Source organism: Bos indicus x Bos taurus, chromosome 2, assembly GCF_003369695.1.
Source record: "Bos indicus x Bos taurus breed Angus x Brahman F1 hybrid chromosome 2, Bos_hybrid_MaternalHap_v2.0, whole genome shotgun sequence".
Lineage (NCBI taxonomy): Eukaryota > Metazoa > Chordata > Mammalia > Artiodactyla > Bovidae > Bos > Bos indicus x Bos taurus.
The window spans coordinates 122,434,836-122,504,217 of NC_040077.1; the positions used below are offsets into that span (position 1 = coordinate 122,434,836).

General features: G+C 52.1%; 2 protein-coding genes and 1 non-coding gene across 3 annotated transcripts; all 3 read left to right on the forward strand.

Annotated features, from left to right (window-relative positions):
• The first annotated feature begins 8,213 nt into the window (after nucleotides 1-8,213).
• TRNAC-GCA lies at nucleotides 8,214-8,285 on the forward strand. The gene has a single exon. It is a non-coding gene; the product is annotated as a tRNA-Cys (tRNA).
• A 587-nt stretch (nucleotides 8,286-8,872) lies between these two features.
• LAPTM5 (lysosomal protein transmembrane 5) lies at nucleotides 8,873-35,039 on the forward strand. The gene is made up of 8 exons (XM_027518120.1): nucleotides 8,873-9,081; nucleotides 25,157-25,250; nucleotides 26,112-26,188; nucleotides 27,834-27,968; nucleotides 28,669-28,791; nucleotides 29,934-30,029; nucleotides 32,306-32,398; nucleotides 33,652-35,039. The coding sequence occupies exons 1-8, from the start codon at nucleotides 8,995-8,997 to the stop codon at nucleotides 33,739-33,741; spliced, it is 795 nt and encodes a 264-aa protein (XP_027373921.1). The 5' UTR covers nucleotides 8,873-8,994; the 3' UTR covers nucleotides 33,742-35,039.
• A 14,805-nt stretch (nucleotides 35,040-49,844) lies between these two features.
• Nucleotides 49,845-60,483, forward strand: MATN1 (matrilin 1). The gene is made up of 7 exons (XM_027518133.1): nucleotides 49,845-50,656; nucleotides 52,369-52,715; nucleotides 53,839-54,061; nucleotides 54,978-55,103; nucleotides 56,058-56,474; nucleotides 57,372-57,524; nucleotides 59,100-60,483. The coding sequence occupies exons 1-7, from the start codon at nucleotides 50,560-50,562 to the stop codon at nucleotides 59,369-59,371; spliced, it is 1,635 nt and encodes a 544-aa protein (XP_027373934.1). The 5' UTR covers nucleotides 49,845-50,559; the 3' UTR covers nucleotides 59,372-60,483.
• Nucleotides 60,484-69,382: the final 8,899 nt, after the last annotated feature.

A 69,382-nucleotide genomic window follows, 5' to 3' on the forward strand; every position in this document is an offset into this window, starting at 1 on the left:
GCTGTGTCACTTAGCAAAGCAGCTTGGGGGTGGGGTGGAAAATGTCAACATCAGATTAGCCCTGATGGGAAATAGCACGCTTCTCCAACCACAAACACCCCCACATTTCCCTCCAGTGTAAGGGGGTTTTGGGGGAATGGGGTGGGGCTGAGGCTGGTGATACAAGTGAGAGCTTCAGGCCTTGTACCCCCAAGGCCTCGTACCAAGAGATCCCCGGGGTGGGGGTGGAGAGTGTGGTCCTCAGGCTGCCTTGCTCTGTGGGATCCGGAAGAGCTCGGCCTCAGAGAAAGTCTGAGCTTCCCTGGGGCGCTGCAGACAGAGCCCCCGATTAGCGGCTGCCAAAGAATGGACTTTGCAGGCCGCAGGAAGCCACTGAAAGTTCTTGAGCCAGACAGGAATTGTTTAGAATCAGCCTTTAGGAAGTGTGGTTGGCAAGGGTAAACGTGATGAGTTGGGGCAGGTATAGATGCTTCAGAGGCCACCTGTACAGTTCAACGTCCTAATCATTATCTTATTGTTCGTGGCAATTTTGCCGGAGAAGTTGGCTTATTGTTACACCCATTTTACAGATGAGAAAACTGAGAAAGGCCGTTAGACTAGACCTAGGTTACACAGCTTACCAGGGACAAAGAGGAGTATGAACCCAGACTTGTCCTCCTCCAAGGTCTGCGGATTTCCCCTACGCCTGATGCCTCTCGAACTGAGGGTCCAGCTATTTTTAGACCACCGGCGTCATCTCGATTATGCCTTTTACTAAGAGGTGGTATTGTCACCTGTCCCTTTGATGCTATTAATAATGCTGCGACTATTACTGGCCTCTGCTTTCCCCGTTTGGGTTTTGGCTGGAATCACTGGGGCCGCCACCTGTGACCGCAGGCTCAAGGCAGCCCCAATTGGCAGGAGGCCCCCACTCCAGTTTTTACAAGTGGGGGGTTGGGATCTAGCTGACACCCTCCATCAGCAGCCCCTGGCAGGCTGGGCCTTTGTCTTGCTCACTGCTTGATCCCTGAGGCCTAGCACAGGGCCTGGCACACAGTAGGCATGCAGTAAGTATGTGTCAAATGAACTCACAGATGAGACCTGTCAGATTAGCATTTCCACACTGTCCCCTTGGAGGAGGCACAGAACAGACTGAGGTTCCCTGGACCATGAGGCCAGTGTGGATGGGGCTGCAGAGTCTGAACAGGGCGTCCTCATAAGCGCGGTGCTGGACTTCAGGCTCTTAGGCAGACTCTGTGGGAGGAGGTGTGGCCTTCAAGTCAGTCACATTTGTCCAGTGTTTCTAATGGTTTTTAATGTAATTCAGAATCAATGCATAGATAGATAGCATAGCAGGGACAGGTAATGAAACCACCTCGAGCAAAAGGGATAATTGAAATATATATTTTTTGAATATATTTTTGAATATATTTCAATTATCCCTTTTGCTCAGAGGTGATATTATTACTTGTCCCTGCTATGCTATCTATCTATCCATTGATTCTGAATTTGTAGCCTGGACCACCTCCTCTTCAGACACTTGGAGGAGGACAGAGGGCCCCAAAGAGCAGGTCTGACAGCAGACCCAGCCCTCTGAAGGCCCTCAGGCCAAAGAAACACCTTCCCTCCTGGGAGAGTGTGGGAGCTGGGCCTGGGCACTGGCCCTCAGAGCCTGCTCAGCCCCAGAGGCGGGGAGGGGGGCCCTTTTCCTTCTGCCCCAGCCTCTCTCCACAGGTAAGTCCAGTGGGAGGTGGTGGTCCTTGGGCCCTGTGTGTGGGGATGGAGAAAGGCAGAGGAAAGGGAGGCTGAATCCACAGGGTGTGGTGACTGGGAAGAAGTGAAGGTGAGGGGGAGCTGAAGGGGTGTTGGGTGGAGGGGAGGCTGCGGGGGGGTGGTCACACCCAGAGGGCCCTGTTTGTGGGATGCTGAGTACAAAGGGGTGTGTGGGGTCTGAGGCACAAAGGGGGACCTGGGCAGGAAGTTAGCAGCAGCTGGGATCCCCAGAACAGGGACAGTGGCCTGGGACAGCAGCCGCGGTGGCTGCAGAGTGCAGTCTGGCCTCTGCTGGCCCGGCTTCCCAACCTGCCCAGGGTCGTGTCCACTGCTGGCAGGGAGAGGCCGCGACCACAATCGGGCCCTTCAGCCACAGGCTGTCTGGGCACAGATCTTTCAGCAGTTGCTTGAGATTTACTGGCGGCTCTGAAAGGGCTGCAGTCAGGAGGTCTGGGCCAGGGCCTCCCAGCTGTTTACTCAATGCTGAGAAATTCGAGGGCAGCAACAGCCCAGTCAACCTGGAGGGTGTCCAGGCTCTGGGAGCAGTTTCTTAGAGTAAGTAACCTGCCTGGCATTGGGGCCTGGCTGAGGAGGGCCAGGCCTTAGGGAAGATGACTTTGGACCCCTCCCTGATGTTACAGACAGTGATACAGAGGTTAGAGTGGGTAAGAGATTGTCCCAAAGTCTCACAGAAAATCTATTCTCTAGTGGAGACCAGAAGCCAGGCTAGCAGAGGCAGCAGAGCACAGTGATTGAGAATTATTTCTTACTGAAATGTCCTTGTTTTGTGGGTCCTTGTTTACTTCCTGTCTCCCCTATTAGAATGTTCATCCCATGAGAGCAGGGACCTTGTGTGTCCTGTCTACTGTTGTGTTCCAAGCACCTAAGGCTTGTGCTCCAAGCCTCTAGCTGAACACATGAATTAAGTCAGAATTCCTGGGTAGGTTTCTTTTTCTTACAGTTCAAGATGGCCAGAGAAAGGGAGTTCAGGGCTGATACAGAGGTTTCATGATGCCATCAGGGCCCCAGGCTCTTTCCATCATTCTCCTCAAGTATTCTTAGGGTATGACTTTTGTCCTCATGCTTCCAAAATAGCTGCTGCTCCTCCAACCACTAAGCTTGCATTCCTGGCAGGAACAGGGGGGTTAGGACAAGAGTAGAGAGCGCATACTTATCAAGTCTGTCCCTTTTTGATCATCACGATCATAGTTTTCCTCGAAGTCCATTCATTAATAGTGCATTGGCCAGAACCATAAATACTAGTTTTGAGTCGTCCTTTTTTTTTTTTTAATCTCTTGTAGTGACTTGGCTCTTAGCAGGCCCTATCACTTTCATTGTTTGGTTGTTGTTGTTTTTATTTGATTAAGGAAAAATCCCCTAACTTGGGGAAATGCCCTAATGAGGTCATTCTTATTGTGGGGTTAATGGCAGGTGTGCAACTTTTCAGGGACCTGGATCTTTGAGGTTCTTTCCAAGGGTTCTTTCCAGCTAGGAGAAGGGAGACGCTGCCGGAGACTGATGGTTCACAGAGATTACCCTCCAGTCCTTACAGCAGCCCTGGGCACAGTATGACAATTCCCACTCTATAGACTCAGAGTGAGAAAGAGGCAGATTGGAGACCTGAGCGAGGAGAGGAGTTGGGTTCCTAGCTCTGGGATCAGTGATCTTGTCCCCATAGACAGCATCAGTGGTACCCCTGGTCTGGGATGCTAGACTTCGGGGAATGCCCAGAGCTGACTTTCTGCCAGAGGGCAATGGCATGGCTCTTCCTCCTATTTCTAGCCAGCAGCCTTTCTGAATGCAGTGCCATCACCCTAGAGCCTCCTGCTCAGGAGTCTTCTGCCCACGAAGACCATGGCAGCACTGACAGATCTGTATATGGTGTGATTGTGCCCCTGGGTACAGCCAGTGACCATGGGATAGCTGGCCAAGAGATATCCTCTTTGATGGAGTGTTAGACAGCTTCAGGGCCCCTGCCTACCTTGGGGACTGACTTGCTGGTCATTGGAGGGCCTGCTCTCCCCAAGTCCAGGCCTTTGGGCTGTGGTAGCCAGGCTGATCCTCTGAGGTCAAGGGAGCAGGGGAGGGACACCAGGTTGCATATTCAGGCTATGGGTGCTGGTGAGTCTGCTCATTTGGGAGGAGGAGAAGAGGAAGATGGGATATGTGGTTTCTCATATTTTTCAGACCACTGGCCTTGGCCCTGAAGGTCCCAGCTCCAAATCTCAAAGGCAGGAGTGAGGTGATGTGGGCTGCCAGGAGGGAATTACAGATCAGTGGTCTGGCAGGAAGCTTGACCCTTGGCCGGGGCGAGCCGCAGAGGGTACCCAGGAGCCCCCTGGGGAGGAGAGTTCTGGTGAGTTACCCATGGTTGCACCATTCACATGCTTCCCAAGCCGCTATCCCAAAGTGGGACCCCACTTATGGTTCTGCTGCTGCCTGGCTGCGTGTCTTGTGGCAGGCCACTCTCCCCTCAGGCCTGCCAGGTCCATACCAGCAACTTCACTCTGCCTTCCTCTCCAGGCGGGGTCTGGGGGATGCTCAGCTGAGCAATGAGCTGGGAAAGAGCTTAGCTAATAATAGAAATGAACATCAAAACAATCACAATCAAAATAGCTCCCAGCATTAGGGCTTTACTATGAGCCAGACCCTCCAAAGTGCTTTACCTGGTTCATTGAAAGGACACAAGACTCCCCAGTTCTTTGTTTAAATATGAAACCTGATAGAGTCATGGCTTTTATTTTTACCTCCAGGCATGTGTGTGAAGAGGGAAGTTCCAAAGATGTTCTTCTGGCTTCACAAAGAAAACCCGCAAGTAACTCTGCCTTTGAGGAAACAGATGTGTCCATTGCAATATTAATATACCACGGCAGTAAATAATTAAGCAAGGCAGCCAACCAGAATTATAGACTTTTTCTGGATGAAAGGTGACTTTCTAGGATATGCGAATTATCCTTGAAGTCAGGGAGTCTTCAGAAGACTCTTTTGAAAGAAGTAGAACTTGGGAAGACGGTTTCATAAGCGGATTCATCTCTGCAGAGATGTGGAACATTTCTTCCTCCTTATTTTGAGGAGTTTGGAAGGCATGAAATTTTCAAGGGTTCTACCTGTTAACAAAGGGAGTTTAAAGAGTAGCCTGGAGGAGCTCAAAACTTGGTAATGGAAAAGGACAGAATTGGAGTTGGAGCATCTGCAGCATCGTCAGCTGCGTGTGCGTTATCTTCTTCTCTCTCTCTCTCTTTTTTTTTTTTTTGCCACATGGCATGTGGGATCCTAGTTGCCCCCACTGGGGATCAAAAACATACCCCCTGCACTGGAAGCACAGAGTCCCAACCACTGGACCACCAGGGAAGTCCCTGCATGTATTTTCTTATTTAATCGTCACAGATGATGAGATGGGTGTTATCCTTACCTCCACCCTGTGCAGGGGAAATTGAGACTCAGAGAAGTCCATGACTTGGCCAAGATCACACAGTGAGGAGGTCAAGGGCTGCACTTGTGAAGATGGGGACTGGGGCCTCCAATGGCGATGGGATGTACTGTGATTCCAAAGGCAGAGACTTCCAGGCTCCATTGTGGACTCTGCTGAGTAGCTGTGTGAGTTACCTGTTGCTGCTGTAACAAATTACCATAAAGGCAGTGGCTTAAAACAATACACATTTATTATCTTATAGTTCTGGAGGTCAGAAGTCTGGAACAGTGGTCACTGGCCTAAAAGCAAAGTGTCAGCAGGGTTGCATTTCTTTTAGACAGAGAAAATCTGTTCCATTGCCTTTTGCAGCCCCTTGAAGCTGCCTGCATTCCTTGGCTTGTGGCCCCTTCCTTATGAGCCAGAAGTGTAGCATCTTCTAGTCTCTGTCTGACTCTGATATTTCCACCTCCCTTTTTCACTTTCGGGGACTCTTTTGATTACATTGGGTTCACTTGGATAATTCAAGACAACCTCAAGATTCCTAACTTAATCACATGTGCAAATTCCCTTTGCCATGTAAAGTAACATGTATCTGCCAGTTCTGGGTATTAGGATGTGGGTACCCTTGGAGGGCCTTTATTCTGCCTACCACAGTGGTCTTGGCCAAGGGACCTAGTTTTGGGAAAATAGCTATCCCTTCCCTAGGAAGTTGGAGGGAGTGAAAAAAGAGAGGATCAGATTTCTGGCCCCCAGGAAGTTACTGAAGCTCCATCCAGGGACCAGCGTGTGCTGGAGGCTGTGCCATCCAGTGAAGGATAGAAGGTCCATCAGAATTCTGACATTTCTGGAAGGGAGACAGTGCTTGGGAAATGCCACCTGCCCACAAAGCACGTGTCGCTTACAGTCACTGGACTCTCCTGGAGGCGTGTCCCAGGACTCAGCATCAGACAGATCAGAGTTCAAATTCCAGCTCTGCCTTCTCCCAGAAGCTTGGGTGTGGTTGAGATGGGGGAGTAGGGTGGGCCGGAAAGGGAGAAACAAACAAGACGTGTGCAAGCACGTGACCTCATTTCATCTCCACTGAGGTGGAGCTTCTGCCTCCGTTTTGCAGATGTGGAAACAACAGCTCAGACAGAGAGATTAGGCGCCTTGTCTGAGATCACATAACCACTGAGGGATTTCTCATGCGCCAGGATTCCCAAACCGGTGACGCCTTTACCCTCTCCGAGGCTGTTGGCCGCGTATGCCTGCCTCATTGGCTATGGCTCCTTGATAATTTTCTTTAAATCAAACTATTGCTTTTTTAAAAAATTTAAATGCTTCTGTTTTACATTGAGACTTTATATTACTCCCATAAATGGAAAATAACAGAATCCATGAGGTCGTTATGTATATTTTTATAATGCACATGAAAATGAATTTATCACCATAAAAATGAAAAGTATTCATCCCTATGCCATGTACAATGAGTTCTTGGCTCCATTAGTACATTTGGACCTCTCTTTGGGAATTGACTCCATACTGGCTCTGGTTTCACCAAATCATAATATTATTCATGGCTATCATTTATTACAGTATTAAATTTTCAAATGTCTTCCCAGCACCATTAAATCCAGACTCGTCAGCCTGGCCTCAGGCCTCTGCTGTCCTCATCTCCGGCAGTCTGGACTTGCTATTCTTGGGGAAAGAAGGGTATTTCTTGCTGTACTGGCTACCCAATTTTGCTGGTTTGCAAGGAGATCCTGATCCTATAGGAAATCAGTCCTGAATATTCATTGGAAGGACTGAGGCTGAAGCTGAAACTCCAATACTTTGGCCACCTGATGCAAAGAGCTGACTCATTGGAAAAGACCCTGATGCTGGGAAAGATTGAAAGCAGGCGGAGAAAGGGACGACAGAGGATGAGATGGTTGGATGGCATCACTGACTCGATGGACATGAGTTTGAGCAAGCTCTGGGTGTTGGGAATGGATAAGGAGGCCTGGAATGCTGCAGTCCATGGGGTCGCAAAGAGTCGGACACGACTGAGTGACTGAACTGACTGAACTGATTGGCTACCCAGCTGGGAGGGGCTGGGATTTGAACCCAAGGCATGAGCCTCTGAGCCAAGCTGTTAACCTCCACTCTGTACCACCTTTCTATGATACCTGGTCTCAGCAAGGCCTGTAACAACAAGAGCAAAGACAGGCTTGAAAATTAAGTAGGGAAGGGCTTGGCTGGGCTGCCCAAGAGCCTCAAACTTGTAGAACCCTTTTTGGTCTCATTGGCAAAGAGAAAGGTTTGATCAAGACCCCCAGCCAAGTTTTGTAGGTCTAATAGAGCAGCTCCTGCTGAGAGGGAGGAGCTAGAGACCTTTAATAACCTCTCTTGGTGTATAAATGATGGGCAGCTGTAGTAACCAATTCTAACTCTGTGATCTCATAAGAGGCTGGGACTGCATGGCAGGTCCTGCTGAGTTTCTCCACTGGAGGAAGCTTCACATAGCAAGTGAACTCTCAGTGTCTGGACCGAGCAGACTTCTTGCAGGAATTCTGCAAGTGCCTCCTATTCCCTTCCTTTATTGCAACACAGATAATTTCTCATCTGAGAAGGGAGTATAGATCCCAGTGTAACTTGTTTAATAGTCTCAGTAGATTCATTCCAGCTTTTCCTAAGAGCGAGGCAGAAAAACCCCTGATTACATGGGAGCATCGGGGGCCTTGAGGCTCACAAAGAGGGACCTGATGGTGAGTTCCCCAGATTGCTATGACGGACGCCTTGATGACCCAGCTGTGGGAAGAGCCGAGCCCAGGACTGACACCCAGTTGGTGGGTTTGTTTAGTAATTATTCTTGTCCTGGTTTGGGCTTCTCTCTGAGGCTCAGGGTAGAGTGAAGACACTGATTTCTAGAACCAGTCAAGCCTTAGTTCAAATCTCCATTCCTCCACGGGTCAATTGTGTACCCTCGGGCAAATCACTTCCCCTCTCTGTGCCTCAGTTTCTTCATCTGTAAAATAGGGATAATAGTAGCTCCCTGAAAGGGCTGAGAAGATGAGAGGAGTGGTCAGCCTCCCTGGTGGCTCAGAGGGTAAAGCGTCTGCCTGCAATGCAGGAGACCCAGGTTCGATCCCTGGGTTGGGAAGATCCCCTGGAGAAGGAAATGGCAACCCACCCCGGTATTCTTGCCTGGGAAATCCCACGGACACAGAAGCCTGGTCGGCTAAGGTCCACTGGGTGGCAAAGAGTTGGACACGACTGAACAACTTCACTTTAGAGGATTAAAGGCGTGGATCCAGGACCATGCTTGAAAGTGAAAGTGAAGTCGCTTAGTTGCGTCTGACTTTGTAACCATGCTTAGGAAACACTTAACAAGGTGGGAGACACGAAGCAGTAGCCGTTTTTGTAGCTGGGCAGACCTGGGTTTGAATCCTGCCACCAGCACTAACTGCTGTGTGACTTTGGGTGGATGCCTTGACCTCTCTGAGGGTCTAACTTCTGTCCGGAAATGGGACTGGTAACAGTCCCTGCATCCAGGGTGGTGGTGAGCATCCTGTCAGCGGGGTTTTGTGAGTGAAACTGCTGAAACCCCAGCCCTGAGCCCTGGCAAACAGCAGGCAGTGGAGACGTAAGGGAAGCCCCTCCGGGAGTGGCGGCGGCCCCCCGCTGTCCTACTCGAGGCAGGCCGGGGCCCTTCCCCTGCCGCCCCGCCCCAGCTGTGACGCCCACACCCCTGCCTGTCTGAGGGGCAGGAAGGAAGTGAGGAGGGCAGCCGGCAGCTTCCCCTTTTCTGCCCCTGCTCCAGGCTCCTCGTTCCTTCCCCATCAGTGCCTCGGAGGAGGGGAGGCAGCATCATGGCCCCCCGCGCGGCCGCCATCCGCCAGACCTGCTGCTGCTTCAATGTGCGCATCGCTACCACCGCCCTGGCCATCTACCATGTGGTGAGTGTGCAGGTGCCCCGGGCAGTGTGTGTGTGTGTGTGTAAGACAGAGAGCGAGCGAGCCCCACCCCCATCTACTGAACCCCCTTGAATGGGAGGACCGTTGTTCACCACCTCTTCGTAGAACCCCGGCGGTCCCTTCCCTGCTCTGGGCCTTAGGGTCCCTCTCTGTCCAAAGTGTGTGCCGGGGGTGGGGTTTGGGGGCGGGGGGAGCTCTGCGGCAGTGGCAGCAGTGGAAGGAGGGGGTCCTTGTTCTAAACCAATATAGCTGCCATTCTCTCTGAGGCTCAGTTTCTGCTTCTGTGAAATGGGACCTTCAGCTCCACAAGCTTATTCAGGTGCAAACAGCCCCAGATGTGAAAGTGCTTTGGAAACCCGGAATCTCAGGAAGAATGTGAGCCAGGAGTGTTGTCAGGAAATGGGGTCAGGTCACAGGCACGGCTGTGCCGACTCTCCCTGGAGCCTGGGCCACTGGAAGGGATGGGAAACGGGAATCTCCCTTTTGTGCTTCCAGAGGGAACAGAGGGGCCTGAGTCCTCTCGGTTTGGCTTGCATATGAGCAGGGTGACTGGCCTGGCCCTGGAGACTTGGGTCAGTTGAGGAGGAACGGGCCCACTGGTACCCCTTTGGAGGCTGGTGCGCACAGCTGGGTGTTGAGTCTTGTCTCTTATAAACTCAGAGTGATTCTGGGCAAGTCGTAGCCCCCCGGGGGCCAGAGGCTCTCCCTCTGTCTAGGTGGCTGAAGGTTGGGGTTCTGTTTTCGGGCCCTGTCCAGACCCATCCCCCCAGCCTACAGTTCTGAGACACACACAGCTCACCAGACCCAGCGCCTCCCTCCCAGGGTGACTCAGGGCCTGTGGTTAACAGTTCTTTTATGAGCCTGGAACGGCTTCCTTAAAATTAGCCTAAATCCGGCAATGCTGTGGCAGGCTGCTATAAACTGTTCAGACCTGGTTGCATCTGCTTCCTGTCGCAGGCAGAGCTGGCAGGGCTGTGGCCAGAGCCCAACCTTCAGAGCGCTGGTGCCACTCAGGGTTCAGCGCACAGTCTCTGGATCCGGACTCTTGTGTATCAGTCCTGACCTCGTCACTTCCTAGCTGTGCAGCCTTGGGCCACTTACTTAACCTTTATGAGTGTCTGTTTTGTCTAAAAAAAAAAAAAAAAATGAGCCTGAGAATAGTAATACCTCTCTGATGGGGTTGTTGCAAGGATCAAGGGTATAAATATCTACGAGGCATGTAGTGGGAACTACTACCTGACAGGTAGTTGAAGTTATTATTAGCAGGGCCTCAGACACAGAGCCTGAGGCTGGCACACCCATAAGTCAAGTAGTCAGATCCCCAGAACACTGGTTTTGGGTGGAGCTCAGAGGTTGCTCCGCCGGGCTCCTGCCAATATGAGAGTGATTCTGAGAGAAGTGAAAGGCACTTGACTGTCCCCAGACCAAGTCCTTAGGGCCTCTTCAAGCTCTGAGATTGTATCATGTTCTTGGAAACACAGTGTCCTAAGCAGGGGTGTCCCCGTGGGAAGCAGGCCCCTGGGCCCCTACCCTTGCTCTGCTGCTAACTAGCCATGCAACCTTGGACAGGCTGCTTCCTTGGGCCTCAGTTTTTCCTTTACATGATGATGGATAAGGGGCGTGGACTGGCTCAGAGGTCTCAAACGCTGATGCGTCCGGGGCCAGGCAGCTCCTGTAAGTGAGCACCCTGGGGCCTGTGGACCTTGCTGTGACCTGGGAAGCCTGTTCTGCGTCTGTTCTGGCAGCTGCTCTCTGTTTCCGCCGATTGTTGCTATGTGGGCCCCAGCAGCCGCTCTTATGACATTTGGAGAAACAGGAAACATGGGCTTTTATGCCACAACTTCTGCTGTCTCCATGTTAGTGACTGATTTGAGGAAAAAAAGAAATCCCTGGGCAGACCGAGTCAAATCTACTTGCAGGCTGCAGGGCCCAGAGTCTGCCTTGCAAACCCCTGACTTTGTGACTCTTGAGGTTTCCTTTTGCTCATGCCATCCGAGATCCTCACCTGTACACAGCGATATGACATCAGCCTCTGCCCACAGAGCTGAAGAATGTGTGCGCGGGTGATCAGGAAGCCTTCTTGGGGGAGTGCCACTGGCAGAGGTGTAGTTTGGTTATGAGGAGGGTGGATCTGGGATGGAGAGGTGTGCAAAGCTGTGGAGGCTGAGGACCGTGGCTTGTGCTTGGGACCCTAGACAGACCAACTGGAGGCTGTTGGGGAGTAGGAGGTGGGAGGGGATTGGATTGATAAGCTAGAGGTTGGACCTTCACGACAGGGCACTTTTGACATTTGGGGCTGGTGCATTCTTTGTTGTGGAGCATGAATAGCACACTGTCAGATGTTTAGCAGCATCCCCTGGCCTTTATTTACAAGATACTAATAACTCCCCACCAGCTGTGATGACCCAAAATATCTCCAGACACTGTGAATGTATCCTGGGGGTGAAATCACACCCAGCTGAGAACCACCATCTTTCATGTGGGTCATGGGGAGCCATGGGATGTCCTAGAGCCGAAGGCAGGAGAACGGAAGAAAAGTCTGGAAGCTGGCCCAGGCAGTCTTCTCTGGGCTGGAATGCTTGATAGATTCCAGTGGAGGATGGTCCTCCTGCCCTCTCCGTGAGAGGTCTTGCTCCTTCCCAGAAAGGGCAGGGCTTTCTCTGTGGCCTGGCAGTCACATAGCAGGTGTATTGTCAGGGCCTTGAACATCTGGATAGAAAAGTAGACTCTGCCCTCCAGATGTATTGATCACCTAGACTGGTGTCATCTGGAGCCACTCGTGGGTGACAGCCCTGCACACGGAGAGCTATTCGTGGACTGGGCCCCTCTAGGGAGGGTTAAATTGGGCTCTTGGCATCCTGAGACAGTACCTCCGTTTATTGAGTCATTGGGGTGTTATTACTGCAGGACCTCCACGCCCAACGGCTGGAGGACCTTCTTCCCCACTTCCCTGGGTTTGTGCAGAGGATTCCCTGGGTCACAAATGATTTCTGACCCAAAGTGGCACACCTAGAGGAGTCAGAGAACTTTTGTAAATTGGTCTCTTTGGTTCTGGTTTATCTGGCAGCCCAAAGCATGTCTGTCCCAAGTTAATGGCAGGAGATAAGGACCCCAGAAGACCCTTTTGCCCAGAAATATCTCCCTCCCAAGGTGCCTGGAGTTCCATTAGAAATTCATTGTCTGATAAAAAGCTTACACCCACGGTGATTTCAATCCTGTAGCAAGAGAATACGCCGAAACAAGGCCAGGAGGAAATGAGACTGATGCTGACCTTGGCTTGTCTCTGGGTTACAGGTTGTGAAAGCTCTATTTTTTTTTTTTCTACTTTTCTGTATTCTCAGTATTGGCTACAATGAGCATGTATTACATTTTAAAAATAAATATTTTATTTTAGAACAGTTTTGGATCCATAGGATAACTGTGAACAGAGTTCCTGTATACCCCCTTTCTGGACTCCCCGATTGATAGCATCTTACATTAACATGACGCATTTGTCACAATTGATGAGTCAGTATTGACTTACTATTATTAACCACCAGCCCATACTTTATTCAGATTTCTTCAGATTTTCCCTAGGATCCTTTTTCGGGATCCCATGTTGTATACAGTCATCACGCCGCCTTAGGTTTCCCTTGGCTGTGATAGTTTTTCAGATTTTCCTCACTTTTGATGACCTAGACAGTTTTGAGGAATATTAGTCACGCATTTTGTCAGATATTCATCAAATGGGACTTGTCTGGTGGTTTTCTCCTGGTTAGACTTGGACAACATGTTTCGGGAAGGAGATCGCAGAGGTAAAGTGCCCTTCTCCGCACTGCATATTGAGGGTATATGCTTGCACATGCCTTATCACTGTTGATTCTGACCTTAATCACCTGGCTGAGGTCCTGTCTGTTGTGTTTCTCCACTGTAAAGAGACTGCTTCTTTACCAGTGTTCTGCTTGACTTACAGGTCTGCTGGCAGCAGGCTCCATGTCTGAGGCACTGCTAATAAGAAAGCACTCAATCTCTATTACTTAAAGGACCCTCTTGTCAATGTGGATTCACTCTCAACATGTCTTTCTTTTCCGTGCCCAGCCCCAGGCCAGCACACTGGCCTGACTCTTTCATGGCCTCTGTCCTCTAGGGGTTCCAACCTACCAAGGAAAAATTGTGATAATGGTGCTGAAGGATAACAGTGCTGGCTCAGATGGGGGCACAGACAAGCCCCCTTAGGTCAGCCCTGGCGTAGAAGCTATGGGTTTCTCGGGCTGCTCAGCGGTAAAAAATCTGCCTGCAAGGCAGGAGACACAGGAGACATGAGTTCGATCCCTGAGTCGCACAGGAGACATGGGTTCGATCCCTGAGTCAGGAAAATCCCCCAGAGGAGGAAATGGCAACCCACTTCAGTATTCTTGCCTGGAAAATCCCATGGATAGAGGAGCCTGGCAGGCCACAGTCCATGGAGTTGGAGTAAGAGTTGGACTCTACTGAGCATGCACCAGGTGGAGGCTGGGATTCAGGAAAGGCTTTTGGGAGGAGGCCTGAGTGCTAAGCATGAGCAGGACTTTGCTTCAGAACGTAGAGGAAAAAAAGGGCATGCTGGCTGAGGGAGCAGCAGGTGAAGATTTGGAAGTACTGAGAAGCTCATGGAGCTGGGATGGAGGGAGTGATGCTTATGAGGTAGGGGAGGTTGCAGAGGTCAGCAGGGGCAAGACTGAAACGAAGCTCTGGCTTCTTTCATGGATCTCTGCTTGCCCTAGTTCTCTCATTTCATAGAGGAGTGAACAGGCTCCAGAGGGTCCCTGACTAGTTCCAGGTCACACAGGGAGGTGGGGAGGGGCTTGCTCCGGACCTCGGCTACCAGCACACAGGTGTGTGGGGTGAGCCCACGGGTGCACAGATGAACTCCTTACCTGGTCCATGGCCCAGGGGTGGTCCGTCTGTCTGAGAGGCCCTTCTCTCACCCAGCGTTCATTTCTTCTTCATGGTCCAGCTCATGGGAAGCTTCCTCCTCCGGGAAGCCCTCTTGTTTGTCCTCCTGAGAACTGCAGTGGCTTTTGGCTTCTCTCTTTCTGCTCCACTTTGGGGCCTGAAAAGATTGTGGACTTATCTCCATCACTCACTGACAATGTGACTGAGCAGGCAATTGCCTTTGCTGTCTGGGCCTCAGCTTCCTATCTGTTAAATGGGGCCAGTGGTCCCTGTCTCAAGGGTGATGGTTTTGAAATATTGAGCTGATGTGGCCCTACGAGAGACGGGGCTGGCAGGCAAGTGCCCAGTGTGGGCTGTGGGATGTGACCAGAGGCCACTCCCCTTTCTAGAGCTCATCTGTTTAGAGTCTAAAAATAGGTCCTAACTGTTAGGTCCATCTGTTAAAACCTCTGCCTTCACGCCCAGTGGCCCCATGTGGGGCAGAAAGAACTTGCTCTGTATGCTGCCTGAATGCGGGGGGAGGCCAGCGGGGGTAGGGTGGGAGCCATGGCCCCTCTCCAGAGCCATGGCCAAGGCGCCCTGGTGGGAACTCAGTTGTGCTCCCCATCTCCAGGGTATGCACCCTGCCTTCTAGCTTATAAAATGTCAGAGGCCTTCAAGGGGACCCCTGGACCAACTGGGCCCAATGTAGGGTGGCAGGCAGGGCCTTCTGGGGAGCAGAGTTAGTTGGGCTCTTCTTGCTACCCTAGGCCTGGTGGGCTGAGTGATGGTGGCCAGTCATCTGTGAGAGGTGGGCCCGGACAGGCCAGACCCCAGAGTGAGCCTTGTCCCATCCCCACTTCCTGGTTCTCAAGCCCAAGGAAAGAGAAAGAAAGGGCTTCTGGGAATGAGAGGTGGTGAACGGTGGTTCCATCCATTGGGGGTCACCTTGGCTGGAGGGACCCACTGCTGTCAGAGAGCCATACCAGCCCCGGGGTGGGTCCTCCCTGGTGTAGGGGCTGGGGCCTCACTCAGACCTCGCCCAATGGCTGGAGGGCAGGGCCTGGGTGGGCCAAGGTTCTCGGTCAGCACCCTAGTCCGGGGCCCTGCCGCCCCTCACCAACCGGAAGGGAGGCTTTTATTTTGAGCCCAGGGCAGTGGCTCAGAACCAGGACTTCTATCTGAGCTTACTGAGGCCTGCATTGGTCTCCCAGGGGACCCCACACCACCAGGGGCACAGAGCCTTTAACGAGGCAGGAAGCTGAGCAGGGAGCTTGCAGAGCGAAGGTGCTGGCTCCCTGCCTTCCAGCCCTCAGCCCTGCTGCAGGCCCAGTGGGTCCCTCTCCTTCTCCGAGCTTCAGTTTTCTCTCCTGTCATCTGGGGGCCAATAACCATGACTGGCATGGTCAGAGACTCAAAGGGAACCAGGTGAGAGACCCAGCGAGTACCCAACAAATGGGATCTACCCCGGAGCCCCTATTTGACAGAAGAGGAAATTGAGGCTTGCACAGGCCAAGCGACTTTGCAGCCCGGGGTAGATCCAGAACAAGAGCCCAAGAGTCCTGCTCGAGGCCCAGGCTTTGCCGCTGTTACTCCAGACTGTGTCGGGGGAAGGGCCGGCTTCCTGGTAGCCATGGAGTGGGATTCAACAGTAGTATCCGGGTAGCATTGTTCTTAGAAACACGGAGCCCATGTGCAAAGATGCAATCTCTATTTCACCTGTAAAATTAGAGGGAATTGACCTCTCCTAAATGCTCCAGTCATACTAACACTTATTATCACAGCAGGGGCGTTTGCCCTGAAGGTAAATAAGGAATTGACGCTTTGTGGGGATGTTTGGGGGTGTTCCGAAAGTGGAGGAGGATGGGAGCGTGGACTCAGCTTGGAGGCTCATTCTGAGCCCCCAAATGGGTGACCATAAAGGATGACCACCCCCCATCCTCCAAGAAGAGCAGTGTCCCCCTGGGATTCAGCGGGTCAGAAAGTTCACCTTCAGTGCCTCTTCCTTCAGGGGGAGTCTTGCCCTTCTGTCTTCTTTCACAGGGGCAGGTCTGAAAGGTCAAAGGGCAGAGGGCAGAGGACAGGCCTTGCTGGGCTGTCACACTCGAAGCACAGGCAAGGGACGGGGCTCGGAGGTTGAGACACTGGTTTTCCCGGACGTGGGCCCAGAGCGAGCTGCTCCCATGCCGGCACTTTCCACTGCAGGGTAATGAACCATGGGGCGTGCAATCCCAAACGTGTTCTCTGCCAGCTCCCTACCTATGCGTGAGCTGTTCCTTTTTTCCCTGGAGTGTTCTTTCTTCCTTTTCTGCCAACCTCATAGTCACATCCCTGGAAAACCACATGTCCCCTTAGCATCTCCTGCATCCCTCCACCAGTCCAGCCACCCAGCGGCAGCTGCCATTTTCTGGGGGCCTCCTGTGTGTCGGGCATGTGCTGAGCCCAAGTTGCAGTTCCCCGAGAAGCTTCTTGCAGTTTCCTAAACGCACCTCATCCTTTTTTGCTTTTGCTGTTCCCTCTGCCTGGAACACCCTTCCCACTGCCCTTTGGTTGAAATCTTTAATTCTCACCACCTCTCAGAAGCCTTCGTGGAGCCCCGACTCCTAGACCCTGAGTTCTCAGCATCTCCCCCTATCCCGGGGTGGCTCCCACCTTCACCTGTGGGGGCCTTGGGGGTCCTGTGGTCTGGCCTGGAGGCCTGAAGGCCAGGGTCGGCCCTGCCTGATTCATCTTCGTCATCCCCAGGGCCTGACACGGAGTAGGTGGCTGCCAATCTCAATTGTATTTTACTTTTGCAAACCTTTTATTGGTGCATAGTTTCTATAAGTGGATGTCTTGATGACCTTTTTCAGAAAGCAACATCCAGGTAACCTCCAGACTGAGAAATATGACTGGACCAGCCCCCAAGGGCCCCTGGTGGCCCCCGCTCGTCACTATGCGGCCCTCACTGACTTCCTTCAACCCTCGTAGTTCTAGAAGCACCCAGGGATGAGTTTACACATCACGGGCTCTTCTTTTCTCTCAACACTGTGTTTGTGAGCTTTTTCTGCATGACTGTGTGTATCCACTTTGTTTCCCCCTTGCTGTATACTATTTCACTGCATGAATATATCACTGTATGTTTGCCTCTTGTAGGGAGGGGGAAGACACTGGGGTTGTTTCCAGCGTGGGGCCCTTACAGTGGCCACGGGGACCCGTGGCTTGGTGTCTGCCCTAGGCACGGTCCCTAGATCTTTCTGAAGATCAAGTCTTTGGTAGCAGACATCTGTCAACCTCATCTGCTCCGAACAACAGCCCTGCTAGTGGGTGGAGCCTTCTTTCTCTTTTACAGATGAGGAAACCCGGTGCAGAGGAGTCGAGGGGCCAGGTGGGGCGAAGGAGGGGCTGTTAATGGGGCGGGGGGGCGGGGATGGGAGGGAGGCTGGTGCAGCTGGGGTCCCAGGGAAGTGAGGGCAGCCTGGCTGGGGCACCCGCTGAGCCGTGGTTCTGGGAAGGCGCCCCGTGATGGTATCTAGGCCGGCTGGGGAGGTGTCTGGGGAGATAGCGCTGGCAGAGGCGGGAGGGGGGAATGGCCCCCACCCAGTTGCCCCTGATAAGCTGCGACAGGAAGTGTGGGGTGGGGTTGGGGAGGAGAGCTTCCTCCCGACGCTGATGCATCTGGTTCTTTTCTCCCATCCTCTGGCCAGACAGCCCCAGGGGGCCCCCCTCCACACACACAGGGAAAGCAGGGTGGGTGGGTGATGTGGAGGGGAGTGAGCTTTCGGGAGGGGGCGATGATGATGATGATGATGGGAAGGAGAAAGATAACAATTGTGACAGCCTGAACATGCAGGAGTCCATGAGTTCCTTGGCCCCCAGAGCCGGAGGACCCGGGGTCAGGTTGGAGCAGCCCTGGAAGGCTGGAAGAACTGTGCGCTTGGGACCAGCTTCCCATTGTGCGAATCGCTTCATCTCCGTTGTCGAGGGCGGAGGACGAGCCGGGTCCTGACTCCTTGTGCAACCTTGGCTGAGGCACTCACAGGCCCCGTTCTCCTCGGATTGGAAGTGGGTCAGCAGTTCTGACCTCACAGACTTGTGAGGAGGAGTCATTTCAGTTAACAGACAGGAAATGGCCCACGCACCGGCTCTCATGTAGTAGATGCTCACTGAGTGTCAGATCGCTTTGTCAATTTTACCCCCTGGAAGCTCAGAGGATAGGTTTCTGCCTGCATGCTTATGCAGATCCTAAGCCCCAGCGGGGCCCCCATTCTTCGACTGGGAAATGGTGCTTGATCCCCAGAGTCAGGGGATCTGGTGTCATCACCACCATCATCATGTCATGCTGTCAGGAGTGCCGTGGACATCGGCAGCCCCAGCAGGCCTGTGGCTACCTCCATCACCACCAGCCTGCCACTCCACCGTCACCTCTATCATCACTGCCCATAGGATCATAGCCCAGCCACAGGGCAGCCAGTCCCTGTCTCCCAGCTCCTGCACCATTGTCAAGCCCACCTGACCCTTGTGTCTACTCCACTCAGCTGCGGCATCACCGCCGTTATGGCCACGGCCATGTTCAATAGTGCTCCCATACCCCTGCCCTCCTGGCCTCCTCCTCTCCTCCTACAACTGCTGCTGTAGGTTAAGGAAGGCAAGTTTCGGAAAAAAGAAGGAGACGGGCACTGTACAGGAACAGATCACCTTTAATGAGGCGAGAAGGGGCAGCAGTCAGATTAGTGAGCTGCTGCACTTACCCAAGAAAAGAGTAAGTATATATAGGCATGTATGTGGAAAGCTACTGTCTTAAGGGGGCCTGTTCTTCTCCAAGGTTGTTCGGAGTAGTTATCTCTTAAACGGTGATTGGCCAGAGGCTGGGACCAGCTGGGAGCTGGGTCTGCTGCTGCTAAGTCACTTCAGTCGTGTCTGACTCTGTGCGACCCCATAGACGGCAGCCCACCAGGCTCCCCCGTCCCTGGGATTCTCCAGGCAAGAACACTGGAGTGGGGTGCCATTTCCTTCTCCAATGCATGAAAGTGAAAAGTGAAAGTGAAGTCACTCAGTTGTGTCCGACTCTTAGCGACCCCATGGACTGTAGCCTACCAGGCTCCTCGGTCCATGGGATTTCCATGGCAAGAGTACTGGAGTGGGGTGCCATTGCCTTCTCCGGGAAGCTGGGGGTAATCAACCTTAATGTCCATTTTTTTTTTCTTCCTGCGAGAGAGTTCTTTGTTTTGCTTAGAATGGTGGGGAGGACCTGGAGGGGAGTTTTAACTCCAGGCTATTTTGAGCTGCGTACCTTTCCTTCAGCTGCCCTTTTACTTGAGCTCAGGCTGTTGGTTTGCTCCTCAGAACCGCCAGGAAAACAAGTAGAAATTCTCCTGGCCTCCTGGCCACTTCCCCCATCACACGGCTTAGGGAAGTTGTGTGTTTGTTTTTGAGAAAGAAGAGCTGGGGTGGGGATGAAAGTGGGAACTGAAACCAGGGAGAAGGCGAGGGAAGAGGTGAGAAAGGGGAATGGAGAGTGAAGGCAGCAGTGGGTGGGCTGAGTGTGGTCGGAACTCACCGGCCACAGAGCCGCGCCTGAGTGCGGTGTCCGGAGGACTCAAGCTGACTCTGACTCTGCAGTCTGTTTGCTGTGTGGCCTTGGGCTGGCCACTGCCTCTCCTTGGGCTCCACGTGCCCATGGGTGACATCCCCTCTCTCAGGGAAGAGTCATTCCTGCCCCCGAGTTTCCCTGGATCTGTCGTGGCATGCTCCAGGTCTCTTCTGGAAATGCTTAAAGCCATGGTCAAGCTTTTCCTGTTTGTGAAACCTTCCCGGGGCCTTCCAGACAGCTATGATCAGTCCCTCGTCAGGGACTCTCAGCCTCCCGCATGTCCCATGACATGGCTCTGAACACTCTGGTCGCCTGTTGGGTTCCCCTGGGGACTGTGACACCTGCAGGCCAGGGTCAGTGACTTTTCCAGACAGGGCTGGGAGCTGGTGGGTGCTCAGAGAGTGTTTACTGGATGAACAAACAAGGGAGCAGGTGTATACCTGCCCAACAGTGTGTACCGATGGGCACTTGCTGTGTGCCAGGCTCAGGGCTGGAGTGCCATTTGACCGATAGCAGCCCTGCCAGGCAGGTCCAATTATTATCCCATATCCCAGAGGAGGAGACTGAGGATCAGAGAGGTTGGGAGCTTGCTCAAGGGCACAGAGCCGGGGTTGGGGCGGGGTCACTTGAGTCCCGCACCCTGGCTCTTAGCTGTAACTGACCAAAGATGCCGTGATGGAGGAACAGGTGGGCAAGTGAATGCCGTGTGCCCAGGCATTGTGGGAGGAGGGAAGCCCCATTCCTATCCCAGGAGGGCATGAATCATGGCCCAGGCGGGCGCTCAGACTCAGGGAGAGGACAACTCTGCTCTAGTGGGAGGAGGGAGATGAGGGGAAGGGGAGGGCCAGGTGGCCTGGGTAGTCTGGACTCTTGGGGTTTCCTGGCCTCTCCTAGCTTATGCTATAGGTAAGTCAGGTACTTTCTGAACTACAAAGAGCTCTTGTCTGGGGGCTTGGGTGGAGCAGTGAGGACTTTCTGATGAGTGGGGTGCATTCCGGGGTGGGAGACCCTGGGCAGCCTGGGTGTGACATGCCATGGGTAGCAGGAGTTCAGTCATTCCAGTGAGAATAGGGGTGACTCTCTTCATTGACTGGAGGGGATAAACTGAGGTCAGGGAGGAGCCAGGACTTGGCCAGGGTTATCTAGCCGTGAGACAGTGGGAGAGGCCTCTTCTACCCTAGCTGTGGTCCCTTGAGCTGTGGGTGTAGGGTCGGTCGGTGGCCTGAGGAGGGTGGGCGGATGGTTGGTGAGACCAGGGCTTGGCCCCAGATCAACTACTCAGCCTGGAGTGGAGCCTGGACTCTGGGAGCCCAGGCAACAGGGTTCATATCCCAGCCAGGCCACGTGACACAGGGCATGTGAATTTTCCTCTCTGAGTTTCCATTCCTAATCTCTAACATGGGGAAGATGTTGGCTTTCTTGCAGGGTTTTGGGAGATGGTGGTACAAGCCTGTGGATACAGTTCTGAGCACAGAGTAGCTGCTCAGGGAATGTCAGTTCCTCTCCGCTTCATCTCCTACAGAACTGACATGCCTGTCTTCCTCCTGGATCAGGGACTGGTGTCTTCCATTGATTGTCAGAGGCCAGCAGAGGGTCTGAGTCAGACTGAGGTTGCTCTGGGGTTGGTTCCTGCCTCTGTGAGCCTCCAGGTTCTTATCTGGCAAGTGGGGACAGGGTTATCACTCTCCTCCTACAGGATGGTCGGATGAGAAGGTGAAACGGGGTAAAGGAGGAGCTTGGTTTTAAGCACAGGTGGTTTTTTACAAAAGTAAAAATGCTTCTAGTGTCTGCTGCTGCTTCTAGCACAAGCTGTGGGAGGTGGAGGAGGCGGCAGAGGGAAGGGGAGGTGGGGCCCTGCTGGCTCTGCTGGACTCTCACATGGGAGTGGGGGAGGGCAGACCTCAGGCAGAGCCAGGAGGTGGGGAGATGCTGGGAGGACACTGGAGGGGGGAAGAGAATCAGATCCAGCGCCTATTGGCCTGGGGTCCTACAAATGATCAGCTGAAAGGCCTTGGACAAGTTACCGGACCTCTTTGAGCCTCACTTTTCCCATCTGTGAAATGGAGGTGGGAGCATTAAGAACAGTCCCTTTGCTGGATTTGGGAGGATCACAGGGATGGTGTGGGTGGTGAACAAGGCATGGAATCAGGCTGTATAAAGGTCCCCCCTCTTCGCTCTCGTTCCTGGGATCCCAGGATATTCAGGAGGGGATGGTTGAAGAGGGGTAGTTAGGACGCTAGTGGCAGGATTGCTGAGGTGGCAGCAGGGCTGTGGGAGAGTGTCAGGGCCAGAATTGAGAATCTCGGGAATGGTTTGTGGGTTGGCACTGGTTTCCAAAGTGGGGTGATACCCAAGGTGACCACTGGGGCCTCAGAATGACAATATTACAATTTCTAAATTTTTCAGTCATGTTCTTTATTCATTTCTGGGTATGTTGCGTGTAGGTTTTATGATGTTCACTCTAAACCAGGATGGTGGCACATGCGTATAATTTGGAAATCAAGAAACAGAGTAGTGTGTGCAAACGGTTTTATTGACATAGGTACATGATCAAAGTATCTGAGCCCTCTGGAGTCAGGAAAAGCAGGGCTCCGAGGAGACCTGGGGATTGGGGTGTGTGGGAAGGCATCAGGACAGCCCTGGGAACTGGGGCTTCAGGCTCCTCTTTGTCCCCAACTTGCTGTGTGTCCTTGGTCCAGCCACCTAACCTGAGCTCAGAAAATGAGCAGAAGGAGTTTATAAAAGAAGCAGACAGACTCTTTCTAGCAGCAGGATGTCAAGACTGTCTGATTCTGAGTTTCGTCCTAGACTCAGACAATCCTGGACTCTTGGGACTTCAAAAGGCTTCCTGTATCACGGCTGATAGATAATCATGCATTTCTAAGCTCAGCTGTGGCGAGTCGTCTGTGCTCTGCTCACACATCTCAGGGACCCCAGAGCTTACCATCTTTCAGGGAGCCCTGTTCTATCCTGAACTGAGCCGTCACGTGCCTCCCTTTCTCTTTCCCTCATTACAGGGGAAACTGGGGGAAAATGGCCTGGAACTCTAGTCTTTAGGAGGTGAGGAAGCAGCCTTTCTCTCTCTGAGCTGTTTCCTGTGCGTATCAGCCACAGCCCCCACCACATCTGCCTTCTGCTGTGAGCTGCTTTCCACAGTTCTGGTGAAACAAAGCCTTTTTCATCAGGTAGAGGGGGCCCATGTCAACTCACAGCAGCCAAAAGCAGTTTATACTTGCCGAGTACCCACTGCAGGGCTTGAAGCTCAGTGCTTTGCAAATACAAGACAATTTATTTCCCATTAAATCCAGTGCTTGCCAGTTTCCAAATGAGGGAATTCAGAGAGGTAAAGTGACTTGCTCAAGGTCACATAATGACCTGGATTTGTATCCATCTCTGCCTGACTCTCGGAGAAAGCAATGGCACCCCACTCCAGTACTCTTGCCTGGAAAATCCCATGGATGGAGGAGCCTGGAAGGCTGCAGTCCATGCGGTCTCTGAGGGTCGGACACGACTGAGCTACTTCACTTTCACTTTTCACTTTTATGCATTGGAGAAGGAAATGGCAATCCACTCCAGTGTTCTTGCCTGAGAATCCCAGGGACGGGGGAGCCTGGTGGGCTGCCATCAATGGGGATCACACAGAGTCGGATACGACTGAAGTGACTTAGTGACTTAGCAGCTGCCTGACTCTGGAGCCCAGCTCCTCATCAGTCTTCTTTGCTGTTCCTTTCTGCCCCCTGAACAGGATGTAATATGGCAGGAAGACAAATTGAAACCTCTGTCTGAGCTAAAAAAAACCCATCAAAAGTCAGCCAGGGGGAAACAGATGGTGTTTGTCAGCTGAGCATCAGTTACTAGTGCAGGGCCGCCTAGAAAGCCCATGCAAACTTAGGCCATATTAATAGAGGTAGGCCATCCACTGCAAGGGAGGAGACAGTCTTTTTCACAGTGTGGTCAGATGGCACTGGAGAAGTGTGTATGTATGATGGGGAGAAGGCTTGCTGTAAGGATATGAACTCAATGAAGATTAAGTTCGCTGTGGTTGGAAGCATTCAAGTAGAGGATGCATGGTATAGGATTCCTGCCTTAGAAGATAGAGGGCAGGGATAAGGTGACCTCTAAGGTCCTTTGAAACTGTAGCTTTGTGGCTGAACCACAGCTCTTGCCAGGACCACAGCAATGCTCATGTCCGTCAGGTTTGCCCCTTTTCTGTCATTCTTAGCAAGGGTCCCCTGAGGGAATAGGGTTTATCTGTTTATCCATCCGTCTGTTCATCTATAGCAGCTAGAGCAGTGAACAAGAGAGACACAGTCCTTTTCTCAGTTCAGTTCAGTCACTCAGTTGTGTCCAACTCTGCGACCCCATGGACTGCAGCACGCCAGGCCTCCCTGTCCATCACCAACTCCCGGAGCTGACTCAACCTCATGTCCATTGAGGCAGTGATGCCATCCAACCATCTCATCCTCTGTTATCCCCTTCTCCTCCTGCCTTCAATCTTTCCCAGCATCAGGATCTTTTCCAATGAGTCAGCTCTTCCCATCAGGTGGCCAGAGTATTGGAGTTTCAGCTTCAGCATCAGTCCTTCCAATGAATACTCAGTGCTGATTTCCTTGAGGATGGACTGGTTGGATCTCCTTTCTATCCAGGGGACTCTCAAGAGTCTTCTCCAACATCACAGTTCAAAAGCATCAATTCTTCGGTGCTCAGCTTTCTTCACAGTCCAACTCTCACATCCATACACGACCACTGGAAAAACCATAGCTTTGACTAAAATGGACATTTGTTGGCAAAGTAATGTCTCTGCTTTTAAATATGCTGTCTAGATTGGTCATAACTTTTTTTTCCAAGGAGCAAGCATCTTTTATAATCCAGAGAGAATAATAACAATAATAATAATAGCACAGACTGTGCTTATTATTTGTCAGGTACTTTAAGTGAATCATGCCACCTGGCCCCACTACAACCTTATGAGACAAATATGAGTATTATCTCCATTTGCACACGAGGGTTGAAAAGCCAGGAGGACTGGCATTCATAGATCAGAGACTCCCAGGTCTGAGTTGATGATCCCAAGAACTTGAATTTCTGTCATGCTCAGATGCTGTGACTAAGACCCCATGATGTCCAGAGCCTGTCGTTATAAAAGAGGGTACACAGCAGGGGCCCAGTCCCTGGCGAGAGCCCTCTGTTTCCCCCACTTCCTCAAGCCTAACCTTCAGTAGTCACAGTTACAGCTTTGCTAAGAACTGGGTGTGGTTCTAAGTGCTGTCCTGCGATGTTCTCCTTTACTCCCCCCATTAGCCTCCTTAGGTAGCTGTCAGGATTATCCTCATTTTACAGATGGGGAAACGGAGGCACAGAGATGTCAAATAATTTGCCCAAGCTCACACAGCTAGGAAGAAGAAGAAGGAGGGTTAAGAGCTTGAGCTGTCTCTCTCTAGGCCACACTGTATCCGGGATGCCCCACTGCCTGGCATTCCACCTCCTCCAGGACCTCTCCTTACGGGCCCCGACTGCATACTGTTGGGGTGGAAGTGGTTGGTGGTGGGACTGTGCAGACTCCGGCTCACTGATGCTCTGTTCTGCCCCCAGATCATGAGTGTGTTGCTGTTCATTGAGCACTCGGTGGAGGTGGCCCACGGCAAGGCCTCCTGCAAGTTCTCAAAGACGGGCTACCTCAGGATCGGTAGGTCCAGGGGAAGCCAAAGGGCGGGGAGGGGTGAGGGGAGGGGCACCGGCCAGGGGTGGAGCAGCTGGAATTGAGGCCCTGCCACTTGTCCTTTCTGACGTCTGCAAGTGGAGAAATTCCCAAGTGTCCGCACGAGGTCTCCAGGTGTGAGAGCAAATAGGAGGCTGCTAGATGGTCAGGCAGTAAAGAATCTGCCCACGGTGTGGGAGACCAGGGTTCGATCCCTGGATCAGGAAGATCCCCTGGAGAAAGGGAATGGCAACCCACTCCAGTATTCTTGCCTGGAGAATCCCATGGACAGAGGAGCCTGGTGGGCTACAGTCCAGGGGTTGCAAAGAATCGGCCATGACCGAGCCACTGACCCACTTTGCAAACCTAACCAGCCCTTCTAGTCTGGACTAGTGGCTGCGGCAGCAGGAAGCCCTCTGCTTAGCCCAGACAGGTGCCCGTCACGCAGCTCCTCACCGTGGGCTCCAGCCCCTGCTCACCTCTCTGGTCTCACCTCTCATCTCTTTCTGCTCCCTCCACGCTACCCTCCCCCGGCTGCACCCACCACACCGAGCTGGGCCCTGTCTCGGGGTCCCTGCCTGGCCTCCTGGCTCATGGGCCAACTCCTTAGAGGCCTTCCCAGGCCCCTGCCACCCCTCTCCCTCTCTTACGCCATCTTTGTTACCTGAAATGTTCTGTTTGCAACTTGGTAGCCCCTCAAGACTGAGAACCGCAGGAGGGCAGGGCCTGGGCTTTCCTGCTCACTGGCATAGTACCCACACCAGAGGTTCCCAGAGTGTGGCCCTTGGAACCTGGAATGCCTCCCTAGGGGGCGCTTCTGGGCCCCTCACCGCTCTCTTTGCCTTTCAGCTGAACTGGTCTCCAGCTTTCTGCTCATCACCATGCTCTTCATCATCAGCTTGAGCCTGCTGGTTGGCGTGGTCAAGGTGAGGGCCTGGCTGGGGAGGGCAGGGGAGTTGGGACCTGGGAGGTGGGTATGGAACCCTCGCTGCCCTCCTTCCCTCTCCTAGTCACACCCGCTACATGGGCAGCCCTGGATGCTGAGAGGTGGGAGGCAGGTATTTGGTGGAGATCCAACTTGCACCCTGAGATCTTCAAACTTAGCTTTTGGAAACCTTCCACCTTTTTTCCACACCAGACCCCTCAGGCTGGAGGCCCCAGTTTCCTATGAAAATCATCTGTCCTCCGTGGGCAAGGGTGTGCTCAGCCAGCTGTGGCCGCCGCTCATCACTGACGCTTTGGCTGAACTAGCTGCCAAACCACATCCTTTTGAATTGCAGGTGGTGGCAGGGAATTTGGTAGAGAGAAAAGGAAGGGGCATTTTGAGGCCTAGGTAGAAGGGAGGAAAGCAGTGGATTCTGTAATCAGTGCGAGGAGCCCAAGCAGAGGGACGGGTGCAGCTGCGTCTAGCTCAGTGCCAACCAGCTAGCAGATGAGAGAGACGGACTGCGGCTCAGCCTCCTGCAAAGAGGAACCTGTCTGTCCCTTGGCAGTCCCGGGAGTGGGCAGGAAGCCAGGGCCCAGGTCACACAGTCATGGGAGCGGGCCCCGGAAAGAGAATCCTTTCTGGGCAGACAGTGGGCCGGGTATCCCAGGGCCAGCAGGGTGGGGTGGTGATTTGGTGCTGGTTTGGATTGTCTCCACCTTGCTCCAAACACCATTGTTCACTCCCTAGCTAAGATCACTCTCTCAGGGGCCCTGCAACCCAGGGAGGGCTTTCGCCTTGGTTCCTGGTGGTTCCTGGGGGGTCGTGCAGAGACACAAATGGTCCAGCTAAGAAAATGGATCCGATCGTCACTGAAGTCCCTGAGCTTTAGCCTGGGCTGATCCGGCTGCCTCCTGAGCAATTTTGGATAACCACATGAGAAACCACGAAACCACCTTTTCTCTGATTTTGTCCCCAGCTGTGGGTTCCTACGAATTAATACTGGTCACAGTGGTCACTTGCTTGCAGTTGAAGGAGAGGGATGTCAGCCTTGACCTCCCAGGCCCTCTCACTGTGACTGAACATCCTGGGAAGCATGCTACCCAGAGGTCAGATCCATTGTTAAAACAGCACAAGCTTTCTTTTTCCCACCTTCAGGCCTTAGCTCCTGCCAGCCCTGCTGCCTCCAATGCCCACCCCTTCCCTCCCTGCTTCTTTCCAGCTCTAGTCCCAGTGACTCCACTTCCAGGAAGTCTTCTCAGATTCCTTTTCATCTGTCAAATGGACACAAAGTCTTTCCTTCTTGGGTTCTTAAGAGCGAGTTGAGGCAGACCCGGGTCCTACAGCCCCGAGCACTTATCTGTGTAGATGAGGACTGTTCCTGGTGTTCCTGCTGTCTCCCAGGACACTGAGACTGCTTACCCTCAGGGCCTGGGTCTTGCCTTCTCCCCATGTCCAGACGCTCGCTCAGAGGAAGGCACGTGGATCCCCATGGGGTGACCTCAGCTGAGCTGCACAGATGATTTAAGAGAGCACCAGGTTCTCAGGGAGGGAAGGGAGCTTCAGGCCATGGGGTGCCGGAGACCCTCAGGCTGCACAAGACCCCTTGTGCAAGGGACCCCAACCATGCTGGGCTTGCCTTTCAGAACCGGGAGAAGTACCTGCTGCCCTTCCTGTCCCTGCAAATCATGGACTTCCTCCTGTGCCTGCTCACCCTGATGGGCTCTTACATCGAACTGCCCGCCTACCTCAAGTTTGCCTCCCGGAGCAGCAGGCGGGTGGTGAGTATGTCCCGTGTCCCTGTCCCGTGCCTCCCAACCTCCAGTGGGGGAGACAGAGGAGCTCAGGCTGGTGAGGGCAGGAGCCCACAAGGCCCCTTTCTAGTTGGTGAGGTTGAGCAAGTCTCTGAGCCCCTTCAAATCAGCCCGCATTTCTTCCTGTAAAATGTGTCTGAGATCATGTCTCATCCATACATCTAAGTATTAACTGGGGAATACGTGCACAGGGCACCCAGCATGTGGTAAGCATGGAACAAAGGTGAGTTTACACCATAGGAAAGGGGACGCCCCATTTCTGCCCCGAGCTCCTACTTTGTCCCTCAACCACATTGAAGAAAGGAAGGGAAGATGGTGAGCATCCTTGGTGGGAATGCCCATGACACCTGGTGCCAATCACTGACTCAGCTTTACAGAGTTGCTTTCACACTTCTCCTGACTGTGGCCTTTGAGGAGACTGACAAGCTATGCGGCAGATGACCCTGGGCTGGGAGTCAGGACATCCTGGTTCTTGTCCTGGGTCTGCACCAGTCCATGGTGGCAATGTCTGAGGAATGAGCTTCTGTTTCTTTCTGGGCACCATGGACCAGAGAGTTGTTGATGTTTCTGGCTGGCAGTCTCTCAAACTGAGGGTCCACTGTGTGCCCCATGGAACCCAGACTTTTGGGTTGGGGCTAACTTTCTGGTCTGTCTTCTTCCCCCAAAGAGCCCCTCCAAGGTCCCACTGATGACCCTACAGCTGTTGGACTTCTGCCTGAGCATCCTGACCCTCTGCAGCTCCTACATGGAGGTGCCCACCTATCTCAACTTCAAGTCCATGAACCACATGGTGAGTCTGAGCTGAGGGTTCGCTGCCATCACTGACAGTGTAGCCTTGAGCAAGTTGCTTCCTCTCTCTGTGCCTCAGTGCTTAGGCTGGGTTCTCTGAAATTAGAGCTGGGTGGGGAGATTCTTGCGTGAGTGATTTCCTGAAGGAGAGTTCTCAGGAAGAAATCTGAAAGGAGCCAGGGAAGCAGGTTAGACAAAAGGAAGAAGTCAGGCAGATATGTGGCTTTAGGAGTAGCCCTGAAGGATCCCAGAGGGCGCCCTGCAGTGTGAACTGCAGTGCAGAGATGGTGATAGTTTTTCACTGGTCTCTAACAAATGATCCGCAAACATAGTGACTTAAAACAATAAGCAATTGATTTCTGAATAGTTTCTGAGGATTGGGAATTTGAGAGTGGCTTAGCTGGGTCGTTCAGATTCAGGGTCTTTCTTGAGGTTGCCTTGAGGGCATGTGACTGTGGACACCGAGGGCTTTTCTAAATCGGGAGGATGCCCTCCCAGGCTGGCTTGTTGGCATGGCTGTGGGGCTCTTTGCCTTGGTTCCCAACGATGTGAGCCTTTGAGAAGGCTGCTTGAGCATCCTCATGTCATGGCTGCCAGCTTTCCCCCAGTGAGTAGCCAAGTGAGAGCAAGGAGGAGACAGCCACATGGTCTCCGAGGTCATACTTGCCTCTGGCACATCCTATTGTCTGTGAGAAGTGAGTCTCTAAGTCTAACTCACACTCGAAGGCGGAGTGTCAAAGGATATGTGCACATATTTGCGTATGCCGCAGAGATTGTGCCCTCAGAGCAGGACCTTCCATCAACCAGTCCTGCTGTAATCTGCCCCTGGGGAGGGGACATGCCCCCCAGGTGTTTCAGGATTAGGTGGATCTGTCAGCCAAGACTACCCTCTGGAGAAGGACATGATGGGGACAATGGGGGCACCAGCCAGATAGGGGTCATCTGGATGGGCATCAGCTGCATTTGCCTCTCTGGGCTTGCTCCCCTGCCAGACAGGGCTGATGATAGCTAGCACTGGCCTCCCAGGGCCCTTGCAAGGATCATCTGAGATAATGTGTTCCTATGTGTATGGAGAGCTGGCTTTTATTCCTGTTAGAGTTCCTTAGGGCAGAGGCACTGAAACGGCCCCCACATCTGTTTCAGAATTACCTTCCCAGCCAGGACGGTATGACTCACAACCAGTTCATCAAGATAATGATCATCTTTTCCATCGCTTTCATCACCGTCCTCATCCTGAAGGTGAGTAGTCCCTGCCCCACGGCTCAGGGAGGGGTGATGAGGTTGTGCTGCTCCAGGGCCTCCCATGCCAGGCTGTTAGGAGACAGGGAAGCGTGTCTTCCATGTCTGCCTTCCTTGCTGTGGGCTCCAAACTCCAGTGCTCCCCACACCAGCTCCTTTGACCCCACATGGGATCCTCAGGGACCCCCAAGTTAGAGCAAGTGGATATGTGAAGACCCAGCTGTGTTAGTTAGGGACTTAGTGTGTGACTCAGAGAAACCCTGATCTAGGGGAAAGAGGAGCTATTCTGTCTGGAATTAGATTCGGAAAGACCTGGATTTGAATCCTAGCTTTCTCTTCTGTAGCTATACGGTTGGTTTTCAAGTCACTTCTCTCTGGGTCTTGGATCTCACCTGTGAAAGGTACATCCTGTGTCTTGCTTTGCCCATGTCAACAGTTTTTTGTGATTCAGGCACCAAAATGTAGACAGGTCCTGAGGTCATATTATTAGAGGTTTGGTGATGAGAAAGAGGAAGGAGATCGGTTTTATTTTTCTCAGGAGCAGTCAGGCCCGGAAGACAGAGTTCCATTTCAGGTCCCAGTTCTTAGAGATATGGTGACAGACAGGAGTGTGTTAATTGTATCAGTCTCTAAAAACATATTGATACATCTCTGGTCAATGAAGGGGTTCCTTGGTGGCTCAATGGTAAAGAACCTGCCTGCAATGGTCAGTAACATTTGAGTAACGAAAGATATGTTAATATGTCTCTGGTCAATAATGTGTTAATAGCAGCAGAACAGGAAGGTGAAACGGCAAGAAAACTCTGCCGTCTTAGGGAGTCAGTGAAACCGGGGCAGTTCAGCTTGAGAAAGAAATGACTCAAGGGGGATGTGATCACTGTCTCCAAGTACCCGAAGGACTCTCATGGGGATTCTGGAGGCCACAGTGGGGACCTGTGGCCGGAAGCCACAGGGAAGCTGGTGTCGACTCAAGAGAAGGAAGGGCTTTTAAAAGCGTTCTTTTCTGATTGTGAAAGTAACATATGATCGCTGTAGAAATTTAGAAACTACCGATGAGCAGAAAGAAGATGATCAGCCCATCATCCACCGCCTCTCAGAGAGTAGCACTTCGAATGTCTGGGTGCATTTCTGCCCCACCCCTCCTTTTTTTTACGGGTGGTGTTACCAGACATCACTGCCTCCTTTCATCTGAGGTCCTGAGCAGTCTCTGCTCTCACTTTATGCCAAACTGGAAACAGCTTCACTCCTTTTAACCCTTCCTCAAAGGACTGAGCTATCACAAGTGCATCAGTCATGCTCAGTGAGAACACTTCTGAAGGCTGACAGGGACCCAAGTAGGGGTTCACATCATACACGCTGCTAGAGAAAAACTGCCCAAACACAACTCCATTCCCCCCAGCCCTCTCCTGTTATTTTCATCCAGTGGGAGTGGGGGGCTGTTCTCTGTTAACATGGAGACCTATTCACACATCTTAGGTCTGCCCAACTCTGCCTCAGTGACCACTCTCCACCTGCTTGCTTTGCCCTGGCCCTTCATACTTCATTCTCTCATGGCTCATTTTATTTATTTCTTCTCCCTCTAAGTCTCCATCATGGGAATCCATGAGGCAGGGGACATTCCAGATACCAGGACCCGCTCTTCTTCCTTAGAAGGCAGTTTAGGGGCAGAGAGAGATTTACTGGCTCTTGCTCCTTGAATGTACCCTGGGGACTTCACTCCCCACCCTGGAAAACTTCTCCCCAATTCTTACATCAATTGCTAAGAGAAAACTATTGCTCATGTCATCTGACAGATATATACATCTGTACATATAATTTTTACGCATCGATAAACATAAAACACTACTGTGTACAGTTTGGTAATTTGCTTTAAAAAATCAACATATCATAAGCGATTTTGTAGAAAACTTTTCTGGCTGTTAGCTCTGTCTCAGGACGGGTGGAGCCACCTTAAGAGGTGGTGAGTTTCCTGTCCCCGGGGTGAAGAATCAGGATCTGCAGGAGTGTTGCCAGAGTGGCTGGAGGGTAGCTCAGAAGCCTCCAGAAACCTCCCTGTGCTGAGTCTGTGGGGCAGTGAAAAGGAGAGCACCTTGGATAGCTGAGACTGGCAGGTGAGGCCCCCTCCAGCCAGAAGAGGCGTCTGAGCAGCAGCAGTTGAATGTGGCTTTGCGGGGTCAACTGGCGTTCCACAGGAAGCAGGTAGCATCTGTCCCAGGCCTGCTGGGGTGGTGAGAAGGGGATCATGAAGCATAGCCTGACCTGGGCCTTTTTTCCAGGTCTACATGTTCAAGTGTGTGTGGAGATGCTACAGACTGATGAAGTGCACGAACTCGGCTGAGGAGAGGAGTGGTTCCAAGATGCTACAGAAGGTGAGCCTGCTGGGCAGTCAGGGACCAGGTCTGCCCCCACTGTGTCACTGGGGGCAGGTCTCTCTGCCCTGCTCGGTTTCAGTCTCTCCACTTGTAAGATAAGAGCTGGACCAGAAGAAGTGTAAAGATCCCTTTCTGCTCTGATTGTCTAGGATTCAATTCATTCATTCACGCATTAAACATTTTCTGCCTCTTACTCTTTCTTGGCCTCACATCCAACCCTTTGCATGTAGAGAAAATTAAGATGCCACCCTGTCCTGGAGGAGAGCATAGTCCAGAGTGAACCTAGACATGGAGATTCAATTACAACTTGCTGTGAAGCACAGGGGCAATGGGAGAACAGAGGAGGCACCTAGCCTCATCTGGGGTTTCAGGGAAGGCTTCCTGGAGGAAGTGGCACCTGACCAAATCTTAGACTGTCAGTTGGTACAAGTTAGCTGAGAAAGGGGAAGGGATCTTCCAGGAAGAAGGGTGAAGTGCACTAAGAAGCAGATGATTGGAGAAATGATGCAAAATTGCAGCTGGTTTAAATTATTGGAGGCTCACTTTCCTCATCTGTAAAATGGGGATTGTATTGGTTAAGACTTTTTTTTGGGTTGCTAGTGTTAGACACCCAGCTCAATCTTACTTATGTTAAAAAAAAATATGGAATTTATTAGCTTATAGAACTTGGAAGTCCAGTGTTTGGGTCTGGTTCAGGTATAGCTGAGGCCTGATGTCCAGAAATTTTATTTTTAGACATCCCTATCTGCATGGTGACAAAACAGCTGCCAATAGCCCTAGACTGACATCCCACCCTCTAAGTAACCCCCCAAAAAAGAAAGACATTCCAGGAGCATGTCTGATTGGGCCAGCCTGGGTCACAAGCCTATCCCCAAACCAGTGATGGATTGCCGGGGAGGATGAAATCCTACTTTGAGTGACCACTGCAGGTCTCATATCCACTCCCTTAGGTCAGAAGGATGATCGGTTCTTCTGAAAGCACACGGGCTGAGAATGTTTTCCCAGGGAACACGGTGTACTGCTCTCAGAACAAGGGGGCTAGGTGCTGCACAGGCAGAAACAAGTCCGTCTGCACCTGTCTTGTTCGTGTACTGCCCAGCACATAGTTAGTACCCAAAGCATGATAGTCGTCACCCTCATCATCATTTTCATCATCTTGTCAGAGCTGGGGGTTGGAGCCCCTTGACCCCAGGTTGGGATGGTGGTCCCAACTGGTCAATTCTCAGTCCTCGTCTCTCTGTCTCTCCCAGGTGGTCCTGCCGTCTTATGAGGAAGCCGTGTCTCTGCCATACAAGGTTCCGGAAGGGGGCCCAGCACCACCCCCGTACTCAGAGGTGTGATGCTCGCCAGGCCCCAGCCCTGGTGCTGGGAGGGGCGGAGCTGCCTCGCAATCCGCTTCTTTGCTTTGGCCCCCGTGGCCTGGGTGAACCACCTGGCTGACTTCAGGACCATCCGCTTGTGTCCCCCTCGCTGGCCTGCTTTTCCTGTGGGGCCTGGGAGATGCTCACAATGGGTCAACCCTTTTAGGCTGAATGATTCCTTGGGTCTCGAAAATTCAGTCCAACAGCCCTTGGCTTCTTTCGATCGGCTCTGACACTGGTCTACATGACTGGTCTTTCTAAAGTCAGTGAGTTTGGTTATGTAACTCTCAACTTGACCAGTTTTACTAAGGGGCTGACAAATCAAAAACACACTTGTCAGTTCGGTGAAAATAATGTGGTCAAACAACGAAGTCCATTGCATTGATTTGTAAATAGTTGTCAATTCACAGAGCAATTTAGTCAAGTAATCATGAGTTGGTCCTCCCCACCAAATACATATGTCCAATTCCTTCCAATAGTTGCTTAAACAATGATTAAGTTAGCCAACCCTCAGTTAATTTAGTGAAGACATCCAATAATAAAAAAAACTCAAATTAGCCCCCAAACCATTCAATTCAATCTCGTCCAATAACCCAACTGCCTGCTGTGGTCAATTCAGTCCTTGTGAGTCCTGAATAATTGTTCATTCAAATGAAAATGCAGTCAAGTATTTGCCAAAACAGGAAGTAGCCATTGTTTTAATCATCAAACAGCCTCTACAGACACACAATAGGTTTGCTAAAGAGTAGTCATCCTCAACAACCAGTCACTCACGGCCAGTGTGGTCACATAGCCATGGGTCCTGGGAAATAGGTGTCCTCAACCGCGGTCATCTCTAGTAATGCACTTTCGGCCCATCCTGCAGCCTGTCCACCGCCAGTCAGCTGAGGCCACCCAGCTCTGCCTGACACTTGGGTCAAGCAGAAATTCAGCCCTGAAATCAGGCAAATGCATTTGTTGGACTAAATCCACAGGTTAGTTCAGTCAAAACAGGCCAACCCTTTGTGGGCACAGACCCAGCCCTGGGGGCTTATGTTGGTGGGGCCATAGGGAAGGTTTTGGTACCTGTACCACCTCTTCTGTCTGCCTCCCTGGGGGCCAGGATTTCTGAGGGCACAGACCCAAAGGTGGAGAGAAGGCCACAGAAGCAGGTTCTCTGGGGTCTGTGAGGGGGTGCAGAGGGAGAGGGCTGTGCAAGGGGCTCCCCACCAACACCCCTTGTGCTACTGCTTTGTGTGATGGGGAAGAAGTTTTAATAAAGCAGCAACACGCTTCTCTTTGGCTCATGTGGTTCCTAAAATATAGTGTGTGGCCAGGGTTGGAAAGTCAACCTTCATCACTCCAACACACACACACACACACACACACACACACACACACACACTGTTCTTTCAGTCCAGAAACTCACAGGGCCAATGTCCAGGTAGGGAGTGTCATGACCTGGCACTGTTTCTGATCACAAACCATGGACCCTGTAAACACCCTCAGGTTTCCCAGACATGGTAGGAACTGCACTCACCTGGACAGCACCCACCTGGAGCCAGGTCCCATGCTGGGCACTGGGGTGACCACAGCGGATCTGAGTAGCCTCCAGTTACCCTTCAGTCGGGTAAGAGGAGGCAGAAGCATAAATGATTGTAAATAGCCTGTAATTATTATAACACCATCATGGGGAAAGTCTGAGGGACCCTGTCAGCCAGAGGAGACTTCTTGGAAGAGGTTTCACTGAGCTGAAGGAAGAAAGGACAGCAGTGAGCACAGTGGGGAAGGATGTTCTGGACTGAAGTGGCAGAGTGTAGAAGGCCTTGTGGAGGGGGGAGAGGACCTGGGGGAGGCAGCCCAGTGTGGCTGCTAGTAAGGAGGAGGTTGGCAGTGTCTTGGGGCCTGGGTCATGCAGAGCCTTTGTGTACATCAGGGTTCTGTGGCTGCAAGCCCACCCTGGCTAACTTCAGCCAAGAAGGGCACTTACAGGAAGGAGATGGTTGCAAGTAACAGAAAATTTAGTGAACCAAATTTACTGAAAATAGCAATCAGAAATAAATGGTGGTCGTGATGTTTCTTGGCTCACATAAATGAAAATCCAAGGGAATTTCAGCTTCAGGCGTGGTTGGATCCAGGAATCAAAATCTTCAATACTCTCTCTTTTCCCACCTCTAGCCTTCTTCCTTTCAGGCTGAGTTGCCTGAGAGTGAAGCTGGCAGACAGCATAAGGCAGTCTGAGTTGGGCTCTGTCACCAGCACCAAAGGAGACCTAACAGAACCTTGAATGCCATGGCCAGGAGTGTGGGCTTATCCTGGGATACGGGACTCTTTGAGGGGTTTTGGGCAGGGGAGTTACAGGATCAGACTTGGGTTTTAGGAAGGAAGAGACCAAATTCTGGGACCCATAAAAAGGCTGGCAATGTCCCCCTATAGGGAAAGAGAGAAGGGAATTGACCTGTGCTGTCAATCTGTTGGAGTTGTCAGCTTTTCTTGAGATTGGCAGGTTTCTTCATGGATTTTACCTGCTCTTTATCTAATGCCCGAACAACTGATAAGGCGAGACTCTAATGGAGATGGACAGCAACCTCCCGTTTGTTCACACATGAGGCCCAGAGACATCAAGTGACTTTCCTGAGGCCACACGGCAGTCAGGAGTTAGACTGGGTGCCTTTTTACTCTACTTGCAAGTGCAGGTTTAGGGGTTGGGGACGCAGTCTGTGTGAGCTCCTGCTTCTTATGAAGATTCATATGAAGAGAACCACCCCCCTGCCCCAAGAAACCCCCAGCAAGTGGTAAATGGGGGCAGAGGTCACAGGAGGAGGGGACTGGCTTTGCCTCCAGCCTTGTGTCTTCATCAAAAAGTTGTCAAGGGGCAGTGGCCGTGTGTCCTGAGGACAAACGCTGAGATGACACTCTCATCCTCCTTCCCACTCCCACCCCTGGCCTGAAGCCAAGGAACTGGCAGAGATGTGTAGTGGAATTGTGTCCTGTGGCCAGGCGGCTATGGTGGGGGGTGGGGGGCGCTGGCCCGAGGAACAGGAAATAGCTGGGTTTGGGGAAGTCATGTGGCCCGGGCCAAGCCAAGCCAGCCTGCCATCACTGGGCAGTCCTCACCGCAGCCCCATCAATGCCCCGTTTGAGGCTTGTACAGGGATCCTTTGATGGGTAACCCACTGAGAGGGCCTATTTGAGCTAGATGCCCGGAAAAGAGCTGGCCCCAGGAAAGAGGGGCTGCGTGTGGGCTGGGCAGGTGAGGGCCGCCCAGATGGGCTGTCTCTTGGAGGGAAGGAGGGCCGACAAAATCAAGCCCTGTGGCTGAAGGGAGGGAACACCCGTTTCTCAGGGCTGTGACGGTGGCAGGAACAGTCACGGAGTGGGCTGCTTAGCGTGTCGTCTCTGCGACTCTCCCACTGGCCTCACGAGCAGGCGCCGCACGATGCTGCTTCCTGAGGCTCAAGGCGGGCAAGTCCAATGTCACCGTCAAAGTCACCAGTAGTTGAGGGCTGGAGCTGGGCTTTGACTCTGACATGCCTGATGGAGACTGAGCTTCTCCATCTGGTCCTTCCTGGCCCACCTCGGCCACCTTGCCGGTGATCAGAATGATGGCCTGTGGATGACCTTGGAAAGTCCTTTGAAGATGGGGACAGAGGCATAATTACCCTTGTATGCCTGGCACTGAGTTCAGGCCTGGCTCCAGAGCCCTGCGCTGCTTATGGTAGAGGCTGGGGGTCTGTTGTGGGTGCAGAACCCAGACAGAAGGTGACAGGGAGGTGGCCCAGGTGAGGTATGTTGGGGGCACAGACTCAAGCATGGATTCGCTATGGGGCTGGATAGATTCATGAGACATTTGGGAAGCAGGACCCAAGTGAGGCAGAAGTGAGGAAGAGGAGGGTAATGAGATTGGTGCCCAGGTCTGGAGAGCCTTTGGGATGGTGCTGCCCAGCTCTGAGCTGAGGACACCTGAGAGTGGACAAAAGGAGGTGCAATCAGCTTTGTCTGCATGTGAGTTACCTGGGGGGACCACGTGAGGGGAGGTGCTCGGGGGCAACTGTATCCACAGGTCTGGAGGCAGAAGCGTGGAGGAGGAGGGGTTTAGGATAAGAGTGCCACCCGTGGACATGTGAGTGGGATGTCATGGGGGTGCAGTGTCATCAGGGCTGTTTTTTAAATTAATTTTTATTGCACTGTAGCTGCTTTACCGTGTTGTGTTCCTTTCTACTGTACAGACAAATGAATCAGCCACACATACCCATGTATTCCCTCCCATCTGGATTTCCCTCTCATTTAGGGCCACAAAGTAGAGTTCCCTGTGCTTTACAGTATATCCCCATCATCTGTCTATTTCATCAGTTCAGATCAGTTCAGTCGCTCAGTCGTGTCCGACTCTTTGTGACCCCGCAGACTGCAGCACTCCAGGCCTCCCTGTCCATCACCAACTCCCGGAGCTTGCTCAAACTCATGTCCACTGAGTCGGTGATGCCATCCAACCATCTCATCCTCTGTCATCCCCTTCTTCTACTGCCTTCAATCTTTCCCAGCATCAGGGTCTTTTCAAATGAGTCAGTTCTTCGCATCAGGTGGCCACATTGCTGGAGTTTCAGTTTCAGCATCAGTCCTGCTGATGAATATTCAGGACTGATTCCTTTAGGAGGGATGTCTGTTTTTTACAGAGCATCAATAGTGTATATGTGTCAATCCCAACCTCCCAATTCCTCCCGCCCAATCCCTCTCCCCCTTGGTATCCATACACTTATTCTCTACATCTGTTTCTCTTTCTCTGCTTTGCAAATAAGCTCATATATACCATTTCAACAGGGTTCACAGAGGTGTTAACCCATCAGCAGGACGTAATGTTGGCCCATGGCCTCCCAGGGCATGCTCTCATGTGATAAGCACTTGCCCCCTTGCCCTATCCAGCCTCTGGCTTCCAGCCTTCCTGACTGCTTGTAGGGCCTGAGACCAAGACAGCACTTGGTCGGATGACATGTGGGAGACAGTGGTTCCCATACACAGGGGCTGTGACCTGAAGGGGCTGGAAGCTGGAAGCGCAACACAGCGACACTGCAACAGCCTGGGGTGGTGGGAACGGGTGACGCCCCCACGGCCGATGAAGGAGCTCTGCCCTGCTTATGGGCAACTTCTCCATATTGTGGGGAGATCTGGGGGAGACCAGCACTTCATGCCCAATCTGGCCATGAAATCCTCAATTTGGGGACTTCTCTGGCAGTCCAGTGGTTAAGACTCTGCACTTCTACTGCAGGGAGCATGTGCTCAACCCCTGGTCAGGGAACTAAGATCCTGCATGCTATGTGGCATGGCCAAAAATAAAACAACAACAAAAAGAGAGAGAGGGGAAAAAAAAGAAATCTCCAGCTTATAATGAAATAGTCTTAACTCACAAGGTGAGTAGCTCCCAGGCTTAAGGATGCTGAGTCTGGGTGGTGTGCGAGTACGTATTCTGCGTGTGCAAGGCAGCTTCTGTGGGTCTCTGTGGCCCCTGCCCTCCTGGACGGGCTCTCTGGAGCCAGCACTCACATTCCAACCTCTCCCCTGGGACTCCAGGAGGAAGTGGCCTCCTTAGCCAGCAAGGGCGTTTCAACAGGCAGTGGGCTTGGCAGGGAGCGGCCAACACAGGGGAGCTGCAGGCTTAAATAAACAGAGTCCATCTGGTAAACAGTTTCCCTGCTCCTCCCTGGTCCAGGTGGTCAAGCAGGACATTGACCTTGAAGCTTCCTCTGCCCACATGCTGGGGGGACAGGCCAGGTTGGGGGACAGCCTAGGCAAAGACCTGGAGATGCTGATCACAGGTCAGAGGGTGGTTCCAGTCTGGAAGTCTCCCCTCTGAGAACTCACAACTTACGACAGACACCGCAAGTTGTTCAGCCTTGTCCCTCTTGCCAGGGCCAAGCTGCTGACACTTTATATGGAGGTGGAGCTGAATTCTAGTCCGAGGGCATGGGGAAAAGCCAAGGTATTCTAAGGGGCTACAGGTGGAACTGTGGAGGGAAAGGAATGTCACTGTGCACCTTCCCAGCTCCTCTGTCCCAAGAAGTGATGTCAAGTGTCATAAGGGGAGAGTGGGACAGAAAGGTTCAGATGTTCCTGGCATTGGGCATCCTTACAGAGGCTGTGGGCTTCCCACATGGCTTATGGGTAAAGAATCCAACTGTAATTCAGAAGATGCAGGAGATGGGTCAGGAAGATCGTCTGGAGGAGGAAGGCATGGCAACCCACTCCAGTATTCTTGCCTGAAGAATCTCATGGACAGAGGAGCCTGATGTGCTACAGTCCATAGGGTTGCAAAGAAGCTACTAGCATGCATGCGTGCACAGAGGCTGAGGTGGAACAACCTTGACACTGTAACATTCCTCTGTGGCCCTCTGTGGTCACTCTGTAAGAACAGGGCCAGACCTTGCTCTCAGGTGATCAGATTCCACGGGTTGCTTCCCCAACACCCCTCATCACTGAAGGCACTGCAGAGGGAAGGGCGTGAAGACTCAGTAAGCACCGAGTGCAGATTTGCTGTAATTAACACCTAGTCCTTTCCTTGTGACTCAGCTGGTAAAGAATCCACCTGCAATGAGGGAGACTGGGTTCGATCTCTGGGTTGGGAAGATTCCCTGGAGAAGGGAAATGCTGCCCACTCCAGTATTCCAGCCTGGAGAATTCCATGGACTGTATGGTCTATGGGGTCGCAGAGAGTCGGACACGACTGAGCTACTTTTCAATTTCACCTCCCCATACTGACCCTGAAGCAACTTTGCCTGAACTGAAAAGTGCTGTATTTCTTTCAAGATCTGCTTTTTATATTTTTTGGGCTTCTCTTGTGGCTCAGATGGTAAAGAATCAGCCTGCAATGCGGGAGACCTGGGTTTGATCCCTGGGTTGGGAAGATCCTCTGGAGAAGGGAAAGGCTACCCACTCCAGTATTCTGGCCTCAAGAATTCCATGGACTGTATAGTCCATGGGTTTGCAAAGAGTCGGACATGACTAAGCGGCTTTCACTTTTATATTTTTATTAGATATAGGTCTAAATGTGGCATTCCTGGAATATAAGGTTCCAAATCAATTTTTAATTTTCTGAGGAAACGTCATCCTGCTTTACATAGTGGCTGAAATGATGTACTCTTCCACCAACAGGGAACAAAGATCCCTCTTCTTCCACATTCTCACAGATGTTTGGTTTACCTTGTCTTTTTAATGATGACCATTTTAACAGGTGTGAAGAGATAACTTATGGTTTGATTTGCATTTCTCTGATAGTGGTGTTGAGCATCTTTTATGTATCTCCTGGCCACTTGGATGTCTTCTTTGAAAAAAATGTGTATTCACTTGCTCTGTTCATTTTTGAATCAGATTTTTTTTGAAGTATAGTTGATTTACAATATTGTGTTAGCTTCAGGTGTACAGCAAAGTGATCTATACATTTAATTTTTTCAGATTATTTTCCCTTATGAGTTATTACAAAGTATTGAGTATTATTATACAGTAAATCTTTGTTGTTTATCTACATTATATACAAGTGTGTATCTTTTAATCCTATACTCCTAATCCCTTCCCCACCCTTTGGTAACCATAAGTTTATTTTCTATGTCTGAGTCTCTTTCTGTTTTATAGATTCACTTGTATTATAAAAATTTCATATTTACTTGTCAATCCCCTGCCCCTTCTTTGTTTTTTTTTTTTTTGAAAATTAATTAATCAAATTATTTTTTTTAGCTAAGCTGGGTCTTCATACTGTCCATGGGGTTCTCAAGGCAGGAATACTGAAGTGGTTTGCCATTCCCTTCTCTCAAACTACCGCACAATTGCACTCATCTCACATCTCACATGCTAGCAAAGTAATGCACAAAATTCTTCAAGCCAGGCTTCAACAATATGTGAACCATGAGCTTCCAGATGTTCAAGCTGGTTTTAGAAAAGGCAGAGGAACCAGAGATCAAATTGCCAACATTTTGCCAACATCATTGAAAAAGCAAGAGAGTTCCAGAAAAACATCTATTTCTGCTTTATTGACTATGCCAAACTCTTTGACTGTGTGGATCACAACAAACTGTGGAAAATTCTGAAAGAGATGGGAATACCAGACCACCTGACCTGCCTCTTGAGAAATCTGTATGCAGGTCAGGAAGCAACAGTTAGAACTGGACATGGAACAACAGACTGGTTCCAAATACGAAAAGGAGTTCGTCAAGGCTGTATATTGTCACCCTGCTTATTTAACTTCTATGCAGAGTATATCATAAGAAATGCTGGGCTGGATGAAGCACAAGCTGGAATCAAGATTGCCGGGAGAAATATCAATAACCTCAGATATGCAGATGACACCACCCTTATGGCAGAAAGTGAAGAAGAGCTAAAGAGCCTCTTGATGAAAGTGAAAGGAGAGTGAAAAAGTTGGCTTAAAGCTCAACATTCAGAAAACTAAGATCATGGCATCTGATCCCATCACTTCATGGGAAATAGATGGAGAAACAGTGGAAACAGTGTCAGACTTTATTTTTCTGGGCTCCAAAATCACTGCAGATGGTGACTGCAGCCATGAAATTAAAAGACACTTACTCCTTGGAAGGAAAGTTATGACCAACCTAGATAGCATATTCAAAAGCAGAGACATTACTTTGCCAACAAAGGTCTGTCTAGTCAAGGCTATGGTTTTTCCAGTGGTCATGTATGGATGTGAGAGTTGGACTGTGAAGAAAGCTGAGCGCCGAAGAATTGATGCTTTTGAACTGTGGTGTTGGAGAAGACTCTTGAGAGTCCCTTGGACTGCAAGGAGATCCAACCAGTCCATCCTAAAGAAAATCAGTCCTGAATGTTCATTGGAAGGATTGATGCTGAAGCTGAAACTCCAATACTTTGGCCACCTGATGGGAAGAGCTGACTCATTGGAAAAGATCCTGATGCTGGGAAAGATCTTTTCCAAGGCAGGCGGAGAAGGGGACAACAGAGGATGAGATGGTTGGATGGCATCACCGACTCAATGGACATAAATTTGAGTAACTCCAGGAGTTGGTGATGGACAGGGAGGCCTGGTGTGCTGAGGTTCATGGGATGGCAAAGAGTCTGACACGACTGAGCCACTGAACTGAACCGAACTGGGTCTTCATTGCTGTGCACGCACTTTTCTCTAGCTGTGGCAAGCAGGGACTGCTCTTTAGTTAGGGTGCACAGGCCTCTCGTTGCAGCGGCTCCTCTTGTTGTGGAGCATGGGAGCTAGGCACACAGGTTTCAGTAGTTGCCGTGTGTGGGTTCAGTAGTTGTGGCTTGCGGGCTTAACTGCCCTGCCACATGTGGGATCATCCCAGACTAGGTAGGGATTGGACCTGTGTCCCTTGCCTTGGCAGGTGGATTCTTAAACACTGGGCCACCAGGGAAGTTTTTCTCTCCCCCTGTTCTATGCCCACATATACCACCTAAGGTGGGTAGAATTCTAAGAAGCCTCCAATGACCTACGACCTTGTCTAGTTCTCTCCCCTCGAGTGTGGGTGCATTCTGGGATTCTAATCAGTCACTCCTGGCTTAGGGTTATCTTATCTGGCAAACTGACTTTAAGAAAGGGAGATTATTCTGGGTGAGCCAGACTGGATTAGTCTGATCTCTTAAAAGGGACTGAGCTCTTCTGGAAGAGGGGGTTCGGCATGGGAGAGATGTGAACAGTAAGAGGCCTTGGGGGAGCCCACATAACAAGGAACGGCAGGTGGTTCCTGGAAGCTGAGTGTCTCTTGGGTAGCAGCCTGAACAAGGCCAGGGTAGGGGAGCGGAGGGGGGAGGTTCAGTCTGACAACCGCAAGGAACTGAATCCTGCCAGCCACACTGTTTGAAAGAGGATCCTGAGATCCAGAAAAGAAGAATAAGGCCTAGTCTTGACTTCAGCTGGACTTCAGCCTCGTGAGGGACTGGGAACCCAGACTTGTGACCTTTAGGAACTGTGAGGAACTTTGTTTGCTATGTTCAAGCTGCTAATTTTGTGGTAATTTGTTACACAGCAAAGGGAAAAGAATGTAGCACTCCTTCCCAGTTTGGAGGAAGTTTTATTTTTCCTCTTCACTGTCTAAGTGGCAGCTGCACCAACGATCTTGCATGTCTGAAGTCTTGGTCAGGGTAGAGTCAGAGTTTTGAGACTGAAGGGGTGGAACAGGTGAGCCAACCACTGTTTGCACATCCTCAAATGCTCTTCTCAGGTCTCCAGATGCTCTGCTTTGAGGGAAAACAGCAGGGATTTCAGGCAGCCAAGAGAGAGGTTAGATACTTCGGAAAATGAGGGAGAAAATATATTCTGTTCTGCTAGCTAAAGCATTACATTACATTCAGAGCTCCGATTTTTTAAGAGGGAAAGAGACCACTGGGAGCTGGCACCATGTGCTGAGATCCATGTGTTGTAAAGGATGGTTGTAGGAAATGAAGTTTTCTTTAGAGAAGAATTGACTCAGTAGGGGTGTGACCATGATCTTCAGGTTGCAGAACATGGTACATGGGGGAGACAGGCTCACTTGCTCTCTTAGCTGGATGGACAATACTTTGGGGGAATCTCTAAGCTCCCTGTCCAAGAGGCTGAACACCATAGGCTGGATATCAGCTTCCCAGGGACAGAGAGAGAATTTATGTTTCTTATTGGAGGCTGGGTGAGATTGGTGCTTTAATTATAGCAGAACTACCTGGAGAGCTTAGAAATACAGGTTCCCTGGGTCTGGGATGGAGCCTGGGAATCTGTATCCTCTTCTGAACTATCTTATACAAACTGTCTGGATAGCTTGGGAGCAACTGAAGGAAATACAGAACAGAGAGTGACTTGCAAGAGCATATGAATGAGAATTGTGCTCAGCACTCCACAGATCCCAGTTGCCCTTGGGGTCCTGTAGGGACATGTCCCTTTCTGGCCTTCACTTGTCCCACCGCTTGGAGGTTCTGTTCTTCCCCACCCCTAGGTGGGCCCCAAAGCTTTGCCTTTACTTTGCTTAAGTACCCCCCCCCCCGCACTCCGCCTCCCCCCGCCCACCCCACACCACAGATCCTGAGACATAGACTTGGGTGTAGGTCGTTTTTTTGGGAGGTGGTCCCAGGGAGTACAGTGAGAGCAGGAGGGAGGCAGAAACTGGGATAGAAGCTAATAAAAATGTGCAGGGAGGGAACTTCCCTGGTGTTCCAGGGGCTGGGGCTTGGAGCTCCCCATGCAGTGGGCCTGGGTTCGATCCCTGGTGGGGCAACTAGATCCCAAACATTGCCAACTAAAAGTTTCCGTGTTGCAAGTAAAAAATCCCACAACTGAGACCTGGGGCAGTCAAATAAATAAAAGTAAATGTTAAAAAAAACAAGTGTGTTGAGAGAAGATAGGGGAGGGAGTGACTCGTTCTGTGGCAGAGAAAAGATGGGGAAGGCAGGGTTCAGGGAGAGAGACTGGCAACTGTCTGGATTTTGAAGGACCTTAAATGCCCAGCTAGGTCTGAATATTCATCTAGAGGCGATACAAGACCATCACAAGGTATTTTGCCTTGAGAAGAGTGGCAGAGAGTGTCCTGCTCACTAGATACTCACTTTCCACCACTGGAGTCACTCCATCCCCAGGCAGAATCCGGTGATGTCCGCTCCTTTTCTCTCTCTTGTCCGTGTGGCTGGAGACAAAAGGCTTGGACTTGATGGGTTAGCAAGCTGGTGGCAGCTTTGCAGAGGGCCCATCTTGGACAGCAAGGAGATCCAACCAGTCCCTCCTAAAGGAGATCAGTCCTGAATATTTATTGGAAGGACTGATGCTGAAGCTGAAACTCCAATACTTTGGCCACCTGATGCGAAGAACTGACTCATTGGAAAAAACCCTGATGCTGGGAAAGATTGAAGGTAGGAGGAGAAGGGGTTGACAGAGGATGAGTTGGATGGATGGCATCATTGACTCAACGGACGTGAGTTTGAGCAAGCTCCGGGAGTTGGTGATGGACAGGGAGGCCTGGTGTGCTGTAGTCCATGGGGTCGAAAAGAGTCAGACACAACTAAGTGAACTGAACTGAACTGATTGTGACCTGAGTGCTTGCTTGTTACTGTCACTTAGCCTGTTCTCTGCTGACTAATACAAGAAGGCACTCTGAGAACCATAAGCACGGATGTGGCCTTCAATACCTTTCCTTCTCCACCGTCCTCTGACACTGGCGTTGAGAGCCCAGCTTCATAGACGAAGGGCAGAACAGTGGGGGGACTCATCTAATGTCAAGACAACTGGCAGGTAACAGAACAGAGCCTCAAGCCCAGCTCTGTCTGATGCCAAGAGTTTTTTCCCTTCATAGGATTCCTTAATATCTGGCATGAGCACCAGTGACAGAAATCAAGATAATTTTCCGTGACATGTAGATGAAAAAGTTAAGTTTAATTCGTTTTGAATTTATTTGAAGGCATATTGGAATAAACATGTAATCTGTACATCAAACCAATGATTTCATGGCTACCATTTCAAATTAGGAGGAGAAATTTTTGCCCAAAAGTGAGTTGCTTTAAAGTTAGAACGATTCATTAAAAAAAAAAATAATAGTAAAGGTATACGTGCCGAAGAATTGATGCTTTCGAGCTATGGTGTTGGAGAAGACTCTTGAGAGTCTCTTGGATATCAAGGAGATCAAACCAGTCAATCCTAAACGAAATCAAGCCTGAGTATTCATTGGAAGGACTGATGCTGAAGCTGAAACTCCCAATACTTTGGCCACCTGATGCGAAGAGCCATCTCTCTCATTGGGAAATATCCTGATGCTGGGAAAGATTGAAGACAGGAAGAGAAGGGGACCACAGAGGATGAAATGGTTGGATGGCATCACCAATTCAACGGACATGAGTTTGAGCAAGCTCCGGGAGGTGGTGATGGACAAGGAAGCCTGGCATGCTGCAGTCCGTGGGGTCGCAAAGAGACAGACACGACTGGGTGACTGAACAACAGCAACAAATGCAGATCCAGTAAATGGTGATAATGGTTTGGAAGGAGGAAGGGGACAGGCACCCACAGACTGCACTGCATCTAGAGACACCCAGGTTTGCTCTTCAGGAAAAGAACTGAGCCTGGGGCACAGGATGGGGAGTCCTGCCAGCCTTCCCCTGGCCCACACTCTGCCCAGAGGCCTCTCGGTGGACCTCTCTCTCTCAGATAAAACACTGAAGGCTTTAAGTCTCTGGAAACCCGAGGTGTGTGAAAACAAGGAGAGGGAACGGGGGAGCCCTCCACGGGCTGCCTGTCTGACTTCAGGAGCAGCCTCGGGGAAGGCGCCTCAACGCACTGTTTCTCCTAGGCCAAGACCAGACACACTGCTCCCCATTCTGATTCCTGGGGTAAAATGTTTCACATTTTAAAAACACAAATATTTAGTTTCTGTCCTCAATGTATATATTTAACATCCAGGTCTCCTCCCCCTCCCCAAGCTCCTGCTATGGAATGTTAAAGGTGCCCCTTTGGGGGAAACCCATCTCCGTCCCTGAAAACCTACCTGTAGCATATTTCTGTGGCTTCACTAATGAGCAAAGTGACACAGAGAAGGCGCTTGTGTTCCTCCAAGCAGCCCATAGACCTGCCATTCAGCGACGGAGCTGAAAGAGCTGTTTCATGGGCCCAGCCGCGGCCCCGGCCAAGAGGGCTTTGTACCCTGTCCATCCGGAGAGGGGCGGTGGGGGGCGAGGAGACTCCAGCTCACGTTCTGCTCGTCCACCTTCAGGATGGCAGTGGTGGGGGACACTCGCTATCGGTCACCATCGCCCTGCCCTGTCTGACCTTTGCTGGTTAACATGGAAATAGACCCAGTTCTTCAGTTGCTTCTTTTCATTCATTTCTTGATTTGCTCACCAGAGATCTGTGATAGGCACCAGGCCAGGCCTGGGGAGTTCACTGGTGACAGATAAGACCCCCGCAGGCAGGGAGCTGATATCCTCTGGAGCAGGGTCGGGGTGGAAGTAGGGGAGCAGGTCCTACATTTATAACACAATTTTGGGAAGTGATATGGGCCACAATGACCATGCCCTGCGGCATCTCGGGAGGACAGAAGCAGACTTACAAGTTGCAGAGAGACAAGAAGTCAGCTTGAACTGATTGCAGGAGGTGGTGAATTGTGAAAAAATGAAACTAAAATGAAAAGTCAGAGGATTTAACTTCCTCGTTCTCTAAAACAGGGGCGAAAGGGAATGAGACCTGATTTCTAAGCTTGGCTCTGTCTCCAAAGAGGCTGGGTGGCTTCAGGCAAGTCAAGAACCTCTCTGCGCCTGTTTTCTCATCTGACAAATGGGCTACCAGAGTTGGGCCTGATGACCCCACAGGTTTGCTGGGGGAGCAAAAGACACAGAGTGACGTAGTGAGTGAGTGTGCCACGTCACACGTACAAGGGACTGTCACCTTCATTATTCCTGAAGGTTGTGACAGTGTTGGTTGGATCGGCTGTGCCTGGCAATCACTTTAAAAAAAAGGTCCGTACATTTCCTTTTATGGAGGTGTAATTTATATAGGAAAAGGAGTACGTCAAGGCTGTATATTGTCACCCTGCTTATTTAACTTCTATGCAGAGTACATCATGAGAAACGATGGGCTGGAAGAAGCACAAGCTGGAATCAAGATTGTGGGGAGAATTATCAATAACCACAGATATGCAGATGACACCACCTTTATGGCAGAAAGTGAAGAGGAACTAAAAAGCCTCTTGATGACAGTGAAAGTGGAGAGTGAAAAAGTTGGCTTAAAGCTCAACATTCAGAAAACGAAGATCATGGCATCTGGTCCCATCACTTCATGGGAAATAGATGGGGAAACAGTGGAAACAGTGTCAGACTTTATTTTTCTGGGCTCCAAAATCACTGCAGATGGTGACTGCAGCCATGAAATTAAAAGACGCTTACTCCTTGGAAGGAAAGTTATGACCAACCTAGATAGCATATTCAAAAGCAGAGACATTACTTTGCCAACAAAGGTCTGTCTAGTCAAGGCTATGGTTTTTCTTGTGGTCATGTATGGATGTGAGAGTTGGACTGTGAAGAAGGCTGAGGGCTGAAGAATTGATGCTTTTGAACAGTGGTGTTGGAGAAAACTCTTGAGGGTCTCTTGGACTGCAAGGAGATCCAACCAGTCAATTCTAAGGAAGTTGGTCCTGACTATTCATTGGAGGACTGATGCTGAAGTTGAAGCTCTGATAATTTGGCCACCTGATGGGAAGAACTGACTCACTGGAAAAGACCCTGATGCTGAGAAAGATTGAAGGCAGGAGGAGAAGGGGATGACAGAGGATGAGATGATTGGATGGGATCACAGACTCAATGGACATGAGTTTGAGCAAGCTCTGGGAGTTGGTGATGGATAGGGAGGCCTGGTGTGCTGCAGTCTCTGGGGTCCCAAAGAGTCAGACATGACTGAGCAACTGAACTGAACTGGACCTATATGCAATGATGGGGACCCTTCCTGGTTATACTCCTTTATTTATAAGTCTTTAGTTTTGCCTCGTCTGTGAAGACCCCGGACTGGGCCCAGATGCAGAGATGAATCAACCAGACACTTAGCCACTCACGGGTGAGACGGACAAGGTACAGAAGCACAGGGAAGGGGTCCTAACCCAGGGCAGCGGGGAGAGAGACGGGCATGGAGAAGGCACCTCCACCAGGCTTCCCCCATGCAAGCAGGGTGCCTGAGAGCTCTGGCCCGGGGCCCTCTTCTGGCATTGACACTCAGCTGCACTTAAGACAAGTTACTTCAAAACTATGGGTTTCAGTTCCTCATCTTGGAAATGGGGGTAATAATATTGGTTGCCTCAAAGGGTTATCCAGAGAATTCGATGAGATGGTTCATGTAAGACTGCTTGCCCTGGGAGGTGGGCACCATTAGCATCCCCACCTTTCAGATGAGGCACAGAGAGGTGAAGCAACCTGTCCACAGTCACACAGCAAGTAGAGAGCACGCCCAAGTCATCTGGCTCCTAAGTCTGTGCTCTCGACCATCTTCCCTACTGCCCTTCTCCTAGCGTGCTGTGCTTGGTCGATCAGTCGTCTCTGACTCTTTGCAACCCCATGGACTGTATAGGCCACCAGGCTCCTCTGTCCATGGGGATTCTCCAGGCAAGAATACTGGCATGGGTTGCCCCACCCTCTCTAGGGCATCTTCCCAACCCAGGGATTGAGCCCAGGTTTCTGCATTGTAAGCAGATCCTTTACCATTTGAACCACCACAGAAGCCCGCCCAGCTCTTACAAGGGGCTCATGTACCTGTTCGCTCCGATATGACTCTGAAAGATTGTTAGGCAGAGAGTGATCAGGAGGAGGGGGCAACATGGGCAGATGGTCCTGCGTGGACAAAGGCTTGAGGAGCACTCAGATCCAGGTGAGGCTGGAGAACAGGGTGTGGGTGGAGAGCCAGCAGACAGGACAGCCAAGGTTGGAGGTGGGAAACGGGCTGGAGTTGTAGGTGGGAGAAGAGTGTTGGCGCGGGATGAGGGCGCCGGGCAGGGCTGGGGTGTGAGGCTGTTGGACTCAGGTTTACCTGGGCTCAGTCTGGCAGCTTCAGGCCAGTGCAGGCTCTGGGCCCGGAGGAGCCACCCTCCACCCACCTGATATTTCCTGGATTCCAGCTGCAGCTTCTGCAGGCAAAGGAGCCCTTGTGGTCAGAGGGGCCTCCGGAGCCCAGGCGGGGAGACTCCTTCCCTCCCTCCCTGGCACACACACCTCCATTCAGCCTGGCCCCGCCCTCCAAGGGGGCTGACCCCACGTTAGTTGGGGGCCCGCCTGACTGGGAGGCTGGGCCAGCAGGCATCAAGGTTGATAAGACCTGGCCCCCACTGGCCCCCACGACTGTGCTGCTACTGCCCGCGTGCCAGAACCATGAGGGCACTCAGTGGCCCCCGCCTCATGCTCTGTGGCCTGCTGCTGCTGCTGTTCCAGGCCCCATGCGCCCTTGGCCTCGCCCCACTGTCCAGAGGTGAGGGGGCCCCATGTGAGGTGGGGGATACCGGGCACTGAGACAGACAGAGGCTAAATTGGATCCAGCATGGGCGGGGGCGGGCAGGCAGGGGTGCCCCACAGGGCTGACGCAGGAACAGATAGAGATGGTGACAAACACAAGGACCAGGGTGGGCTGACCCTGTCTGTTCTGTGTGGAGCGGGCATGAGAAGGCTTCTCTGAGCCTGTCTCTCGGCTTTGCAGCTCCCAGGCTGTCCTCAGGGACCAGGCACCCTGCAGGGATGGTCTTGGTCTTCTGGGTCACTGACCGCACAGCCTTCTGTCACCTGGGGCTGCAACCAGGCCCAGGGCTGAGCTCACGACTCTCTGATGACTGCATATCTGAGGGAGGAGGGGTGGCAAGATGACATTCCCCCTTCCACCAGCGCTTCCAGCATATTCTGGACTGGGCTGTCCATGAGCTGTACCACTGAGTTTCAGTTGTGAGGACAGAGTCCTAGGATGCCCAGCTCCTCCTGTGCAGATGGGGAAATTGAGGCCAGAGAGAGGAGGATCTATCTAAAACCACACAGTGAGTGAGCAAGCCTCAGAGCCTCATGGCTCCTGGTCCACTGTCCCATGGTGTGGCCAATGCCCTCTCCATCTCTGGGCCTCAGTTTACCCATTTGTAGCCTCAGCTAGTGGCAACCAGGAAACCAAGTTGCAAGGTGATTTCTGAGGTCCCTTGAGGACTTCTGATGTCCCGGCCTGGGGCACCATGGCTGGGAGATAGGACTGTCCACACACCTTGTCTTTCTTGACGCTTCCTGCATCCCTGCTTGGGAGCAGCCCAGATTTAGTGGTGGACAGAGTGCAGACTTCTGTACTGGCTGCAGGGCCAGGCCAGTGATAACATCAAGCATTAAGCCTATCCTCCCCTCCAGGCAGATGAGAAAAGCGAAGCTTCAAAGCTGCAATCATCTGCCCAAGGCCACAGAGCTAGGACTCGGACTCCGTCTACCCCACTTGGGCTCTGTGTCCCTCCCAGCACATGGTGCTGCCTCCCAGGCTGTCTGGAAAGACATCGCTCCCTGGGGGTGTGTCTTGGGGGCCCACTTGATCAGACTGCCAAGGTGGCCACGAGGAACTCCTGCTGTTTTTCCTGTTCTTAGACCAGCCAGCAGGCTCTGCGGGACTGGGGCCAACTGGGTGCGCTTTGCTGATTCTCTTTGACGCTCAGATGAAAGAGCCCACGTTGACGGGTGTTGCACTGGTTTTCAAGGCTGTGCCCGCCGGAGGGCCGACCCTCAGTTCCCTCCTGCCCAGGCAGGGCAAAGAGAATCTCTTGTTTACACTCTGGGCTGAAACCTGAGACGTGAAGGCTATCTTCTCCTTTGCTGCCTCTGAGAACCCTACATGCCCAGCCTTGAGTTGGCACCTTACACATATTTTTGCTTGCCCTCAAAGGATTCTGTAAGGAAGGGATCGCCTGTCCATTGTACAGACAGGAAACTGAGGCTCAGAGAGGTGAAGGTGCCATTTGAACCTTTGTCTTTCCTATGGGCTGAGCTGGGGGCCTCTGGCAAGTTGCTTGCCTGAGTCCCCATGCTGACAGCAGGACCCAGCCAGGCTGATTCATGTCTGGTCTAGTCTGCCTGAGGCCTCAGGTCTGGACCTAAGTAGCCCCTGATGCCCTGTTCCTTCGTCTTAAGTATCTCCGCTCCATCCTCCCGACCTCTGCCCCCTCCCAGGGCACCTCTGCCGGACCCGGCCCACCGACCTGGTGTTCGTCGTCGACAGCTCACGCAGCGTGCGGCCCGTGGAGTTTGAGAAGGTGAAGGTGTTCCTGTCCCAGGTCATCGAGTCACTGGATGTGGGGCCCAATGCCACCCGCGTGGGCCTGGTCAACTACGCCAGCTCCGTGAAGCAGGAGTTCCCGCTGCGGGCCCACAGCTCCAAGGCTGAGCTGCTGCAGGCTGTGCGCCGCATCCAGCCGCTGTCCACGGGCACCATGACGGGTCTGGCCATCCAGTTCGCCATCACCAAGGCCTTAAGCGATGCAGAGGGTGGTCGCCCCAGGTCCCCCGACATTAGCAAGGTAGGGGCTCACAGGAACGTGGCAGCCTGCAGCAATGAAGAGATACAGCTAGGTTTTCAGGGCCAGGAGCCTCGGCCTCTGGAGGGGAGGAGATTGTACAAGGCCGCTCCCCAGGGAACCCAGGGTAGGGATACTAAAAATAATGCTGCTCCCTCTGGCTTCTTATCAAGAATCATCTCAGGGGGCCTCACCACACCCCCTTTCTCCAGATAAAGAAACATGGGCTCAGGAAGGTGAGCTGTATTTCCAACCCAGGCCTGTCAGGTCACCAAGACAGGGGGTCGGGCATCCAGGCCAGGAGGAGGAGACTCAGGAATCAGAAGCAGACTCAGGTCAGAAGCAGAAAAGCAGCCAAAGGGGCTGGACGCTGAGTCCCAGACTCCTACAGAGCAGTTTGGAGGACCCGACTTAGGGCAGGCTGGACAGGGGGTGGGTGAGGGCCAGCCTCGGCACCAGGGTCCATTCTTGTGGCCCTTTCCCAGATACAGCACACAGGGGACTTGTGGGAGGGGAAGTGTTTTCTTCCTAGGGAAGTTAGTATCTTGAGGAACGGAGGGAGAAAAGGCAGCATCTTCCTTCATTCCGTGGGCATCTATATGGGTACCACCTCTCTCCCAGGGTATACAAGGGAAGATGGGCAGAAGAGAGGAAAAACTTCCACTCTTTAGCGTCTGCCTCCCTCTGGTGGCCAAAAGGTAGAACTGCATGGAGTTGAGTACAGAGGTTTGGCCCTGCCCTCGCAAGCACCCCCAGGCTGACGGAGTGGAGGTGGCTCTGCCCTCAGAGGTCACAGAGCTGTCTGATGGAGGAGAAGACACCCAGAAGCCCTAGTCAGACGGAAGAACACCTAGCCACGCCTCTCACTCAGAAGAAACCTTTCTCCTCTTCCACTATCCAAGTTCTTTTTCTCGGGCCTGATATTGGTGGTGGCAGCAGTCATATCCACCTGCCACCGAATAGTTGTGTGACCGCGGCTTGCCACTCCGCCCCTCCGGGTCAATCTCCTCTTATGTCAACCGTCCTGGGGTGTTGGGGGGGCGGGTGGTGCTGCTGGAGGACCAAGTGGCCCACCCAGTGTGGGGAGGGAGGCCAGGCTCTCGCATGTTCCTCCTCTGCGTCGCAGGTGGTCATCGTGGTGACGGACGGGAGGCCCCAGGACAGCGTGCGGGACGTGTCTGCGCGGGCCCGGGCCGGCGGCATCGAGCTGTTCGCCATCGGCGTGGGCCGCGTGGACAAGGCCACGCTGCAGCAGATCGCCAGCGAGCCGCAGGACGAGCACGTCGACTACGTGGAGAGCTACAGCGTCATCGAGAAGCTGTCCAAGAAGTTCCAGGAGGCCTTCTGCTGTGCGTGGGCGGCGGGGGGCAGGCGATGGGCCAGGCTGGGGGTGGTGCTGGGGGAAGGGAGATTGGGGAAAGGCGGTCGGGTGTCTGGCCAGGGCCAGGGCAGGGGCAGGGCTGAGAGCGGACAATTGGGGGCGGAGCCCGGGAAGGAGGTGGCCTATAAGAGGCGGGGACTGAGATTGAGACCACATTGGGGGCGGGGCCAGGGCCTTATCTGGGCTGATTCCCATCCAGTCCGAGGTTGAAGGACTTGGGGAGGAGGTGACACTCAAAAGACCTTTTTTTTTTTTTTTTGGAGATAGAGTCCTGGCAGGGAACATGGGGAGGGCCTAAAAAAGCCTGTGCTATTTGGCTGCGGCGTGTGTATGTGTGTGTGTGTGGTGGTTGGGGGGTGGAGGGTTGGGATGCCAGTCTTCTGCCATGTGGGAAGGTCTGAGGGGGCTTGAGCATTGGGGTGGAGAAATTTCAGAACCTTTAGCGGGGTGGAGGAGGCAGTGCAAGGATTCTTCTCCACGTGTAAAACAGATCTAGGAAGAGCCTGAATCTAACTGAGAATTCTAGGCCATAATGCACAGTACCACAAATCTGGCATTTCACAAATATTTGTTGAGCGTCTTCTGTGTGCTGTGTTCACTGCTGCGTGTTTTGTTCTAGTCATTTGGAATACAACAGTGAACAAAGGGGATTTAGGCCCTGCCCCTGTGGCCTATATCATTTCAGCAGGAAGCTTTAGTTTATTATCAGCAATGCCACCATCTCCAGGGATGTCAGCCTGGCTGCAGTGATTCTGGCCTGGGTTGAGGGTCTGGAACCCCACTCGGGTGAGGGCCTGAGTGACCCTGAGCTTATGAGGGGCGATTCTGGCTGAGATATCCAAGGGCCGGTGACTGTGTGCTTCTGTCTCCTCTCGTCCCTGCAGTGGTGTCAGACCTGTGTGCCACGGGTGACCATGACTGTGAGCAGGTGTGTGTCAGCTCCCCAGGCTCCTACACCTGTGCCTGCCGCGAGGGCTTCACCCTGAACAGTGATGGCAAGACCTGCAATGGTCAGTGGGCCGGACACAGGCAGCCTGGGGAGGGTGGTGGGGAGGGGATGGGGCCTTGACCAGTCCCCAGGAAGCCCACCCGAGCCTCCCTGCTCCTTGCCTCTGGACTAATCTGCAATGGATATCTTCTGTGGACTTGTGGACACAGAGGGGGAAGGAGAGGGTGGGATGAATTGAGAGAGTAGTATTGACATGTATGCACTCCCATGTGTAGAGCAGATAGCTAGTGGGCAGCTGCTGTGGCTTTCCGGGTGGCTCAGTGGTAAAGAATCTGCCTGCCCATACAGGCACTGCAGGAGATACAGCTTTGATCCCTGGGTCGGGAAGACCCCTTGGAGGGGGAAATGGCAACCCCCTTTTGTATTCTATCCAGGATAATCACATGGACAGAGGAGCCTGGTGGACTGCACAGTCTCTGGGGTCATAAAAAGTTGGACACGACTTAGTGACTGAGCAGGCAGGCAGGGGAAGCTACTGTAGAGCACAGGGAGCTCAGCTCAGTGCCCTATGATGCCTAGAGGGGTGGGAGGGAGGCTCAAGAGGCTTGTGTATACATATGGCTGATTCATGCTGTTGTACAGCAGAAACTAACACGACATTGTAAAGCAATTATCCTCCAATTTAAAAGAAAGAGATGTCTTCTAGAGTTTGATGTTTGCAGTTCTCTTCTCACTGTCCCTCTTTTTGCCACTGTGGATGGTGGGTTTAGTGTGGTAGAAGGAGTTACATAGTCTTGAACTCACATCTTGGTGCCACTACTTCTGAGTTGTGTGATTTAACCCTGTTTAGAGCTTCAAGTTTCAATGCTGGAGGTTAGGCTGCCCAGAGGGAGTTCTGAGGCCCAAATGGGATGATGTTCTGAACAGCTGTTGGGTGTGGTGGGTACCCAGCCACTGGCTGGGATGAATGACTGTGTCCTTAAGCTTCACCTCACTGCCTTCCTACCCTTTCCAGTCTGCAACGGTGGCGGGGGCAGTTCGGCTACTGACCTGGTCTTCCTCATTGATGGGTCCAAGAGTGTGCGGCCGGAGAACTTTGAGCTGGTGAAGAAGTTCATCAACCAGATTGTGGACACGCTGGATGTATCGGACAAGTTGGCCCAGGTGGGGCTGGTACAGTACTCAAGCTCTGTGCGCCAGGAGTTCCCACTGGGCCGCTTCCACACCAAGAAGGACATCAAGGCAGCCGTGCGGAACATGTCCTACATGGAGAAGGGCACCATGACTGGGGCTGCCCTCAAGTACCTCATCGACAATTCCTTCACTGTGTCCAGCGGGGCTAGGCCTGGTGCTCAGAAGGTGGGCATTGTCTTCACTGATGGCCGGAGCCAGGACTACATTAACGATGCTGCCAAGAAAGCCAAGGACCTTGGTAGGTGCTGCTGGGACCCTGAACGCCACCAGTGGCCAGGGGTGCTCATGGAACAGCTCAGTTTCAGTTTAGCTTAGGTCTGTTCTGATGAGTGCCTTAAACCCAGGTTCGATATAAATGAGGTTTGTCCAACTCTTTCTTATACTGATGAAAAAACTGAAGCCCCAGAAGAGTAAGTGGATTGTTCTGATGGCCTTTTGGTAAGTGAGGCTTGGAACTTTTCCAGTTGAATATTCCCAAGAGCACACCATCTGTTGGCAGGCAACCCCACTTTGGGACAAGCCTGAGTCTCAGCTTTGTCACCTATTAAATGAAAATAATAGCAACCAGTAGATGGATATTATAAGGGTTACATGAGATTACAAAGTTCTCAGTACAAGGAATCAGTACAAGTCTGATATATTGTAGCATCTCAGTAAATGTTGATTTCCTCAATGTCTTTGTCCCAGGCATTGTGCCTGCAATTCCAGCATCTGCCACCAGGAGGTGACGGGTTTGATTGCCTGGGCATTCCCCAGATTTAGCCATGGTTGCCTGTCCCCACGGTGAAAGTGAAGTGAAGTGAAAGTCACTCAGACGTGTTTGACTCTTTGCAACCCCATAAACTATACAGGCCAGAATACTGGAGAGAGTAGCCTTTCCCTTCTCCAGGGGATCTTCCCAATCCAGGGATCAAACCCAGGTCTTCTGCTTTGCAGGCAGATTCTTTACCAGCTGAGCCACAAAGGAAGCCCAAGAATACTGGAGTGGGTAGCCTATCCCTTCTCCAGAGGATCTCCCTGACCTAGGAATTGAACCGGGGTTTCCTGCATTGCAGGCGGATTCCTTACCAACTGAGCTGTCAGGGAAGCTGCCTGTCCCCATGGCCACCATTATTCACCTTGTTCCTCTTGGCAGGCTTTAAAATGTTTGCTGTGGGTGTGGGCAATGCCGTGGAGGATGAGCTGAGGGAAATCGCCTCAGAGCCCGTGGCAGAGCACTATTTTTACACAGCTGACTTCAAAACCATCAACCAGATTGGCAAGAAGTTGCAGAAGAGGATCTGTGTGGGTGAGTGAGACCAGAAAGGGCACCAGTGGGAGGAGGAGGTGGGGCTCTGATGATACGTGTGGGTGTCTGTTTGTGTAACCATCCTGGACTAGATATGGATGGGGAAAACAGGAGCTGGGATAGCATCATGAGTTGGCAGAACTGGGAGGAGGGCTGACCAATCTGACTTTTCAGTTCAGTCACTCAGTCGTGTCCGACTCTGCGACCCCATGGACTGCAGCACGCCAGGCTTCCCTGTCTTTCACTATCTCCTGGAGTTTGTACAAACTCATGTCCATCGAGTCGGTGATGCCATCCAACCATCTCATCCTCTGTCATCCCCTTCTCCTCCTGCCTTCAATCTTTCCCAGCATCAGGATCTTTTCCAATGAGCCAATTCTTCACATCAAGTGGCCAAAATATTGCAGTTTCAGCTTCAGCATCAGTCCTTCCAATGAATATTCAGGACTGATTTCCTTGAGGGTTGACTGGTTTGATCTTCTTGCAGTTTAAGGGACTCTCAAGAGTTTTCTCTAACACCACAGTTCAAAAGCATCAATTCTTCGCTGCTCAGCTTTCTTTATAGTCCAGCTTTCACATCCATACATGACTGGAATGTACACATGACTGGAAAAACCATAGTTTTGACTAGACGGACCTTTGTCAGCAAAATAACGTCTCTGCTTTTTACTATGCTGTCTAGGTTGGTCATAGCTTTTCTTCCAAGGAGCAAGTATCTTTTAATTTCATGGCTGCAGCCACCATCTGCAGGGATTTTGGAGCCCAAGAAAATAAAGTCTGTCACTGTTTCCATTGTTTCTCCATTTGCCATGAAGTGATGGGAATGGATGCCATGATCTTCGTTTTTTGAATGTCGAGTTTTAAGCCAGCTTTTTCACTCTCCTCTTGTCCTCGGTCTGATTTTTTACAGCCAGCAAACATGTACTGAATGCTCTTTTACAAGCGGCACTGTTCTCAGTGCTTTCCAAATGTGAAATCATTTAATCCTATTTGGTAGGAATATTGTTATCCCCATTTTAGAGACAGGAAAACCAAGGCCAGAGGGGTGGAACAACTGAGTAACTGGAGGAGCCAGGATTTGAACCCTGCTTCCTCTCCTGGTTCCCAGTGGTAAAGAGTGTAGATTCCCCAGTCAGACAGGCCTGGGTTTGCATGTTTGCTTTGACACTAACTAGCTGCTGGCTCTGGGCAAGTTGTTTACCTTCTTGAGTTCTTCATTTGTAAAACGGGATTGATAACAAACCCAAAGAGTTGGAGTGAGGAGTCACCAAGATGACCTCGGGGCCCCCGACTACAGCGTCCTGCACGTCGTAGGTGGTCAGCATTGGGGAGGCTGTTTTGGAGTTCTTTATCAGGGTTTTGAGGGGTCAGGAAGACATTCAGGGATGGCCCCCTCCGTCACTCCTGGGAGCTCTGTCTCAGGAACTCTACATGTCTCTCTGCCTTCTCGCATCTCCCAGGCCCCACACTCCCCCAAGGCGCTCCAGTTCTGGCCCTGAGCAGTGACTACCCGCCTCCCTGGCAGGCAGCCACTCACCATCTCCTTTCCCTTTCCCCACTTTCTGCCCACCCCAGAGGAAGACCCGTGTGCTTGCGAGTCCATTGTGAAATTCCAGACCAAAGTGGAGGGGCTGCTGCAGGCCCTGACCCGGAAGCATATCCTTTCCCAGAAGCCTCTGCGAGGAGAGGGAGCGGTCAGGAGGGCCCTGTGGTGGCGGGGAGGAGAGAGCCTTGCCCCTTGTGTGGTGGGGTCGGGCAGGCTCCTGCTGAAGACGGGCTGGATCCTGGCCCGGGAGGCTGGCCTTGGCTTTGGCACTGAGAAGGGAGAGGCAGAAACCAAGAGCTAGAAGCTGGGCACACACGGAGTCCTGGATATGCTCGGGAAAACGTGGTGCCTCTGGACTCCGCTTTCTCAGGCGCTCGGTGACCTGCCTACTCACCAGACTCCTCTCAGATGGGGCTGCACCCCTCACAGCTCCCCGGGCTCAGGCAGGACTAGGCGGGTACCCAGCAGGCCTAAACCTGCACCTGGGCAGGGCTGGGCTTTCCAGACCCGCCGTAACTGCTGGCTTGTTTTTGGAAAGCACCCTCCTGAGGGCCGTGGATGGGTAAGTTTTGACCCTGGCGAAAGCACACGCTATGGGGAGGGATGAGAGAAAGTCCTGGAAGCGGGGTCCGGAGTGCAGGTGCCACCCCGTCACCGCCCTGCTCCAGTCAGCCCTCGCCTCTCCTTAACTCCCAGTCCACTGGAAGCCGTGAGTAAGCGGCTGGCCGTCCTGGAGAACAGAATCGTCTAAGCCCGCCTGTCCGCAGTGCAGCTCACGGAGCCCTGCGTGTGTCCCCTGGAGCCCAAGTTTAGTCTAGCTTTACCAGTTCAGTGAGAGGGCTTTGGGAGGTGGGGTCCCAGGACAGGACGGGCTTTTTCCTCTCTCACCCTTCGAGCCTGCGCGGAGTGTGTGTTTGAGTGTGTGTGCTGGGAGAGTGTGCCTGTTCGGGAGCGCACGTGTGTGTGTGTGTGTGTGTGTGTACACCCAAGGGTAGGCATGTGACTAGGAACATGAGTGAGAACACAGGGGTGAGTGTGGGAGGAACTGCGTTTGCTTTTTTTTTAATCAAAAGCTTAATATATTCCTGTTTTTTTTTTTTTTTTTTTCAGTTCACTCTTTCTTGACTGTGAGTGCTGTGAATTTCTTTTCTGGTTTCTGTATTCCCTTTTGAAAAACCATTAAATGTGATTTAACGTAAGCACTGAATGAGGCTGGTGGCCTTGTGGTCATTTGGTCGGCAGGAGGAAGAACTTGTGGGGGTGGCAGGCGATAAGTTTGCTCGGAGGAACTCAGCAATGGTGTCAGCAGGGAAGATGGCCACTGCTCCCCAACCCGCGCGTGTCTGTCTTGACTTTTCAGTTACAGATTCATTGATGAGATCTCTGTTCATCCTCCCAGCAACCTTACCCAGAACAAACTTGAGTCATTCCCATTTTACAGATGGGAAACCTGAGTGTCTGAGTGACGAGATGACTGGCTCGTTGGAGAGACAGGGCTCTTGAATCTGAGACTTTGAGACATCAAGAGAAAAAGGCATCAGATAAGAAGGGCAGTGGCACCAGAGAAGACTCTCCATCCATCCATCCATTCATTCATCCGTCCATCATTCATTCAGGCAACACACAAAGAGCCTATGCCCGTGTCAGGTGGTGGGGAGGTGGTGGCCTGTGGGAAAGACACAGTCCCATCTCTTCCATTGGGCAGGGTGCCCTGTTACCTCAGTTGAGAGGTTTAGGTTGCCAGGAGCCCCTGGGATGAGTGAGTGAGTGCGTGTGTGTGAGGTTGGTGATGAGCAGGGTTGCAGCCTGAGCCTGGGCTGGCCCTCTGCCCTCTGCCCGGCACCACACCCTCCCTTGGAGTTCTCTCTCTTGCTTCCTGGTCAGCAGCCTCAGCCCCATGCCCAACACAGACAGTTGCAGCCTCCACCTCAGGGACAGTACCAGGAACGTCTTTGACCACCATGGAGTCTCATTTCTGTACCTCCCCCAGGGGAGCTTGGAACCCATTCTTGTTTAATGGAGCATCTTTAGCAAAAGTACTAGATTCATACTTGAGAGCTTGTAAAAGTCTTTTATAAGAAGCTCAGACCATCCTGAAAGATCTTCCTTAGAAGGAAGATCAAGGAGGTAGAACCAACACCACCAGCAACACCCAGGAACTAACCTGTGTGTTGGTAAAACAGCACAACCTTCTAAGAGCAATGTAAAAGTCATACAGCCTTGCACAGCTTTTACCCTTGGCACAGCCAAATTGGCAAAGCCCTTTTTTTGTGCCAATCTCTGGATGAGGATTTTTTCTCATCTGAAGAGGCTCCTTATCACAGCCCCTGTGGCAATTGCTCAGTCCACACTTCTTGCCTCCTGAGATTATCCCCACAACCCACCCCCAGCATGTCCATGGGGGCAGGGCGGCAGGGTCATGTGAATACAGGATAACCTTGGCTCCTGGACTCAGCTAATTGGTCAAAGGGGGTCACGTGACTCAAGTTGGGCCAATTGCTGCCTCTCTTCTGGGAATTTGGAAGTGTGGACCCTAGTTACGGGGCAGCTGCTGCTGGAGCTGGGTGGTCTCTCTTCTTCCAGGTGTGCTGAAAGGCTGAGATTGGTGGTTGCCCTCCTCAGGAGGCAGAAAAGTAGCATTTGCTGAGTTGCTGATGGCCTTCTGGTCTAAGGCTGTTTCAGTGACCTGTTGCTATAAAACAAACCACCCCAAAGTCAACAAGCCACCTTAGTGGCTTGAAGCAACCACCTGTTATTGTGTGACTCTCTGACTGATTGGGCTCAGTTGGGTGGTTCTTCTGCTCCACCTGGTGTTGGCTGCGGCTGCAGTGATGAGTCCCCACCAGGCTGGAGCATATAGCGTGGCCCACGCCCATGACTGCTGCCTCGGTGGGGACAGTTGTCAGACTGGGTCCCTGTCTTTGTCTGTCTCTCTCTCTATGTAGTCTCAGGGCCTTACTTTCTCCATATGGGCTCTTCAGCAGGGGAACTGGACTTCTTACATGGCAGCTCAGGGCTTCCAGAAATTTCTGAGGCCCAAATTGGCCCTGTATGACTTCCACTGCATTTTGTTGGTCAAAGTAGTTACAGGCTAGCTCAAGTTCAAGGGTGGAGAGATAAACTTCACCTCTTCTCCATGGGGGGAGAGGGACAAGGAATTTGTGGCCATATTTAATTTACCACCTGGGGTCATTCACTGGCCCCCTACTTGGGCCTGGCTGCAGTCCCTGCCTGGCCATGCATGAGACACCCAGTGAACCTCAGCAAAGTTAAACATGGTCAAATCACTTTCTGTTTCATGCAACGCAAAAGCCCTGACTTGGCTGTCTCCTCACCTGCATCTCCCCCCAACCCATGTGAGGCCTTGGTCTTCTGGTTCTCCGCTTTCAATTCTGGGAAGTGACTGGAGCATCCTGGCTTCTGGCTCCTCTGTGGCCTGCTAACTTGGCAGAGCCTTTCACCTGAGTCCCGCAGGCTACAAATGTGGAAGAAAACTACTAGCCTTGCCTCGTTATGAGGTTGCAGGATGTGAATAAGGAAAAAATAGGAGGCATTCAGTGTGGTGCCCACCCACACTTTGCATCCGGAGTGGAGCTGGCATCACTGATGCCATCTGGGGGTGGCTTCCTGGCCTCAGGAACACACCCACACCTGTCAGCTCCTCAACACCTCCCTTGCTCCCATCTGGCACTGGTGTCCCTTGAGATGCTGTGGCCACTTGGCCTCCAGTGGCTGTGCCACTTGCTGGGAGGCCACCCCAGAGGGTGCACCGTGGCTCCCTACAAGCATTCTGCTCCTCAGCAGGGAGCTTGGCCCCTCTGTGTTACGTTAGCAGGTACCCATCCTCTGGCCCCAGCAGGAAGCTGAGGCGAGCACAGCCTTCCCTCTGGTGTGAGCAACAGCCTGAGGGCCAAGGCTCAGGAGGCCAGGCAGGGAGGGGTACCAGCCTGGGGGCCTCTGGGAACAGTGGCCACTCTATCACACAGTCATTTGGCAAACTTGTACTGCACCAATGCCAGGCCCTTCTCTGGGTGCTAGAGAGAGAGAGAACAAAACAGACCGAGGTCCCCGTGTTCATGGGTGACATTCCAGCCACACTTATTTCTGCCTATATGAACCTGCACAAGTCACCCTGTCTCCCTGTGGACCTTAGTTCTTCATCTGTTAGATGGAGAGATGATCCAGAAACATGGAATAAATGAGGAGAAATCTCCAAGGAAGCAGGTGGTGTGCACTCAAAGACCAAAAGCTGTGAACACTTCCTTGATGAAATCAAAGAAACGAAGATAGCAAAGTACCCAGGGGGAACCTCTCTGGCCTGGCAGAGACCAAGTATTGGGCCCCAAGGTTCAAGGAAATGTCCCATGGGGAGGTGATGGCAGGTGGTTGTCTTTGGAGTCACACATCCCTGGCGTGAGTCCCCTGCAACCCCTTTGCCTTGAACAAATTCCTACTTTCTCTGATGTCAGCTTCCTCAACAGTAAGCAGGGCAACAGCATGCTTCTCCCAGTGGTCATCACGTAGGCAGACAGAGGGCTTGGTATGGGTGTGGCCAGCCCTGCAGGAATCCCTGGAGGAGGCAGCAGAGGGGGATTTGAGGGGAGTGGGAGGGCTGGGCCTGCAGGGGAAAGCCCTGCAGGGGAAATCTGGAAAGTGAGTTGTGTAGGGAGGGAGAGAGGAGCTGAAAAGCCACAAGTTGCGGGGGAGGCGTGGAGGGCTCCGGGGAGGAAGGGAGCCTTGAGTCAGGCTGTGGGGTTGCAGGGACAGTTCTTGTCTGATTGCTCCCTCCTTCCTTCCACATATACTAAGCATCCTCAAAGGCCAAAGGGCTTCCTAGGTGGCTCAGTGGAAAAGAATTCACGTGCCAATGCAAGGAGACACAGGAGACTTGTGTCTTCCCAGGGTTTGATCCCTGGGTCAGGAAGATCCCCTGGAGGAGGAAGTGGCAACCCACTCCAGTATTCTTGCCTAGAGACTCCCATGGACAGAGGAACCTGGCAGGCTGCAGTCCACGGGGTTGCAAAGAGTCTGACACGACTGAGCAACTAACACGTACTTTCTTTACTTCTAGTCAACGGACCCTTTTCTTTAATAATTAAAGCAAATGTATAATGTTTGTTTGATAAGCCAATGTTTCTTTGATCAAGGGTATGCCACCAGGGCTCATATGGGAGGGTCCAGTCAAGTCATGCAGGGGTGGGGAGGTGTCCTGGAAGAAGTGGACTTGAGCATGGATCTGCAGGTGGTTTAAGAGGAAGGTGAAAGGGGTGGTGGAGAAGAACATGTCAAGAAGAGGGAACAGCACGTGCAAGGTCCCTGAGGCAGAAAGGCATGTGGTCCTCCAAGGGTCTGGATGCAGGTCTACCTGGGGGACGGGGGACAGTCAGGAACAGGGACAGGGCCCAAGACCAGACTGGGCAAGGGCTCCATCTGTGGTGGAATGTGAAGCCATGGAAGTGTTTTAAGTGAGGAGGTAAAGGGACCAGATTTATAAATTACCAGTTAGCACTCCTGTTTCTCTTACAAATCCTCAGATGGAGTGTGAGTTGGGCTGAGAAGAGACCTCAGCTGGGATGGGCACGGACCAGACATCCATGTCACATCCCTAAGCTGGGTCGGGTGCAGGCAGCTGACCTGCCTGTCGGGGTGAGGCAGTGAGACCCGGGCTGGTTTAAACATTTTGGGGAGAGTTGAGAAACTGCTTCTGAAGATGGTGCTGGAGGCCCCGATGCATCTGTGCAGTGACCCTCGGAGGCAGTATGACTGTTCCGTGTGATGGGACTTGTCCGAGTCAACGGAAGAGCTGATTCCTTGGTTTATCTGATGGTAAGGCTTTTCTCAAGAACAGCCCGTACTGAGCTCTGCTGCTTGTGATAACAGATGTCAAGCCCAAGTAGGTGCTTGGCAGACCCCAGTGACCTCCCTCCCGCCCCTAGCCCTGGCAGTCAGCAGGCTCACGGTCTGGCTGAGGGTAAACCTGGTCGTGGAGGAGCCTGAGGCTGGAGGGCAGAGGGGGCAGGGTTGGACCCCAGAGCTGAAGACTGGTGGGGGCCAGGCAGGGAGTAAGGGCCTCCTCAACAGACTGGGGTTGGAGAAGGGGCCAGCCATGGAGAAGGCTCAGAACCCAGTGCCAGGGAGGGTTCCCAGAACGAAGGCTGGGGGAGGCCACAGCTCAGAGGCTAGAACCAGGGGGCCTGATGCTATTTTGGTCAGGCCTGGCTTTGGCCCCAGTCCAGGCTGAGCTGAGGTGGCTTGGGGACCTGGAGCCTCAGGGTTTTCTATGAAAGCAACAATTGGAGAAGGGTGCGTGCCCAGGATATGGCCATTATGCTGGGGTGGGGAAGGGGGACTGCTTCCTGTTTCCAACATTTCTGCCTGAGGAATTCCATGCCTGGAGGGAGAGTAAGACACAGGGAGAAGCACTTAGCTCAAACACGGGAAGGCTGGTCCACAGGCACCCTGGGGCAGAAGAGGGTGTTAGAGCTCCTGGCGGTAAGTGACAGAAAGTCCACACCAAGCAGCTTAAGCCCGAGAAGGGAGTTGGTGGGATCCAGTGACTGAAGGTGCTGCAGGGAGTGGGATTCGGTGGGGTGGGGTGGGGTGGGGTCGGGGGGCGGGTGCAGGGATCACAATGTTGTCAAGCCTCGGTCTCTCTCCACTCTTGACTCTGGTCTCCATCTCCATGGCCTCAGGCCCAGGCACGTCCTCTCCTGGAGACAGCCCATGAGCTCTGCACTGACCCTCTGCCCACTCCAAGTGTGTGGCCATTCCTACAGTTCAGTCCCCTTGGATCTGACTGGGTCCTCCACTCACCCCTGAGCCATCATTGTGGCCAGGGGGAGACAAGGCTGTGACTGGCCAGGCTTGGGGCTCTGCTTTTCCCCTATGATGGGTGAGTTGGCTGCAAGGGATTCTCTAGGTCCAGAAACCTGAGTTTCCCAGGTGGCGCTTGTGGTAAAGAACCCGCCTGCCAATGTAGGAGATGTAAGAGATGCAGGTTTAATTCCTGGGTGGGGAAGATTCCCCCTGAAAGAGGAAAGGGCAACCCACTCTTAGAATTCTTGCCTGGAGAATTCCATGGACAGAGGAGCCTGGAGGAGCCTACAGTCGGTAGGGTTGTAAAGAATCAGACTGAAGCGACTTAGCAGTGGTTCTTCAGGAGGAGGGGTTGTGAGAGGCAGGGGCCTGGAGCAGGGCAGGCAGAACTAATGAATAGTCCCAACTCGTGTGGGAAGGGACGCATGGAACCCCTGCTGGAACAGCTCCGTGGATCACATCATTCTTCCCTGCATGGGGGGAATGGGGGTGGGGTGGGGGGTGAGCTCATAAAGGACCACGTCTCAGACTCCAAGGAAGGCAGGGACTGGCATCCTGAGATCTTTCAAATCCAAACTCTTGCGGCTTGCTCATCTCAATTCTGCCCACAGCTACTCTAGGTCCCCTTGCCATTCTGCCCCCTCTCTGTAATTTCCCCCCATCTCTCTGCTTTCAGTTTGATTAACAGAAGGTTATAAACAAGTCCCAGAAAGAAGGAAAACCAGCATCTCCCCAGGGCAGCTGCAGTGTTTTGGCAGACGGCAAGTTACTCTGTAACTGATATTTTTGATATATATTTTTTTAATTTTTGTATAGATAAACAGAACTAAACTAATTAGGTTTTTTTTTTCTTTCTTTCTTTCCTCAGGTCGTGGCTGACAATAGGAGACTCTTGGCCCCCCAGTGAATTGGTTACCAGGTTTCAATAAAGGGTTTGTCTTTGTAATTACAGTTCATTAATGGATTTACAAGGGAGGGAAGATGGCAAAGCCCGCTAAGGGGATTGTTTTGCATTTCTCCTCTTTTAATTACACGATTTTCTCCTGAACCAATGCGCTGTGAAAAATGGTAGAGGGTGGGGAAGCCCCAACACCCCATCTGTTCCAGATACAAATGCAGTTAATATGGGAGGAGGCAGGAGATGCTCAGAGCCTCCTGCCAAGTGAGTGTGCTGCCTCCCCGCTCCCAGCGGCTGCGTGGTGGGGGAGGGAAGGAGGGGAGAAAGGGAGGGGGCTCCGCCGCCGGCAAGCTCTGTTGGCCTGGGGAGGGGACGGCTCTGGTGGGGACATGTGCAGCCTTCGCACATTTAGGATTAGAATCAGATTTAGATCACTCACTGAATTACCTTTTTTGGATCATCCGTTAGGTGCTTTGAAATATACATGCAATTTCTAATGGAAACTTCTTAGTGATCTTTTTAAATATTTTTTTTTCCCACGAATGGGGATCTATTTGGGGTTCAGATTCCCTAGGATGAAAGGAAGTTCTAGTTCTTCCTCCACAGGTTGGGACCATAGCAGCTTAACTGGCTTTCCCGCCTTGTTCTTCAGTCCATTCCGCACACTGATAGCAGAGTGATTGTCCTACAATGAACATTTGATCAGTCACACATACACCCTTGCTCAAGAACCTTCTCAGGCTCCCTGTTATCTTGGAGATATAATGCTTAGATAAAATGCTTGAGCATTCTAGGTGGTGTACCGTCTGGCTGTTGTTCAGACCCGTTGGACTATTTCCTGCTGCATCCACTCAGCTTTTGCTGCTACCTGGGTGACCTAGTTTGCCCAGTTGTGAAATGGACCCCTGACACTGGGCAAGAAGATCTCAAGGATCACTTTGGACCTTGGAGTTAAGGGATTGTATTGGGGCTGGAATTGCAGACCTGGGGCTGCTATGGTGGAAGCTGGCCACAGGATGGCACCATCAGCCCAGGAATGGGGTTCAGCGCTCCTTCCTGTGAGCTGGGGCAGTTCCATCACTCGTCACACTCAGTGGCACCTACTCTAATCCCTTTAAACTGCACCCCCCTCCTGCACACATGGGCTCCCAGGAGGGCAGACCGTGGGTGTCAGTCTCAGAGGTGGGTGTTATCTTCCCATTCTTATCGCTCGCTCTGAACCCTGAGAAGGGCCTGGGCTGGAGTCACCTCCTGTCTCATAGGGCCTGTCTAGGGGCTTTGCTGAACTAGGGGTGGCAGCTCAGTCTTGAATGTTGGGGCAGGGTGGGGGCTAAGCAGGAGGCCCTCCAGGAGACATTTTCCTGTTCCCCTACCCTCTCTTGTTTTGGTGGGCAGTGGTCAAGTCTTCTGTCCCTAAATCAGGGTATGTGTTCTCAAGCCAAAAATAACTGCAGCCCGGGGAAGGGTTTATTAGAGACCCTGGGGCAGAGGTGACTGGGGGCCCCAAGACACCTCACAATCCAGGTCCCAGTGCTGTCCCTCCTGCGCTGCGTGTCTTTGGGCTCCTCAGTTTGAGTCTCAGTTTGCTCACCTAGGAAGTGGGGAGAATGACTTCCTTCTGGCTGGGGTGTGAAGACTGAAAGGAGCCAGTGTGTGAGTGCCCAGTGCAGGGCGAGGGGCCCAAGGGGCTCAAGACAGAAGCTGCATTTTCGCCGGGGTTTGGGTCCAGGACCCCGTCTCAGTCACAGGTCTTCCAGGAGCCCCGTCTCAATCACAGATCACCCCTGAGGGCCTCAAGGAGGAAGCACATCTCTTCACATCTAGAACAGTCCTTTCCTGGGACTTCCCTGGTGGTCCAGTGGTTAAGATCTGCATTCCCAGTGCAGGGGACATGGGTTCAGTCCCTGGTTGGGGAACTGAGATCCCACATGGCAAAAAAAAAAAAAAAAGGAAAAAAAAAAAAAAAGAATGGTCCTTTCCTCCCTCATGAAAATCTGCTAACAGGTCAGGGCATAACCCTCCACATCCTCCCCAAGTCCCAGGGCCTGAAGCGGATCCTTTCTGTGTCTCCTGCCTCCTTGTAAAGTGTGAGTGGCTGCCTGGCCCAGTGATGGGGCAAGGGGGCTCTGCAGGGGGACGGTCTACAGGGTGGCCACCCTGCCTGTGCTCAGACCCCATGTGACCATGGCCAGTCCTCCATCACCCTGAGCTTCATTGCACCGATGCTATCTCGGGCTGCCCCAAGCGGACACGAGGCACGTCGTCCCTGGGAACTGACCTTGGAACCCCGGCACCCTCACAGCTACAGCCCCTCTGTCCTTTCTAAGGTACCCACCTGAGGGCTTGTGACTGTGCAGTCATGGCCTAGAATGAGCACAACTCTGCCTCTTGGGGCAGAGTTGCTCCAAGTTGCTCTTGAGAATCCTGTGTGTTGAATGAAAGTGGGAAAGAATGAAGGCATCCAGGCCACACAGAGCATATCTGCTCCCTTGGTTCCCCTAGCCTTTTAGTGATAATAATAAAACGTAATTTATAAACTGCAATTTATGGTGTGTTAACTTGTGGCTCAGCTGGTAAAGAATCCGTCTTCAATGGGAG

What these genes read in the sequence shown, in the direction of transcription:
- LAPTM5 (XM_027518120.1), top strand. Translation starts at nt 8,995, where the DNA reads ATGGCCCCCCGCGCGGCCGCCATCCGCCAGACCTGCTGCTGCTTCAAT. An exon ending in CCCTGGCCATCTACCATGTG is followed by an intron (nt 9,082 to 25,156) that starts GTGAGTGTGCAG and finishes TTCTGCCCCCAG; the next exon opens with ATCATGAGTGTGTTGCTGTT. An exon ending in TGCTGGTTGGCGTGGTCAAG is followed by an intron (nt 26,189 to 27,833) that starts GTGAGGGCCTGG and finishes CTTGCCTTTCAG; the next exon opens with AACCGGGAGAAGTACCTGCT.
- MATN1 (XM_027518133.1), top strand. Translation starts at nt 50,560, where the DNA reads ATGAGGGCACTCAGTGGCCCCCGCCTCATGCTCTGTGGCCTGCTGCTG. An exon ending in GTTCCAGGAGGCCTTCTGCT is followed by an intron (nt 54,062 to 54,977) that starts GTGCGTGGGCGG and finishes TCGTCCCTGCAG; the next exon opens with TGGTGTCAGACCTGTGTGCC. An exon ending in GCAGAAGAGGATCTGTGTGG is followed by an intron (nt 57,525 to 59,099) that starts GTGAGTGAGACC and finishes TGCCCACCCCAG; the next exon opens with AGGAAGACCCGTGTGCTTGC.